The sequence below is a fragment of the Mya arenaria genome, chromosome 4 (assembly GCF_026914265.1).
Source record: "Mya arenaria isolate MELC-2E11 chromosome 4, ASM2691426v1".
Classification (NCBI taxonomy): Eukaryota; Metazoa; Mollusca; class Bivalvia; order Myida; family Myidae; genus Mya; species Mya arenaria.
Window position 1 is genome coordinate 13,393,621 of NC_069125.1, and position 72,089 is coordinate 13,465,709.

The 72,089-nt window shown below is 41.6% G+C and overlaps 3 protein-coding genes across 6 annotated transcripts in view; all 3 read right to left on the reverse strand.

Moving 5' to 3' along the window:
* Positions 1–1,388: 1,388 nt before the first annotated feature.
* LOC128230639 (agrin-like) lies at positions 1,389–16,153 on the reverse strand. The gene is made up of 9 exons (XM_052943081.1): positions 16,069–16,153; positions 11,906–12,089; positions 10,527–10,660; positions 9,482–9,662; positions 8,615–8,742; positions 8,313–8,457; positions 5,265–5,583; positions 2,410–2,561; positions 1,389–1,464 (listed from the first exon to the last, which is right to left on the reverse strand). Exons 1-9 carry the CDS (start codon positions 16,106–16,108, stop codon positions 1,389–1,391), a joined length of 1,359 nt encoding a protein of 452 aa, XP_052799041.1. The 5' UTR covers positions 16,109–16,153.
* A 25,531-nt stretch (positions 16,154–41,684) lies between these two features.
* Positions 41,685–42,790, reverse strand: LOC128232096 (alpha-crystallin A chain-like). Its single transcript, XM_052945455.1, has one exon. The coding sequence runs from the start codon at positions 42,726–42,728 to the stop codon at positions 42,126–42,128; it is 603 nt and encodes a 200-aa protein (XP_052801415.1). The 5' UTR covers positions 42,729–42,790; the 3' UTR covers positions 41,685–42,125.
* Positions 42,791–46,863: 4,073 nt separating this feature from the next.
* The window catches only part of LOC128232504 (potassium voltage-gated channel protein Shaw-like), a 44,900-nt gene continuing 19,674 nt past the window's right edge, over positions 46,864–72,089 (reverse strand). For 2 of the 4 annotated variants that reach the window (XM_052946081.1, XM_052946083.1), the window contains exons 2-4: positions 56,131–56,933; positions 52,074–52,263; positions 46,864–51,257 (exon numbers count right to left, since the gene is read on the reverse strand). In XM_052946081.1, the coding sequence (XP_052802041.1) occupies positions 50,094–51,257; positions 52,074–52,263; positions 56,131–56,933 (2,157 nt within the window). In that variant the 3' untranslated portion in view covers positions 46,864–50,093. Of the gene's footprint in view, positions 51,258–52,073; positions 52,264–56,130; positions 56,934–57,174; positions 57,215–66,646; positions 66,743–72,089 lie in introns of those variants that run through there. The other 2 variants (XM_052946084.1, XM_052946085.1) reach the window with 2 other exon arrangements.

Below are 72,089 nucleotides of genomic sequence, written 5' to 3' on the forward strand. Positions count from 1 at the left end.
CTTACCCAGGTATTTCCCATGACCGAAGAATGAAGCCATGCTATGGAACATGAGATATGAAATATGTTCCAAAAACGACATTCACACTCGCTGTATAATTATTTTGTCTAACAATATTTATAATAAACTCTTCCTAAGTTACAGCTTTACCTATTGCCTATTAAGAAATCCAATTCTGCAAAAATCAAATCAAGTCGAATATAACCTCCCAGATCAACATGAGTATTAATGACTATTATATAATTCGTATGATATAAAATCGTTTGAAATGAAACATCTTACATCGTACATTCCAATGAATATTTCACATGAACTTAATTGGTTTGTTCTAATTTCTTTAAGCTCGAAAGCTGGAAGCTAATAGAATCCCTCTTAAAGCCGTTTTCTGGGGCCGGTGATTTGGCCATGAGAAAGTGCCCAATAGTGGGGATCGAAACATAAACCTCTTAGGTGATAGGCTGACTTTTTTATACCACAAGACCACTCTTACCCTGGTTAGGATCGAACCCACAACCTCTTGAATGAGAGGCGGACACCTATACCATTAGAATTCTCTCACCTTTGTGGGGATCGAACCAACAACCTCTTGAGTGAGAGGCGAACACTCATACCACTAGACCACTCTCACCCAGGTGAGGACCGTACCCACACAACTTCCTGGGTGAGAGGCGGACACTTATACCATCAGACCTCTTACACATGTATTTATGTATTTCATTTAAGTAATGAATTGCGGGCTTGATGTCATTATCGGGGTATGAACGCGATTGGGTTGGTCTAAGTGTGTGGAGTCCGAAGGACTCCACGCGTACTTTGACCAGCCCAATTGCGTTCATATTCACTTATATTTACGTTCATATTAACTTATATTTACACCAATAGTTCATTATTTCATTCAATAATTGTTAAAAACATACTTCATTACATTTAAGAAAACCTTTCAGTAACTCTTTCCTACCCATCCTGTAAATAGAACGACCCGACTTTTTTCAAATGACGTCACAATAACGCGGGAACAGATCAGCCACTTGAAATCACTTTTAAACGTGAAATTCACACTTATGGCAACAATTCATTAAAATTTAAAAAATAATTATTCCTAAAATGTTGATTTATATTTTACGGGTCCTGCTGACACAATACAAACAATAACAATATCAATATTTTTCATGTATATTGTTATTCAATGAATTGCGATCCGAACATATCCGAAGATGTTGCGTTCATCGATTGATAAACGCAATTGCCGAAAGGCAGTTCATTTCAGGAATGGAAGTTGAGGTGTAAAAATTCCATGATGAGAGAATAAAGAAGTGTATACCACAATGTTTATTTCACAATAAAAACACTGCAAATGGCTGCGGCTGCGGGCTCGGGGCTGGCGGCGGCTAAACACTGCATGTTGTCAGGTCGGGCATGACATTCAGCGTAGAGTCAGAACAGGAGGCCTTGCTCAGCTCACATCTGTCCAATAGCAATCATGTCCGAGTTTATGGCTCATGATTACAACAAGCCTAAAGTTCGAGTCTAGACTCAGATTTAGTAAATCACTTTTATTAGCGTATTTCTGATCGTTTTACAAAAATAAATGACGCTTGAACATATTTATTGAAGTTACGACTAAAAGGGTCACCTTTTCGACAAGTGTATGACTAATTATTGTAAGATCAAGGACGTATTGAAGTAACGATTAAAGTGGTCATCTTTTCGACGAGCGTACGGCCAAGATATAGAATTTCGGTTAAATAGTATGGCAGTGTTCTGCATTAAAATGAACGTTTTGCTTGGAAAATCAAATAAATACTGTTTGAATTGACTAACGCAACTATAATTTTGGAAATAGGTATTCTTACTACACCGAAATATGGATTCGAAAAATCGATCGAACGATATGATTTTGATAAGATTGCACCTATTTCTTTACAGAAACGGGCCTCAGGTTGTAAAATTTCTAGGGTTTAGCGCCAGACGGCGTACGAAGCTAATTCTATTTCTATATTGAATTACGTCTGCCATGCGCTGAGCCATCGAATTGTTGTGTGTAGTGTACATGTAAACATACCGTGAATGTTATGATATGATTTTGCGCCTAAATTGAATTGAATTGAATTAACGAATTCAAATTGTGACTCCTTGGTCAAAGATCGTATCGTACACCATTTTCGGATCAGTATTCATTAGTAGTACTGCTATATATTTCAAATCAAAATCACAACTAAAACGAAAAAAAACATTATTTGAATTTGCAATTTAAAATATTTTATCGTACACTCGTTGATAATATGGCCCAATTTGATCGTTATCATATTAAAATGTAATAACGCGATATTTAAATCAAAATAAATTATCTGTTCTGTTCTGTTTGGTTCTGCTCATTAAATCATATACTTTGGAGAGTATGCTACTTACGGGTTCGGGTAAAACTTGCCGTCGGACCCACACACGATGTCGAAGCCCTGATTACAGATGATGGAGTTGATATTCTTGCAAAAGACGCCAACAAGCAGATCCGAGATAGACGGAGTTGTCGCCGCTGGCATGGTTGCCAACGTCATTGTCACCTGATGTGAAATGGAACATTGGAGCGATTGTTCAGAACTTTGTAAATCTTAACAACGTTGTTAAAGTTATATATTTACACCTCAATTTCCATTCCTTAAATGAACTGTCTTTCAGCAATTGCGTTTCTAAATAAATCGATGAACGCAACATCTTCGAATATGATCGGATCGCAATTCATCGCATAACAATATGCATGAAAATTTATAATCTTGTTATTGTTTGTATTGATTCAGCAGGTGCCGTTATATAAATCAACATTTTAGAAAGTGTTAAATCATGATATGTTAAATGTATCGTTGCCATAAGTGTTTCAATTTTACGTTTAAAAGTGATTTCGAGTTGTTGATATTTTCCCGCGTTATCGTGACGTCATTTGATAAAACGTTTCCGGTTACAGTCGGGTCGTTCTATTTACAGAATGGGTAAGAAAGGATTACTGGATGGTTTTCTTAAATAAAAAGAAGTATTTTTTTAACATTTTTGGGATGAAGTAATGCACTATTGGTGTAAATATAAGTAATGAATTGCAGGATTTATGTCATTATCGGGGGTATGAACGCAAGGGGGCTGGTCAAACACACTTTGACCAGCCCATTTGCGTTCATTCCCCGATAATGACATCAACCCCGCAATTCATTCGTGAAATGAAGTGACTAGAAATGAATTCTTAAATTGAAATGTAAGACCCTGTCTAGATGTACCATGCTAGGACCCTGAGGTACTGAACAATGGACGGCACAAACAGACACTACTAACAATACATGCATCGCAATATTTTTTTAATACTTATATTCACTCTATATAAACATATATCGTCATTCATATGTCAGCAAATTGAAAAATGGTGGTCTTCATTTCTTTGCTCGCTTGCTGCGCTTCCCCAAGCCGAGGGGTGGCCGCATCATTCTGGAAAAAAGGAATCATTTTGTTTGATTAAATCATTGCGCCACTTTATTGTGCCAATAAACATGGTTTTGCTCCAGTTGTTCGACGAGGTTTAACCCTAAAGTATCCACTTTAACATATGTGTATAAATATGCAAAACGAAAAAAGACGAAATGACAACTTTTACTTCAATGAACGTATGTTTACGTTAAATTCAGTTGTTTTGGGGTTTTAATTGATACACGACTAAGGTGAAACCTACCGACGACGCATGATAGATATCTAAACTCCATTTTTGTTAAAGATACCAGACAAGCTTATGAAAAAATGCAATGTGTTTCCTGATATATAACTTGAGTGACATACTAATGATACAAGTGATGGTGACATTTAATTGTCTTATATATGCCTTTTAATTGCTGTAAAACATAACCGATGCTCATACCTACTGTATATGTAAACAAATATTGCAAAATGGGTTTTAATCACGCTCATGGCAAAAAGGAGAGAGGTCGGCAATTGTTCCACCAAACACTGCTTTTCGTTATAACCAAATAGTTTTTGCTTTTCGTCATAACAGAATACAAACATTTAATATTTCAATACAGTGTATTCCTCATTTGTAGGTATGAATATATCGTGAGGATAGAATTTGCATTCCGAGACTTCCGTTTTAAGGCGATCCTGGTGAATAAATATATATATATATAAACAAGTTTTTGGACCAGAAACGTAATTTGCTTTTCGTCATAACAAACAACATTTTGTACATTATCAGCATTTGCCCACGATTTTTGAAAAAAACTATAAATTGCTCAACATATCGCTTAGTAACCGATTATAGTGTACATTTTTCCGCTTAGCCTCCGCTATGTTTTATTAAAATTGATATGAAAATAACAAACTTACAGCCGTAATCCTATCCGAGTCGAGCGGTTTTTTGCTTCACGTTATAACCAAATGTGACGTCACAAACCACGTGGTATGTCCACACTGAGCAATGATAACAGTTTTACCATACGCTAGCTCAGTTGGTGCATTTTTAAACGAGAATTAGTAGCTCATGAACCTCTCGCTTGCCTTATACATGTATTACAACACTATGATTAAAAACACCTTAAAAGTCCTATTAGTGGTCAGCATTACATTTTGTCTTATGAGAAGGCAGGATTTCTCAGGTTTTTCAATACATTTATTTCAGTTAATCAGCAGTCAGCCGTTTTTTTCTTTTGATCAGGTGAAGCGGTAAACAGTGACTGGCCCAGTTAGTGGATAGTTTACACAATATAATGTAACCCTCTTTCGAAATATTTAAGACTGTTAGTTTCCACTTCAGTTTGAAAAAAAAATGATGTTTTATGCAAATTTCTTCAACCGTTAGTAACGCTTTTAGCCATCAAACATTAATTTTCGAACGGAAATATGAAAATCTGCGATCTGATGTTTTGTCAGCAGTCTTATATGACTGGTTTCCATGCATTTTCGCATAAATTGGCTCGTTCAAATTAAAAAAAAAGTTGTCAAAACGTTCAATCTGTGAGAGCGCAGCTTTAACTTATGGTTAAAAATTGTTATTATGTACTTACGCAAAAACAAAACAAAAAAAGTTAAACGGTAAATCTGTGAGAGTGCAGCTCTAATATATCGACTGAATAAAAAAGGTCCGTATAAGGTTCCAATAATTTAAATATGTTGGTTTATATTTCTCTTTCTCTTTCATTTATCAATAATTTCTGCAATGTTAAATATGATATCAAGGTAATGATTTGTTAGGTTAAAAAGACATTTGAAATGAATTCCACAAATCGTCAACCGACCTTATTGGTAGTTGTAGTAGGTGGCATTGTGGTGGAAGTTACCGGCTGTGCAGCCGTGCTTCCGGCGCCGCTCACAATTGGCGCTGCCGAGGTGCTAGCCACCGATACCCCACCAGTGGCTCCAGAGTTGGCCGCGGTGGTCATGGCGGCGGGTGAAGCTGTGCTGCCGGCGGTAATCATGGCGGCGGGTGAAGCCGTGCTGCTGGCACCGGTCATGGCCACCGTTGTCTGAATGTTAACGGAACTGTGACACTCGCCCATAAACTGAATCGTCAAACTCGCCCCGTCCCTGGTGCACCTCTTCTTAGCAAAAGTGCAGCTGCAGATAGATAAGAAACTTATAAATAAGTTTAAGAACCATGACATTGTTTGCAATATAAGCTGTGGAATAACATCAATATATTCGAACTAAAGAAAAAGATATAAGTTTTTAAAGATGCACTCTTTCTCCCAAATAAGAGTTACTATAGTTAATTCAATTGTTTCAATATACCAAAAAGGATGAATAAATGTCGAAAACAATGGTTCTTATGAAGTATACCGAGTTTAATTTGAAAGAACGGTGCAGAAAACACGGTATTTCTACATTATGAGACGAAAGTATACCACATTAAGTATTTTAACACTCACCAATCATTTAATATTTTTGCGTTTTCAGCTATTAAATACATGATTATAATCTTGTTATCAGTAATAAATATTTTCCATATATGCATAATTCAGTAAGTAGTTGAAGGTTTATCATTCAAAAAGTATGTTTGTTATGTATACATGTGTATGTATTGATTTTGAATAAGAGTGTCACGTTGAAAGCATAAATATACGATTTAAAAAACTCTTCCGTTCAGTAGCCGTTTCCTCGGGAATTAATATGTGAGGGTCAGGGGCGGTATTCATAAAACTAAAGTCACTTTCCTTATTTTAGTATTTTTCCAGGTCAGAGGGTTTACGGGGGATAGCCGGGAAATGGGCCGTGTTTTTACCTTTCAGGTGGCCCCGCAGTGCCGGGTGAATGCGGTAGTTTTGTCTTCGCGCTAAATCTTTGACTCAAATTCAATCTTAGTTGGTTATTAAATTCGTACTCTGGTACTCACAAAATAATGTAAACATGAACTTGCCCTTGAGCTTATTACAAGTACCAACATCACAGAGCAAGTCAATGGGGTTAACTTCTTGGGTGGTCATCGGAAACATGGGTTCACTGGGGTTAAAACCCAATATCGAGTGCTCACACTTAAAATAATTATTATCCCCACACTAAAATTACCCGCTGCCGTTACTAAAGATGGACGGTTTGACAATCTCTCGTCTTTCGTGTTTTTTTTTTCGCAGAACAAGATAAAAACAATCCACTGATCATTATAAATGTCGCCGTCGCTCCCATCGATGCGAATTGACAACGATGACGAAAAAAAACTATGGAAATGTATCGATTTTTTTCTTCACCAAACAAGCTTAAAAATCTACCGACTAGTCGCTGCTCTCGAAGTTCTGGACGAGGATGGCATCAAAGTTATTACAATTCCGAAATTACTTTGAAATTAGTAACAAAACTAATGTAAAGCAGACGACCTCAAATCTACGCACTAATCGCTGTTAGTTTAAACATTATTTTATTTACAACGATTGTGAAGAAAGCTATCCTATATTATGCTAAGTCACTCTTGTTGACACGATGTTGCGCGAGAGTATGGTCTTGTGTTGTGTCTTTGGGTGGGGGGTAGGTGGTGGTGGTGGTGGTGGGGGGGGGGGGGGGTTGTCGAACCATGGCCACCTCAGTGAGAAGCGAGGCCGCTTACCACTGTGCTTAGCGTACAACCTTATTGCTGTTGGTACAGCAGTTGCATTCACAGATTAAATCCACGACAACAATGGTACCTAGGTTTTAGCAGTATACTGACTTTGTTTTTTATTTAAAAGCTTCACTCTCAGAGATTGAGAGTTTTGACTTTTTTACATTTTAATTTTGTCTCAGAATCAGCTCAGCTGATTTTGGCATCTTCATTTCAGTCATATAACAAATCCAATAGAAAAAATATAAATCGTTCGAAAGATCGGCCGAAAAGTTAAACTTTCTTAAAGCGTTACGCCTTTAGCCATAAAACATCAATTTCTGACCATAAAATTGAAAACTACGATATCATCTTTAGTCAGCCTTCTTATATCATTTGTTTGTACACATTTACAAAAAAAATAGCTCATTTCAAGACAAAAATGTTGTCAAAGCAGTCAATCTGTGAGACTGCAGCTTTAAGGTTCCCGACCCACAATTATTCTTGTTGTTTAGTATCCCCTTTAACATTAATGTTAACATTAGATGTCTGGCGACCCCGTGTACTCTTGGTAACATTGTATGACATTTTATGTTCTTTATTTAATCGAGCGTAAATGAAACATTTTTCAATTTTTGAAGGCCACTTAAACTTGTTTATTATAACAGAACCTTTTGTAATGATACCAAACTAATATGTGGTCACCATGCAGGCATCTAAAATTCCCGTATTTGTGGGCCGGATACCTTAAATGATAATGAACGCTACGCATTGCTCCTGTGTCAGTGTGTGTATACCACGTGATAAATTACGTCATATATGCTACGTCAGAAGGCTACATTTTGCATAAAATGAAGACTTGAATCAAAGATAACTTTTCTTTTACTACACCATTTTAAATAAAACAAAGGACAGTCTATGCCACTTAAAAAGCCCCGCCTTCGTTTTATTACCGGAGTTTGATAAGATGATTAGTTTCATCAAACACTTCGACAAACCTGTTTCCATAATGATGGTTTGACAGTGCTCCGTCAGACGGCCGTATTGTGAAAAGGTTTTTCGAAGTGTTTGAAGAAACTAAACTCTCAATCATTCTCTGGTAAAAGACCGAAGGCGGGGCTCCATAAGCGGCGTAGACTGCGCTATGATTCATCTAAAATGGTGAAGAAATGGTGAAATTATATTGATTTTAAGTCTTCATTCGAAGCAAAATGTTGCCTTCCGACGTAGCATTAATGACGTAATTTATCACGAGGTATCCACACATTGTACTTACTGGTCGCTGTATGTGACGCCGTCGCTGGCACAGATCGGCTCGTAGGTGTGGCCATGGCAATGAACTTTGGTGAGCTCGAGACAGATCTTGGCATCCGTTGACGACAGGGCCGGGTCGATACACTCCTGGTGGTGGCAGCCAGTCCCTGGGAACCACAGTCTTTATTTATTTAACAATCAACATTGGACTATTTGATGTTTTCGGTGCATTGAATGGAATCTTTCTACGATCCAGTTTGGTTTAAAGCGAAATGTACACTTTTTGTATCTTTTAGGGCTAAAATGACGTAACAGACGCCCTACCATCAATTGGCGAAGGTGTGCCGGTACAGGAGCCATCGGTAGCAACGTCCAATGTGAAGATTGGCTGGCCGTGGTGCTGGTTGTTCTTTTCAGTCATCAACTTGCACCGTTCTTGTGCAAATAGGCAGCTAAAGATGACATTTAATAATGTATAATACACACTAGTGTACCCAAGGGGGGGCACCCAGCGCCCCCACCCCCCTAAAATCTTCCAAGTTAAATTTTTAATTTAATACAGGAGTAAAAAGGGCAATAAAAAACGCCAAATATGCACCATTTCGGACCAAAAATTGATAAAATGTTTTTGGGCGAGTACCCCATAAATATCCCTTTCGACACTTTGAACCAAACAAATTTCGGTTCTGAGATCTGGGCGCAAGTCAAAAGGTAACGCCCCTTAGTTGCGATCCCTCTAACGTGTTATGCCGGATCCGCCCCTGATACAAGAGCCATATTGGATAATGTCCTGTTAACAGATAGGCTGACAACGGTGCTGGCTCGTGAGGTCAGCCAGCAACTTGCGCCGGTCTTGCGCGAACTTACAGCTGAAGAGAACATTTAAGAAAAATAATGTAGTAAAAATGTTCTCAGGATACAGGCCAGATATAAATCCAAGTATAAACATGTTTATACAGTCGAGCCCCGTTGCCTCGAACTCGCTTGCCTCGATTTCCTCGTTGGCTCGAAAAGGATGTTAAAATGTCTGAACTCTTTATAATGAAGGTAAGCATTCCCGCTTGGCTCGAATTCCCCGCATGTAGTATTTTCGCCGGGCCTTGGGAGTTCGAGCAAACGGGGTGCCAATGTGCCATACATATATTGATCATGTACACATGCAAGCAAGTAAGATGGAAGATTATGACTCACTGGTTGTCGTATGTGAAGCCGTTGGTACCACAGACGACTTGTGGGGTGGCGATTTGACCGTGAAGGTGGTTACAGTGTATGTGAAGCATCTCGGTGCACAGTGCCACGTCCACCGTCATGATGACCGTCTCGATACACAAAACAGGCTGGTTATTGCAGTCAATTGTGTGGCCCGCCTGGGCTACAATGATCCAATATGTGTTAGTTGACACACGCGATAAAATGAGAATTGATAGACCAATCCGCTCGAAATGCGGATTAAATGTTGAACTTGCTTAAACACTTGAGTTAATTAAGAACCAGGGATGGTATTCAATAATGGTCTTAATCGGATTTAAGAGCGATGTAGCTAATCGGATTTCTCGATATAAATAGCGGGCCTATACAGTGAATGGAGTCAATGATGTACGACCATAAGATTGACTTAAGTTGCATATTGAATTCCACCAATGACGCTGTAACAATGTTGGTTAATATGCACATACGTTAACATGTGGGCAAATAACCACACGCGATGAAAAATTGGGGTGAATTGGTACACGTTCATAAATGTGAAAAATGGACACACGCGCTCAAAAGGTAGAGTTAAAGGGGATAGACACTCAGATGGTCTCAAAATCAGCAAATTAATATGTCCACAAAACAAGCCTAGAATTGTCAATACAAGGTAGTAGGAGACCTGTATTGAAAAAATACACGTGTTCATTCAGACATTGCAATACTTTGTGATACTGTGCATGGTTATACTATTCCTTTCAAAAAAGCTGCACTGACTCAGGAATAACCCAAGAGCAATTTAACCAAAAACAATCTCTATTTCTTGTCGAACCTTCAAACCATTCGGGCACTAGCTATCCCGTTTATCTACCACGGCCAAGTATCTTTTTTAAAGATACTGCTTGTTTGCTTTGATTACTGAAGTCAAATTAGTTTCACCCAATAATGTATTTAAATCGAAAAAAGAGTAGGTGTCAAGTAAACATATATTGTGGCACTTTAATATCATTTGCAACAACTCTAGTCAATGGCGTAACTCAGGCCTTACCAGCAATGGGCGTGGTTGTGAGCGTGCCGGTACAGGGGCCATCGTTGGCAATGTTGAGCTGTACGATAGGTTGACCATGTTGTTGGTTGTTGTGGTCACTCAGCACATTGCACCGCGCGTGCGCAAACATACAACTGAAGATGACATTTAAGAAGATTATATACAAAACCTATTATGGAGACTGTCCAGTTTGAAGATAGGCTGATCTTGGTGCTGGTTCTTGTGGTAAGTCAGCACCTTGCTCCGGTCTTGCGCAAACGTGTACATTGAAGGGTGACGAATCACGTGACATCAAAGGGGTTCTCACATTGGTCACCGCTGGTCACAACCGATGTAAACACACAAGTAAGTGACGTTAATTTATAAATAACTTTTTTGACAGAAACTAATTATAGGAAAATATTGCTTAGCCTATTCAAGCTTATTTTCTGCTTCTACACGTGTGAAATATTTTAGATTTGCTTGTATTTTGGTACATTCCTTGGCCAAAATATCAACTTGACGGAATTTTGTAGAACGATGCTACGCTGAAATTCTGGCAAAGGATTGCATCATTGAAGTTTGTTTACATCGTTTGTGACCCTTGTTGACCTATGTGAGAACCCCTTTGAAGACACCTGATTCCTCATCCTAATTTAAAAGAAAATTATAAACAAGAGCCATCTTGGACACTGTCTAGTTCGAAGACTGACCATAGTGCTGGGTTTTTTGGCCAGCTGGCACTTTAAATCGCGCTTTCTCTAGTGTGCCACAGAAGAGTACATTATGTATAGGATATAATCACGCATTACACATTAGGGAAAGTGAAAATAAAAGCAGTGAAAATGCAATATATTATCACTGAAATGCATAAAAGATATAAAGATTAGTTAATCGAAGCTCTGAATCTGAGGGAGGAATATTTTTAAATATTTTCGGAAAAATACTCGCCAAATACAGTGGCGGTTCGACCATGTGGTGGGGGGACAATGACCCGTGGCCCCCATCCCAGTTGGCCGGCAAATGATGAACCCTAAACACACCTTATTTTAACCTTAAATTGATACCTTAACATTTTATACGCTGATATATATATATATATATATATATATATATTATTTTTCGTAAGTATTGGTATGTCCACTGTATGATATGTAAAGGTAGTCGCGAATTAAGGGCTGACATGCATGACTGAACCCCCCCCCCCCGCCCCCCGCCCCCAACCAAGTTATAAATTCCTGGATTTGGCAGTGAAATAAAACCATTAATATTTGAAATCACGAAATGCAATTATACCGCTTACGTTTGTAGTGTTCATATGGAGCTGTGACGTCACTAGCATGAATTAATTGTACATGTACACATACAAGTAAGTAGGCGGAATAATAATTATGACTCACTGGTTGTCGTATGTGACGCCATCGGTGCCACAAACGACTTCATGCGGGACGGCGACATGCCCGTGAAGATTGTCACAGTGGATGTGACGGACCGCCTCGCAGAGAGTAAGGTCTACTGTCGTTATTGCCAACTCGATGCACCCCAGCGGATCGTGGAGGCAGTCCAGTGCGTGCGCAGCCTGGGCTGCAATGTGCAATTACGCGTGAATGGACAATAGCGCTGACCAATAAGGGTTAATGGACAAGCATGATATAATGAAAAATACTTTGCTCGAAATGCTGGTCTATGAGGTAAAGTGTCTTTTTTCGCCCCTAGATACACTTCAGCGGGTCGTGGTGGCAGTCCAGCGCATGCGCAGCCCGTGCTGCACTGTGCAATTATGCGTTTATGGACACCCACGGTTCTTAAATAAGGATGAATGGATAACCACGCTAAAATGAAAGCAACTTGACCAATGTTGATACGCTTAAAATACTGGTTAGGTCTTTTGTCCCTATTGTCGCCTGGAAACACTTCAGCTCCACTGGGCATATACATATTAATTCTATTACATGCACAAATAAGGTTTATTGAAATACCACGCTAAACTGAATGCTACTTGACACACAAACTCCTAACGAAGGTTTAATTGACAAACATGCTGGAAACTAAGTTTTATTTGCTAAATACGCTGGAAAGAAAGGTAACTGGACCCACAAAAATCATAACTGCGGTTAAATTGACAAATACGCTAAAATCTAGATTTAATGGACACACGATCTCCTAGCGAAGTTAACTGACACACAAACTCCTGACTTAAGGTGTAATTGACACATACGCTCAAAACTTAGTTTATTGGACACACAAACTCCTAACCAATCTTTAATTGACGAAAAGGCTAAAAACTAAGCTTAAATTGAAAACACAAACCCCAAACTAAGGTTTAATGGACACTTACGCTCAAAACTATGTTTATTGGACACCCAAACTCATAACAAAGTTTTAATTGACACAAACGCTCAAAACTAACTTTATTGGACACACGAACTCTTCACTAAGGTTTTATTGACACATACGCTCAAAAATTAGTTTATGGACACACAAACTCCTAACTTAGGTTTAATTGAGACATACGCGGAATTATAGAATCTTTGGGCCCAATACGCTTAACAAGAGCTGTCGTAAGACAGCTCGCTCGGTTATTCATCGCTTCGTCTATGAGACATATAACTGAATATGTCAAACACAGGGGATATAATTTGTATTTAGAATCATCTAACGTAATTGTCTTAAGTGCCTGAACACTAAGGTGAAGAAATATGTCCTTGCATAAACGATTTTTGAGATATGAACATCAGCCCAAAGACTGTAACCCCACGTTCTAAGACAATCACGGATTCATAATTTGCATTTAGCATCATATACAGTCGTCTTACCTAACTATCTGATGGCGTTGAACAACTCTGTGAAGTTCTTAGAAAATTGAATGACTGAGTTGTTTAGGAGATATGGTAAAAGTCACAATGTGCCGGAAAACTTCCTCATCTAATCATGCGCCTTAATTTGCATCTAGGTCATAGAAACGTCCTACTTAATTGTCCCGTGGCACTGAACAGCTGTTTAAAGTATCAAGACAAGGGTTATGCAAGTTGAAAGATAAGACTTCAAATCCCAACTTGCCCTTAAACTTAATTCAAACTGCCTTAGTTCATCGAGTGCCGCAATTTGTATTTAAGATCATATAGAGTTGTTAAACTAAAGTGTTTGTTGACCATGAACAACTGTGTGAATTACCAAGTTAATTTAACGAAAGGTGTTTGAGATATGAGTAAATTTCCTATCTTGCCCAAAAACTTTAACCAAAGTCAATCAAAGTCTATACTTTAAGATCATAATTATAGACTAAGGTAATTTCTACCTTGATTGCCTGAATGCTCTAAGCAACTGTGTGGAGTATTCAATTAATTAAATGAATGGTTTCTGAGATATAGCTTAAATCCGCCCGTGTCCGTCCGTTCGTCCGTCTATCTGTCTGTCTTATTGAACATTTTTTCTCAAGAATAATCGTTGATTTAACGTTTTTTGCAATCGTTTGTTTCAATACATGTTCGTGTTTGTAAACGCTATTAATGCTATTAAACATTTCTAATTAAGATAACTAGAAAAAGTTTACCCCATTAAACGTAAGTTCTGGTAAATGATTGTTTCAGTATACCAGTGTGTGTATACCACGTGATAAATTGCGTCATAAATGCTACGTCGGAAGGCAATATTTTGCATCGAATGAAGACTTTAAACAGAAAACTTCACTTTTTTTTCACCATTTTAAATGAAACTTAGCGCAGTCTACGCCGATTACGGAGCCCCGCCTTCGGTCTTTTACCAAAGTTTGATTGAGACTTTAGTTTCTTAAAACGCTTCGACAGACCTTTTCACAATTTGACCGTCTGACGGAGCACTGGCAAAACATTGTTTTGGAAACAGGTTTGTCGAAGTGTTTGATGAAAATAATCACCTTATCAAACTTCGGTAATAAAACGAAGACGGGGCTTTTAAGCGGCATAGACTGCCCTTGGTTACATAGAAAATGGTGTAGTAAAATAAAAAAGGAATCTTTGATATAAGTCTTCATTTTAAGCAAAATGTTGCCTTCCGACGTAGCATATAGGACGCAATTTAACACGTGGTATACACACACTGGCATATATGTTAGATCTAGTTAGCCCTGTGACGTTTGTTGCATCATGTGAGTTCAAGTAAACTTTTGTTCCAAATTTATTTTGTTTCAGATCGACGTTTTAATGTTCAAATAAACGATTAAAGTGACACTATTACTCAAAATCAATGCATACACATGTATAACAAACACAAATTTTGAGTGATACAACTTATATATGCATTAATGGAAAATATTATATAAATATTACTGATAACAAGATTGTAACCGTGTATTTAATAGCTGAAAACGCAAAAATATAAAATGATTGGTGAATGCTAAAAGATTTACTGTGATTTTCTATCGTGTCATAAGGTAGAAATACTGTATTTTCTACTCATTTCGTTCAAATTAAACTCGGTATCCTTTATAATGACCGTTGTTTTCGACATTTATTAATCCTTTTTGGTAAATTAAAACAATTGTTTTAATGGTGAAAAATCTTATTTGGGAGTAAGAGTGCATCTTTAAGTCTAGAAAAGGTGGGGTTAAGTAATCGTAAGTTCCAGTAAATGTTAGATCTAACTAGCATTAAAAAGTTTGTTCCAACGAATGTGATTTTAAAAATAGATAAACGTTTGTTCTAGAATCAAGGGCCGAGGTGTTCCGATTGGCGCTCAGGCCGGGTATTGAACACGGGTCGCCTTGGTGATATAGCTTTACATAAAAGTAAGCTCTTAACGTATTCCACAGTAAACATTAATGCAAAGCAGTTTTACTCACAACGATTTGAGGATAGGTGGGCGATTAAGGGCGTTAATTGTACTCTTGGAAAAAGCCTAAAATTATATATACCCTGACAGATAAGTCTGAGTTAGAATTTAAAATGCATAACCATTGGCAAAACAACCGATTTCATTAAAGGGGCTAGACACCAAATGATCTCAAAATCGGCAAATGCATTATTCCACAAAACGTAGAATTTTCAATATGAGCTAGTATGAGGCCGACAATACGCCAGTTTACATGATTAAAAGACTATTTTAACGCTCTCTCAGCTATGCTTAACCGTTTAAAGGCGTTTCATGTTTAAAGTGTTTATATTTAGCATGTGAAAAGCAAAAGCTGAGAAAGATACATGTGTCGTAAGCGATGTGATACACCAGTTAGTAAGATGCAATGTGTTGTACACAACGATATCAATTTTATGATTTTTTTTGACAATTTTCTTTTTTTTCTTGCAATTGTATCATCTGGTGTCTAGTCCCTTTAAGTCCCAATCTTGAAACTGTAGCATATGCACACATACTACCTCTTCAGGTGGTGTGGGACTTAATCAAAGTGCATGTTTTGTCCGTGTTAATGCTTTTCTAATACTGATTTATGTGTCAGGGTATATTTTATGTGTTTTATTCAAGAGTACCATTTAGGCCCTAAATCGCTCACCTATCCGAAATCCATTGTTCGTTTAACATGTATACACAATAAAACGTAAACGCTTCAGCAAACGTCTGTTACCCGATTTACCTGCTGTAATATATCCTAGGAAACAGAGCAAGAGGATCATGGTGAGATATCACTGTCTTGATGAAGTCACGATACTGCTTTGTATTTGGATATAAGTCATAAGGCCAATCAAAACGAATGTTGTGGTTCGGATTACACGACCGACCTGACCATTGTTTGTTTCTTCTCTAAATATAAACCATGTGGTAGTATTATTTGTACAAGATGATACAGTTCCCTTATAGTGAGTAACTTTCTTTGCGACATTAATGATAAAATATGTACAGTCGAAGCTCGTTATGTCGAACTCTGTTATCTCGATGTTCGGGTTATGTCGAACTTTTACAAATGTTTTTGGTTAAGTTAGATATATTTTGTATTTCGGTTATATCGAATGTCCCTTATCTCGAAGTATTTCCCGAGGTCCCAACGACTTCGATATAGCGAGTCTTTACTGTATGTAAATAAACAATAATACAAAACACATACTTTGGACACAGTGAAATGATTTTACCAATTACAGGCGAACCCCGTTGGTTCGAACTCGTTTTGCTCGATTTCCTGGCTGGATCGAACTGGATATTTAGGACCCATTTCTTTTTACTGAAGGTAAGAATTCCCGCTTGGCTCGAATTTTCTTAGGGACGAGGTATTTTCGCCGGTCAAGAGAAGTTCGAGCCAAAGGGGTTCGACGGTAAATTGTATTCCCTAATTACCTAGCCTGTTTTCCGGCACAACTCAACACCACACTTTCGCGTAACTTCGTACCAACGACAGTGATTAATATAATGTTGTAATGACTAACATTCGAACCCCGTTGGCTCGAACTAGGAAAATTCGAGCCATGCGGGAATGCTTACCTTCAGTATATAGAAATCGATCCTTTACATCCAGTTCGAGACAATGAGGAATTCGAGCCAAGCGAGTTCGAGCCAACGGGGTTCGACTGTATTTCAAAATCGTTGAAAAATAAGTAAGTTTAATCTAAACTAGCCTGTTTTTGTCCGCATATAACAAGAACCACAAAATTGTATTTGTTTGGCCTAACAAAGATTAGATAATGCGGCGAAGGAGTAGGTCAATTCCATTGGAGAGATACAACATGCACGTCGAGATTTTGGGGATAGAACCGAACGAATCGAACAAACTGAATCTTGCGAGATAAATACGTTCTTTTGTAGCAGTTTTAAAACAGTCTGACGTCAACAATTTGGGTAATCGCATTTTTCTATGTGCAGTATTTATGTGACATCCCTCGTAGGCGGAATACACCCATACCATATTTGGAAACCAATATTACCTGTATATACGTTTGTCCGTAAACATGTAGAATGACGATCGTGACGTCGGATGTACTAAGTTCGCTCAAGGATAAACAATCTGACTGAGAGAAATCCCTGTGGTCTGAGCTTTAATGTACAAGTATAATTTGAAAAGAACACCTGGGCCAACCTCTCGAAACTACTTGAGTCTGTTATAACATGATTAAGCTAAGCTCACTATTTTTGTTCTTCTAAAATTTGTAAAAAAAATATTATTTTTGAAAGTTTTTTTAATGTAAATTGAAGTCATATGTCTGATTTTCACTAAAAACTATGTTTTCTACTATCTTTTATTTATCAAAATCAGGTTAAAGTAAGAAATTTTGCAAAAACAAAATAAGCAACTAAAATATGACTAAAAAAGTTTCGAGAAATCAGAGCCAGTGAAATACTTATCCTGTTTTACTATTAAACGATTTGTAACCATGTAGCAAACTCGAGAGAAACGGAGATCTTTATAAGGCGAAACATGAGTACTGGTTAAAAGTGTCAAGATGGCGTTGAAGATGGCCGCCAAATTTTACCAAATCAGCAGTATAGTGTCACAGAGCGCTCTTTGCTTAAGCAACACATTAAGATGACTACATTTGATACACATATGACATTGGGACGATTACTCCAGACTTCGTAACAAGTTAACAACGTTGTTTACGTCATTGTTGTTAACTTCCAAATCGTTACTGCTCTGAAAGAGAAATGGATACATTTGTGGTCTGCTGTATTTCTAACAAGATTTCAGATAACTATTTCAGCTGTACTTATTTATTTATGTCAAATTTATTAATTTAGTTAAATATGTGAGCACATCATCAAATACTTCACGTTTAAAGCTCAAGATGGCGTTCAAGATGGGCGCCAAGTTTTACCAAATCAGCTGTTTACTCTAAATTGTGTTTTACAACGCGCTCTTTTCTTAAGCAACAAGACTACATTTGATACACATATCATATTGAGACGTTTTTGTTAACGCCATCGTTGTTAACTTTCAAATTGTTACTGCTCTGGAAGAGTAATGGATACACTTGTGACCTGCTGTATTTTTAACAAGATTTGAGACAACTGTTTCAGCTGTACTTATTCAAATTAAAGCATGCGAACACATCATTAAACAATTCACGTTTAAAAGCTACAACGGTTTCGTTTATCACGTTGCTAACTTTAAATAAGATATTAACAATCGGCCCATTGTTTAAATCATTTACGTATCCCGAATGCCATTATTAAATGCCAGTTTGAATCATGGACACATACGTTTAATCAAAAGTTGACCCATTTCTGTCGGTCGCCAGTTCTACAAGAGAGACAGTTTCTTGATAGCAAACCAATTCTCTGTATTTCGTGAGGCTTACACCGAAAAAGTCTTCTAATTAACAAACCGATTCTCTGCCGAATGCGAACTAACAGGAGAAACAGGTTTACTTGATAACTTCACCGTTTTATTGTTGGCCCTGAGTCTAACGAGAGAAATAGGGACACTTGATAACTTCACCGTTTTACTGTTAGCCCTTAGTCTAACGAGAGAAACAGGGACACTTGATAACTTCACCGTTTTACTGTTGGCCCTGGGTCTAAGGAGAGAAGCAGGGATTCTTGATAACTTCACCGTTTTACTGTTGGCCCTGAGTCTAACGAGAAAAGCAAGGACATTTGATAACATCTCCGTTTTTCTGTTGGCCCAGAGTCTAACGAAAGAAACATGGACTCTTGATAACTTCTACGTTTTTCTGTTGGCCCTGAGTCTAACGAGAAAAGCAAGGACATTTGATAACTTCTCCGTTTTCTGTTGGCCCAGGGTCTAACGAAAGAAACATGGACTCTTGATAATTTCTCCGTTTTTCTGTTTGCCCTGAGACTATTGAGAGAAGCAGGGACACTTGATTACTTCTTCGTTTTTCTGTTTGACCTGAGTCTAACGAGAGAAGCAAGGACACTTGATAACTTCTTCGTTTTTCTGTTTGACCTGAGTCTAACGAGACAAGCAGGGATCCTTGATAACTGCACCGTTTTTCTGTGTGCCCAGAGTCTTACGAGAGAAACAGGGATACTTGATAACTTCACCGTTTTTCTGTTGGCCTAAAGTCTAACGAGAGAAACAGGGATACTTGATAACTTCTTCGTTTTTCTGTTGGCCCTGAGTCTAACGAGAGAAACAGGGATACTTGATAACTTCTCCGTTTTTCTGTTGGCACTGAGTCTTACGTGAGAAACAGGGATTCTTGATATCTTGGGCGTTTTCCTGTTGGCCATGAGTCTAACGAGAGACAGGGACACTTGATAACTTGGGCGTTTTCCTGTTGGCCCTGAGTCTAACGAGAGACAAGGACACTTGATAACTAGGGCGTTTTCCTGTTGGCCCTAAGTCTAATGAGAGACAGGGACACTTGATAACTTGGGCGTTTTCCTGTTGGCCCTGAGTCTAACGAGGGACAGGGACACTTGATAACTTGGACGTTTTCCTGTTGGTACTGAGTCTAAGGAGGGGAAAGGGGAGACTTGAAAACTTCATCGTTTTCCTGTTAAACCTGAGTCTAACGAGAGAAACAAGGACACTCGATAACTTCTCCATGTTTCTGTTAGCCCTGCGTCTAACGAGAAAAGCAAGGACACTTGATTACTTCTCCGTTTTTCTGTTGGCCCTGAGTCTATCGAGAAAAGCAAGGACACTTGATAACTTCTCCGGTTTTCTCTTTGCCCTGAGTCTAACGAGAAAAGCAAGGACACTCGATAACTTCTCCATGTTTCTGTTAGCCCTGCGTCTAACGAGAAAAGCAAGGACACTTGATTACTTCTCCGTTATTCTGTTGGCACTGAGTCTATCGAGAAAAGCAAGGACACTTGATAACTTCTCCGTTTTTCTTTTGGCCATGAGTCTAACGAGAGAAGCAGGGACACTTGATAACTTCTCCGTTTTTCTTTTGGCCCTGAGTCTAACGAGAGAAACAGGGACACTTGATAACTTCTCTGTTTTTCTTTTGGCCCTGAGTCTAACGAGAGAAACATGGCGACTTGATAACTTCTCCGTTTTACTGTTGGCCCTGAGTCTAACGAGAAAAGCAAGGACACTTGATCACAGTTACTTGGTATTTGGACTGCATTTTTGGCCAGTCGATATACCATATTCGAGCGATTGGTCCCTAGGGTGATCTCTTGGACTGAGAATCATAAATATTGTGTTTTAGTACTCTATGATACACCTAATAAACAAAAAATCCACTTTCCGTCGTTTATTTTTAAATATTAAATATTCACAAGTTTTGAAGGTTAGCGGATTTCGGATTGAGACATATGTATGAAAACGAGCTCAGATCTACAAGATTTTTTCAATAAAACAAATGTATACGTCGCATGCATGTTCAGAAGGAAGGTATCTCCAATGTGCAATCGCTCAACAAGCACAAACTAATAGCGTTTTCGCAAATTTCTTTGACAACTTTCCCAAGAATACTGTTCATTTACCGACTCGTGATGTCAATGACTCTGTACAATACTGATCTTCAAAATTAGAGAATTTAAAAGAGCTTCTTGAATGGGGAAAAAACTGTTAATTAGCACGCAGGGTTCTCAAAAAACTAAGTGCTCATTGTGTCTTATTGATATCTGTACATCCAATAACACTAGTGCAACTAAACTACTGTTTTGTGACATACAGAGCAAACGTTTGGTACAAGTAGTATCAATGTTAGACCTACAACATCACTTCTCCCTCGATCACTGACACAATTATTTTTTTTTATTAGAGTCACTTATTATTGTCAGACTTAGTTATATCCCTTGCAGAGGCTCATAGAGATTCATACGTGAAGTCAAGGTTTCACAGATTTTATTTTAGCCCATCTAAATTATTAATCAAAGGTCCGTGTTTACAAGGCACAATTTTAAAAACATCATTTTTGTAATGTTGTTAACTTGTTACATTAGCATACAAATTGGAGCATTTTTCATAAACATTGAAATTAGTTGCCATTTTTTGAAGTTTCATGCATATAAAGCTACTGCTAAAAATGTTTTGTTTTTGTCTTCTCATCTCCCTAAATCATCACCACACTAAAGTCTTAAGTGGTAACAAAACCCCAATAGAACAGCGTAAGAGTGATGTCAGTGTCTGAGCTGAAGCAACTGTAGACACACATTCTAGTGATAAAGAAAGGTTTGTCAAAGGATATGCATGCATCTTACACTCTGAAACTAGCAGATCCTGATCATATTGCCTTCAAAGAAATATCTGATAGAAAAGAAGCATTGGACAGGTTATGTGAAGGTATTTTATTGTAAGGGTATTATCATTTTCTAACGTCATATATGCCATAATTCTGGAAGGGTTCCTGGCAACTCTTGCAACCAGGGGATTATGTCTTCAACAGGGGGAATTTTATTGTTCATCAATAATTAGTGTTATAGGAGCATTTAAAGGTGTGCTTTTCTTTTAAAAAAACACCAATGAGATATATGCTGTTTAGAAATGTATCGTACAATAAAAATATTTTGGGGTAATTCACAACCAACATGTATCGTATAACATATCTATTTTTATATTTGATCTAACCACCAATTACATGTCTGTTTGTTAAACTTCAAAGTAATGTTTTAGGACTTAACGTACAGGACTGTTACCTTATAAAATAAGCTGTTATTTTTCTAAAGATGTTAATGTCTTCAACATATTTTCAGGGTTTTTATAGTTATATTTTATTTCTCAGTAATAGCTTTGTAATAATCCTGTTCGAAATTATTTTTCATTTTATTTTTAGAGCAGCATGGGGGATTTTTATGCATATAGTATGATTGATTTTAACTCCGAAATTTAACATATTGTCGTAGTCCTGTTGTTTTTTACCTCAGCCATGGGTCAAATTTTATTAAATAATTATAATACTGCTTACAAATGAACTTGAATTCAACAAAGCCATAATCTTTCAAGGCTTTTAACTTTAAAAATTCTTTGTTCATTTGTTGTTTAAGTAGTATTAATATTAAACCCTTGGTGAAGTATGTCTTCACTTTTGCCTGCAAAAATTGTTGAAGTATTTGGACATATACAACAATGACCAAAGCAGAATCATATGATTCTGGTTTTAATTCAGTTGGGTTTTACCCCTTTGGCCTAGCATAAGCAGTACTGTTGTTTTATTCTTAGTTCATGTTTCAGGTGATATCCGTAAAAGATCCATTGATGTTGATGAAGTACTTTTGATGGGTATTGTGCTGTTATTACGTTTGGATAAGTGGACAGGTATTCTTTTCCATTCTTTAAAATTGCTTAGTAAGTCTAGCAGTGTGGTTTCATTGAGAAAATGTTTGGAAAGTAGTTTTGAGGATTAATTATCCATTTCGTGACACTTCTCAGACAGAGTTCATGCAGATTGTGATGTAGTTCACACTTTTGGTTCTTCTAAACTTTGCTTGCAGTATTGTGATGGTTCTCTTCTGAACATCCACTCGTTGTGCTACCTGGAATAGGAAATGAAATTGGATTAGTTGAATTATTTAATCTAAAGATATTTCAGAAAATCTTTATGTCTTCTTATTAATACCATGTGCAGTGACCTAACATTTACCTTGAAATGGGAAATTCCTGTCAGCACTATACGGTCTGCGATTTTTGATAATAGACCCATTTAATGGTTTGCAATAGTGACTTAAAATTGGCTTTAAAATTTTAATTGTATAAGTAATTTGCAACTTAACCTACCTTGGTTTTAGCTTTTCTGCTTCAGCTAAAGGATTTCACAAAATTAGTTGGTGGATATTGATGTTTGTCTAAAATAATCACATCAAAAACATTACAATGATTCAATTGAAAACAAAGAAATGGCAGCGATATTAAAACTGAGTACTGAATAAGTGTTGGAACAAGGTTCGTGTATAAAGCCACATTAAATAAGGCCAAACGGACTGGAAACAAGAGCCTGATAACAATGCTATATGAAATCAATTCTGAAACACTTTTGTCAGTTGTTTGCCATTAGTAAATTAGCTCAAAAGTAAGCAATCGGTGAGTGTTAAAATGCATGAGCAGTATATCAGTGAAGAAAGTGTTGATTATATAATTGTTTGTTGTACACAAAATCATTAATATGAGTCCTGATCAAATTACTTTGCAGGCTATACTATTGTTGAAGGAAAACTGTATCTTCATCGTAAAGTTTTAAACGTTAGATGATTTATTGCCTATCTAATCACAGTGCAATACTTATCAGTGTGTGTATACCACATGATAAATTACGTCATATATATGCTACGTCAGAAGGCAATTTTGCTTAAAATGAAGACTTAAATCAAAGATAACTTTTCTTTGACTACACCAATTTAAATGAAACCAAGGGCAGTCTATGCCACTTAAAGATCTCCGCCTTCGTTACCGAAGTTTCATAAGGTGTTTAGTTTCACTTAACACTTCGACAAACAGGTTTCCAAAATAATGTTTTGACAGTGCTCCGTCAGACGGCCGTATTGTCGAAGTATTTTAAGAAACTACACTCTCTATTGAACTCTGGCAAAAGACCGAAGGCGGTGCTCCTTAAGCGTCGTAGACTGCGCTATGTTTCATTTAAATGGTGAATAAATATGAAAGTGATCTTTGTTTAAAGTCTTTATCTGACGCAAAATATTGCCATCCGGCGTAACATTTATGACACAATTTATCACGTGGTATATACACACTGCTTATGTAGACGATATTGTGACATATAATATTGAACCAGTGAGCCTGATTTGAATTGTTTTATTATTGGTATATGTTTTTTGTTGGTTTGTACAGATTCACCAGTGAATTATAAATGATGTTAACCTGTTTTATGATGTGACATTGGCTTTCAAGGTTTATGAAGAACTACAATTGATTTTCACTCTTTATTCTTTTAAGTGTAAGATTATAGTAAATTTCGCATTGTAAACACCAATAGCAACATCTTTACTTGGTTCACTTGTGGTATATAAGATTTGGCAGTCTATCTGTGAAATATATTGCCATCTCTCAAAAAGTTTAAAAGTATGCTTACTACAAGTAAACGTTTTACTTGTTATATTTAATTGATTTTAAGCTTAAATTAAATAAAAAATGAAATGTTCACTTTTATTAATTTAAAGAAACTTCTTTCATGAACTCTGCATTGAATGAGCAGTCATGTAATATCCTCTTTGAGATAACCTTTCATAATCTTATTCACAATATAACTAGACAATTTGTTTGAATATTTGCGTTGTAATCCACCTTCAGTATGCCATGATGAGACAGTCATCCACCTGCAGTCTGACATAAAACGGTCGTCCGCCTGCAGTCTTCCATGAGATGCTCATCCAACTGCAGTCTGCCATGAGATGACCATTCACCTGCAGTCTGCCACGAGATGGTCATCTACCTGCAGTATGCCATGAGATGGCTATCCACCTGCAGTCGGACATGAGATGGCCGTCAACCTGCAGTCTTCCATGATGAGACAGTCATACAACTGCAGTCTGCCATGATATGGTCATGCACATGCAGTCTGCCATGAGATGACCATCCACCTGCAGTCTGCCACGAGATGGTCATCCACATGCAGTCTGTCATGAAATGGTCGTCCCCCTGTAGTCTGCCAAGAGATGGTCATCCAACTGCAGTCTGCCATGAGATGACCATTCACATGCAGTCTGCCACGAGATGGTCATCTACCTGCAGTATGCCATGAGATGGCTATCCACCTGCAGTCTGCCATGAGATGGTCATCAACCTGCAGTCTTTCATGGTGAGACAGTCATACACCTGCAGTCTGCCATGATATGGTCATCCAACTGCAGTCTGCCATGAGATGACCATTCACCTGCAGTCTACCACGAAATGGTCATCTACCTGCAGTATGCCATGAGATGGCTATCCACCTGCAGTCTGCCATGAGATGGCCATCAACCTGCAGTCTTCCATGATGAGACAGTCATACACCTGCTGTCTGCCAAGATATGGTCATCTACCTGCAGTATGCCATGAAATGGCTATCCACCTGCAGTCGGACATGAGATGGCCGTCAACCTGCAGTCTGCCATGAAATGGTCGTCCCACTGCAGTCTGCCATGAGATGGTCATCCAACTGCAATCTGCCATGAAATGACCATCCACCTGCAGTCTGCCACGAGATGGTCATCCACATGCAGTCTGCCATTAGATGGCCATCCACCTGCAGTCTGCCATAAGATGGCCGTCCACATGCAGTCTGCCGTGAGATGGTCATCCACCTGTACTCTTCTATTAGATGGTCATCCACCTGCACTCTGCCATGAGATGCACATCCACCTGCAGCTTTGTATGAGATGCTCAACCACGTGCAGCCTGCCATGATGCTCAGTCACCTGCACACGGTAATGAACCTGTACCTTCCATGGGATATTCATCCACCTGCAACCTTGTATGAGATGGTCATCAACCTGCAGACTGCAATGAGATGGTCATGCTAGCTCTTTGATAATTAGCTATTGACTCATATCAGTGTACAAGTAACATAAAACCTGTTGGCATGTTTAGAGATTCACTGTTCTTTAAAACTCATTGATACATTTGTATGGCAATAAGACGACTGTACGGTACTGACTGACCTGGTCCATGTCCTTAGATGCATCAAAGACTTTTTTCGAGACCTTGATGATTTCTTAGTCTTGTATTAATTCGATTTTGCTATACATTCTGTATGTTTTTAAATCGTTGATTGAAATTTTAAGTTTGATACTAGAAGTCTGTAAGATGGTACAGTTTATTTTAAAGTGATGGTCATTGATTTTTCGAACTTTGATTATTATTTTTTGGTCATGTCTTCATGTCAAACATCTCCTCAAATCCTTCAGTATTTACATTTAAAAAAGAAGTACAAAAACTTAGTTTATTTTACAATGAATATTAAATATTGCATTTTGCAATAAAGATATGAGAAGAATTGTCCAATGTCGTAACAAATGATTAGTAGATGTGTGTTTTCATAAACAATCTCCATCTGTTTTCTTTCAACAATCGCAATTTGATGACAAGTCTTGTAAAAATTACCAAGAAAGATATTGCTAAAGGTATAAGAATAAACTGTCACTGGTTAAGATGCTATCATGTATAATTTTAGTAGTTTTCAAATGTAACAGCCTTTTTAAGTACAACTGTTTGGAATAAGAAATCTGTGCTGGTCAACAAGTTAATATTGTCTTGAATTAAATGTATATTAAAATATGTTTCTTTCTAGTCAAATTTTGCTATGGATCAAATAAGGCTACTACTTATATCCCGTCATATGGTGTTCAGCTGTGAAGAAATCATGAACTTGTGATATGGATACAGATACAAATACAATTCTTATTTTTGCATTCAAAACAAATTATTACAAAACATTTTTTGACAAAATTGACCAATTGTGTTAATCGATTCATAATAGCAATGGACATAATTTCCCGTAAGAAATTAAACAATAATTACTAAGTATTAAACTCCAATATCAGCTTTATTTTTGTCTTGTTTTTATCTGACTATTTCCAGATTTGTTTATTTGTTGTATCAGGAACTTTTAATATTTACATTGACATCATTTTAAAAGTTGTTTAATGGGTACAACATTTTACATATGAACCCAAGAAATGTTGTATTGATAATGAATTAGACAGTATATAAGTTATAAAATAATAAAATATGATATTAAGCAATATTTGAGTAGTTAAATTTATACCATAGTTCCACCATGTTTTCATACAGATGTTTATACTAGATTGTAAAACAATCACATTCTTCAAATAATGTCATTGATAAGTATATTCTTTTTATATACAACTAGCGTTATAAACTTGATGTGACATCCTCAATGAATAGTATTTGATATGTGCATGCTATATAGCGACTTTATATGTATTTAGTCATATGAATAATCATAGTCATGATATAAATAGAATATCACATATATATGTGGTCATTCAATTTGATGTTTTCGAAAAAAGCCACACTAATGGATTTAATTTGTATGGTAAGGTACATAACATTCTGTTTCTTGAATGTTAATCATTGAATGATTGTCGTTTGCAGACATTATGTTATTGAGGAAAATGAATCAGAATAAATTGTAATGCTTTAGTTGAGTTCATGAAACGATGGAACAAAACTTATTTATAAAACAGTTATGTTTATTATTTTGAGTTTGAATGTTCTCTTCCTAATCATACATTTGTATTATATTTCATAATTGTGTTATCACAAGAATATAATGGTCATGGCCTTCTGTATGCTATGTGAATAAATTTTGAATATATTTCATTAGTTGCCATACACTATAATTGCTTAGAATGCAACCTACATTTGCAGCCAATGAAAATGCAGAGAGCATTAATTAATAATTTCAACTTTTACATGTGTTTAAAGGTCCGCCTTCAGCCACTCATCCAATACATAATGCGTTGACCATTTGTAAGCCAGAGGTAGTATTCTTAGGAAGAAAGATGATATGAAGTAGTATTTTACTCAGCCCATTCTTAATTAATAAAATGTTACTTTATGTCACAGTTGCCCTTCTCAACTGCATTGGAATTTTTATTCCGAAAAACACTGCCAATACACCCGCATTGGCATTCTACAGCACCGGGGATAGTGCCCGGAGCAGTTTACGCACAGCATTGCGACCGAGCAGCGCATTGCACCCTAATCTGCCGCCCCCGCTCACCCCACCCGCCAATTTTTTTTATTCCGAAAAACACTGCCAATACACCCGCATTGGCATTCTACAGCACTGGGGATAGTGCCCGGAGCAGTTTACGCACAGCATTGCGACCGAGCAGCGCATTGCACCCTGGTCTGCCGCCCCCGCTCACCCCACCCGCCATTTTTTTTTATTCCGAAAAACACTGCCAATACACCCGCATTGGCATTCTACAGCACTGGGGATAGTGCCCGGAGCAGTTTACGCACAGCATTGCGACCGAGCAGCGCATTGCACCCTGGTCTGCCGCCCCGCTCAACCCACCCGCCAATTTTTTTTATTCCGAAAAACACTGCCAATACACCCGCATTGGCATTCTACAGCACTGGGGATAGTGCCCGGAGCAGTTTACGCACAGCATTGCGACCGAGCAGCGCATTGCACCCTGGTCTGCCGCCCCCGCTCACCCCACCTGCCAATTTTTTTTATTCCGAAAAACACTGCCAATACACCCGCATTGGCATTCTACAGCACTGGGGATAGTGCCCGGAGCAGTTTACGCACAGCATTGCGACCGAGCAGCGCATTGCACCCTGGCCTGCCGCCCCCGCTCACCCCACCCGCCAATTTTTTTTATTCCGAAAAACACTGCCAATACACCCGCATTGGCATTCTACAGCACTGGGGATAGTGCCCGGAGCAGTTTACGCACAGCATTGCGACCGAGCAGCGCATTGCACCCTGGTCTGCCGCTCCCGCTCACCCCACCCGCCATTTTTTTTTATTCCGAAAAACACTGCCAATACACCCGCATTGGCATTCTACAGCACTGGGGATAGTGCCCGGAGCAGTTTACGCACAGCATTGCGACCGAGCAGCGCATTGCACCCTGGTCTGCCGCCCCCGCTCACCCCATTCGCCAATTTTTTTTAATTCCGAAAAACACTGCCAATACACCCGCATTGGCATTCTACAGCACTGGGGATAGTGCCCGGAGCAGTTTACGCACAGCATTGCGACCGAGCAGCGCATTGCACCCTGGTCTGCCGCCCCCGCTCACCCCACCCGCCAATTTTTTTTATTCCGAAAAACACTGCCAATACACCCGCATTGGCATTCTACAGCACTGGGGATAGTGCCCGGAGCAGTTTACGCACAGCATTGCGACCGAGCAGCGCATTGCACCCTGGTCTGCCGCCCCCGCTCACCCCACCCGCCAATTTTTTTTATTCCAAAAAACACTGCCAATACACCCGCATTGGCATTCTACAGCACTGGGGATAGTGCCCGGAGCAGTTTACGCACAGCATTGCGACCGAGCAGCGCATTGCACCCTGGTCTGCCGCCCCCGCTCACCCCACCCGCCAATTTTTTTTATTCCGAAAAACACTGCCAATACACCCGCATTGGCATTCTACAGCACTGGGGATAGTGCCCGGAGCAGTTTACGCACAGCATTGCGACCGAGCAGCGCATTGCACCCTGGTCTGCCGCCCCCGCTCACCCCACCCGCCAATTTTTTTTATTCCGAAAAACACTGCCAATACACCCGCATTGGCATTCTACAGCACTGGGGATAGTGCCCGGAGCAGTTTACGCACAGCATTGCGACCGAGCAGCGAATTGCACCCTGGTCTGCCGCCCCCGCTCACCCCACCCGCCAAATTTTTTTATTCCGAAAAACACTGCCAATACACCCGCATTGGCATTCTACAGCACTGGGGATAGTGCCCGGAGCAGTTTACGCACAGCATTGCGACCGAGCAGCGCATTGCACCCTGGTCTGCCGCCCCCGCTCACCCCACCCACCAATTTTTTTTATTCCGAAAAACACTGCCAATACACCCGCATTGGCATTCTACAGCACTGGGGATAGTGCCCGGAGCAGTTTACGCACAGCATTGCGACCGAGCAGCGCATTGCACCCTGGTCTGCCGCCCCCGCTCACCCCACCCGCCAATTTTTTTTATTCCGAAAAACACTGCCAATACACCTGCATTGGCATTCTACAGCACTGGGGATAGTGCCCGGAGCAGTTTACGCACAGCATTGCGACCGAGCAGCGCATTGCACCCTGGTCTGCCGCCCCCGCTCACCCCACCCGCCAATTTTTTTTATTCCGAAAACCACTGCCAATACACCCGCATTGGCATTATACAGCACCGGGGATAGTGCCCGGAGCAGTTTACGCACAGCATTGCGACCGAGCAGCGCATTGCACCCTGGTCTGCCGCCCCCGCTCACCCCACCCGCCAATTTTTTTTATTCCGAAAAACACTGCCAATACACCCGCATTGGCATTCTACAGCACTGGGGATAGTGCCCGGAGCAGTTTACGCACAGCATTGCGACCGAGCAGCGCATTGCACCCTGGTCTGCCGCCCCCGCTCACCCCACCCGCCATTTTTTTTTATTCCGAAAAACACTGCCAATACACCCGCATTGGCATTCTACAGCACTGGGGATAGTGCCCGGAGCAGTTTACGCACAGCATTGCGACCGAGCAGCGCATTGCACCCTGGTCTGCCGCCCCGCTCACCCCACCCGCCAATTTTTTTATTCCGAAAAACACTGCCAATACACCCGCATTGGCATTCTACAGCACTGGGGATAGTGCCCGGAGCAGTTTACGCACAGCATTGCGACCGAGCAGCGCATTGCACCCTGGTCTGCCGCCCCCGCTCACCCCACCCGCCAATTTTTTTTATTCCGAAAAACACTGCCAATACACCCGCATTGGCATTCTACAGCACTGGGGATAGTGCCCGGAGCAGTTTACGCACAGCATTGCGACCGAGCAGCGCATTGCACCCTGGTCTGCCGCCCCGCTCACCCCACCCGCCAATTTTTTTTATTCCGAAAAACACTGCCAATACACCCGCATTGGCATTCTACAGCACTGGGGATAGTGCCCGGAGCAGTTTACGCATAGCATTGCGACCGAGCAGCGCATTGCATCCTGGTCTGCCGCCCCCGCTCACCCCACCCGCCAATTTTTTTTATTCCGAAAAACACTGCCAATACACCCGCATTGGCATTCTACAGCACTGGGGATAGTGCCCGGAGCAGTTTACGCACAGCATTGCGACCGAGCAGCGCATTGCACCCTGGTCTGCCGCCCCCGCTCTCCCCATTCGCCAATTTTTTTTTATTCCGAAAAACACTGCCAATACACCCGCATTGGCATTCTACAGCACTGGGGATAGTGCCCGGAGCAGTTTACGCACAGCATTGCGACCGAGCAGCGCATTGCACCCTGGTCTGCCGCCCCCGCTCACCCCACCCGCCAATTTTTTTTCTTCCGAAAAACACTGCCAATACACCCGCATTGGCATTCTACAGCACTGGGGATAGTGCCCGGAGCAGTTTACGCACAGCATTGCGACCGAGCAGCGCATTGCACCCTGGTCTGCCGCCCCCGCTCACCCCACCCGCCAATTTTTTTTATTCCGAAAAACACTGCCAATACACCCGCATTGGCATTCTACAGCACTGGGGATAGTGCCCGGAGCAGTTTACGCACAGCATTGCGACCGAGCAGCGCATTGCACCCTGGTCTGCCGCCCCCGCTCACCCCACCCGCCAATTTTTTTTCTTCCGAAAAACACTGCCAATACACCCGCATTGGCATTCTACAGCACTGGGGATAGTGCCCGGAGCAGTTTACGCACAGCATTGCGACCGAGCAGCGCATTGCACCCTGGTCTGCCGCCCCCGCTCACCCCACCCGCCAATTTTTTTTATTCCGAAAAAACACTGCCAATACACCCGCATTGGCATTCTACAGCACTGGGGATAGTGCCCGGAGCAGTTTACGCACAGCATTGCGACCGAGCAGCGCATTGCACCCTGGTCTGCCGCCCCCGCTCACCCCACCCGCCAATTTTTTTTATTCCGAAAAACACTGCCAATACACCCGCATTGGCATTCTACAGCACTGGGGATAGTGCCCGGAGCAGTTTACGCACAGCATTGCGACCGAGCAGCGCATTGCACCCTAGTCTGCCGCCCCCCCTCACCCCACCCGCCAATTTTTTTTATTCCGAAAAACACTGCCAATACACCCGCATTGGCATTCTACAGCACTGGGGATAGTGCCCGGAGCAGTTTACGCACAGCATTGCGACCGAGCAGCGCATTGCACCCTGGTCTGCCGCCCCCGCTCACCCCACCCGCCAATTTTTTTTATTCCGAAAAACACTGCCAATACACCCGCATTGGCATTCTACAGCACTGGGGATAGTGCCCGGAGCAGTTTACGCACAGCATTGCGACCGAGCAGCGCATTGCACCCTGGTCTGCCGCCCCCGCTCACCCCACCCGCCAATTTTTTTTATTCCGAAAAACACTGCCAATACACCCGCATTGGCATTCTACAGCACTGGGGATAGTGCCCGGAGCAGTTTACGCACAGCATTGCGACCGAGCAGCGCATTGCACCCTGGTCTGCCGCCCCGCTCACCCCACCCGCCAATTTTTTTTATTCCGAAAAACACTGCCAATACACCCGCATTGGCATTCTACAGCACTGGGGATAGTGCCCGGAGCAGTTTACGCACAGCATTGCGACCGAGCAGCGCATTGCACCCTGGTCTGCCGCCCCCGCTTACCCCACCCGCCAATTTTTTTTATTCCGAAAAACACTGCCAATACACCCGCATTGGCATTCTACAGCACTGGGGATAGTGCCCGGAGCAGTTTACGCACAGCATTGCGACCGAGCAGCGCATTGCACCCTGGTCTGCCGCCCCCGCTCACCCCACCCGCCAATTTTTTTATTCCGAAAAACACTGCCAATACACCCGCATTGGCATTCTACAGCACTGGGGATAGTGCCCGGAGCAGTTTACGCACAGCATTGCGACCGAGCAGCGCATTGCACCCTGGTCTGCCGCCCCCGCTCACCCCACCCGCCAATTTTTTTTATTCCGAAAAACACTGCCAATACACCCGCATTGGCATTCTACAGCACTGGGGATAGTGCCCGGAGCAGTTTACGCACAGCATTGCGACCGAGCAGCGCATTGCACCCTGGTCTGCCGCCCCCGCTCACCCCACCCGCCAATTTTTTTTATTCCGAAAAACACTGCCAATACACCCGCATTGGCATTCTACAGCACTGGGGATAGTGCCCGGAGCAGTTTACGCACAGCATTGCGACCGAGCAGCGCATTGCACCCTGGTCTGCCGCCCCCGCTCACCCCACCCGCCAATTTTTTTTTATTCCGAAAAACACTGCCAATACACCCGCATTGGCATTCTACAGCACTGGGGATAGTGCCCGGAGCAGTTTACGCACAGCATTGCGACCGAGCAGCGCATTGCACCCTGGTCTGCCGCCCCCGCTCACCCCACCCGCCATTTTTTTTTATTCCGAAAAACACTGCCAATACACCCGCATTGGCATTCTACAGCACTGGGGATAGTGCCCGGAGCAGTTTACGCACAGCATTGCGACCGAGCAGCGCATTGCACCCTGGTCTGCCGCCCCCGCTCACCCCACCCGCCAATTTTTTTTCATTCCGAAAAACACTGCCAATACACCCGCATTGGCATTCTACAGCACTGGGGATAGTGCCCGGAGCAGTTTACGCACAGCATTGCGACCGAGCAGCGCATTGCACCCTGGTCTGCCGCCCCCGCTCACCCCACCCGCCAATTTTTTTTATTCCGAAAAAACACTGCCAATACAACCGCATTGGCATTCTACAGCACTGGGGATAGTGCCCGGAGCAGTTTACGCACAGCATTGCGACCGAGCAGCGCATTGCACCCTGGTCTGCCGCCCCCGCTCACCCCACCCGCCAATTTTTTTTATTCCGAAAAACACTGCCAATACACCCGCATTGGCATTCTACAGCACTGGGGATAGTGCCCGGAGCAGTTTACGCACAGCATTGCGACCGAGCAGCGCATTGCACCCTGGTCTGCCGCCCCCGCTCACCCCACCCGCCAATTTTTTTTATTCCGAAAAACACTGCCAATACACCCGCATTGGCATTATACAGCACTGGGGATAGTGCCCGGAGCAGTTTACGCACAGCATTGCGACCGAGCAGCGCATTGAACCCTGGTCTGCCGCCCCCGCTCACCCCACCCGCCAATTTTTTTTATTCCGAAAAACACTGCCAATACACCCGCATTGGCATTCTACAGCACTGGGGATAGTGCCCGGAGCAGTTTACGCACAGCATTGCGACCGAGCAGCGCATTGCACCCTGGTCTGCCGCCCCCGCTCACCCCACCCGCCAATTTTTTTTATTCCGAAAAACACTGCCAATACACCCGCATTGGCATTCTACAGCACTGGGGATAGTGCCCGGAGCAGTTTACGCACAGCATTGCGACCGAGCAGCGCATTGCACCCTGGTCTGCCGCCCCCGCTCACCCCACCCGCCAATTTTTTTTATTCCGAAAAACACTGCCAATACACCCGCATTGGCATTCTACAGCACTGGGGATAGTGCCCGGAGCAGTTTACGCACAGCATTGCGACCGAGCAGCGCATTGCACCCTGGTCTGCCGCCCCCGCTCACCCCACCCGCCAATTTTTTTTATTCCGAAAAACACTGCCAATACACCCGCATTGGCATTCTACAGCACTGGGGATAGTGCCCGGAGCAGTTTACGCACAGCATTGCGACCGAGCAGCGCATTGCACCCTGGTCTGCCGCCCCCGCTCACCCCACCCGCCAATTTTTTTTATTCCGAAAAACACTGCCAATACACCCGCATTGGCATTCTACAGCACTGGGGATAGTGCCCGGAGCAGTTTACGCACAGCATTGCGACCGAGCAGCGCATTGCACCCTGGTCTGCCGCCCCCGCTCACCCCACCCGCCAATTTTTTTTTATTCCGAAAAACACTGCCAATACACCCGCATTGGCATTCTACAGCACTGGGGATAGTGCCCGGAGCAGTTTACGCACAGCATTGCGACCGAGCAGCGCATTGCACCCTGGTCTGCCGCCCCCGCTCACCCCACCCGCCAATTTTTTTTATTCCGAAAAACACTGCCAATACACCCGCATTGGCATTCTACAGCACTGGGGATAGTGCCCGGAGCAGTTTACGCACAGCATTGCGACCGAGCAGCGCATTGCACCCTGGTCTGCCGCCCCCGCTCACCCCACCCGCCATTTTTTTTTATTCCGAAAAACACTGCCAATACACCCGCATTGGCATTCTACAGCACTGGGGATAGTGCCCGGAGCAGTTTACGCACAGCATTGCGACCGAGCAGCGCATTGCACCCTGGTCTGCCGCCCCCGCTCACCCCACCCGCCAATTTTTTTCATTCCGAAAAACACTGCCAATACACCCGCATTGGCATTCTACAGCACTGGGGATAGTGCCCGGAGCAGTTTACGCACAGCATTGCGACCGAGCAGCGCATTGCACCCTGGTCTGCCGCCCCCGCTCACCCCACCCGCCAATTTTTTTTTATTCCGAAAAACACTGCCAATACACCCGCATTGGCATTCTACAGCACTGGGGATAGTGCCCGGAGCAGTTTACGCACAGCATTGCGACCGAGCAGCGCATTGCACCCTGGTCTGCCGCCCCCGTTCACCCCACCCGCCAATTTTTTTATTCCGAAAAACACTGCCAATACACCCGCATTGGCATTCTACAGCACTGGGGATAGTGCCCGGAGCAGTTTACGCACAGCATTGCGACCGAGCAGCGCATTGCACCCTGGTCTGCCGCCCCCGCTCACCCCACCCGCCAATTTTTTTTATTCCGAAAAACACTGCCAATGCACCCGCATTGGCATTCTACAGCACTGGGGATAGTGCCCGGAGCAGTTTACGCACAGCATTGCGACCGAGCAGCGCATTGCACCCTGGTCTGCCGCCCCCGCTCACCCCACCCGCCAATTTTTTTCATTCCGAAAAAACACTGCCAATACACCCGCATTGGCATTCTACAGCACTGGGGATAGTGCCCGGAGCAGTTTACGCACAGCATTGCGACCGAGCAGCGCATTGCACCCTGGTTTGCCGCCCCCGCTCACCCCACCCGCCAATTTTTTTCATTCCGAAAAACACTGCCAATACACCCGCATTGGCATTCTACAGCACTGGGGATAGTGCCCGGAGCAGTTTACGCACAGCATTGCGACCGAGCAGCGCATTGCACCCTGGTCTGCCGCCCCCGCTCACCCCACCCGCCAATTTTTTTTATTCCGAAAAACACTGCCAATACACCCGCATTGGCATTCTACAGCACTGGGGATAGTGCCCGGAGCAGTTTACGCACAGCATTGCGACCTAGCAGCGCATTGCACCCTGGTCTGCCGCCCCCGCTCACCCCACCCGCCATTTTTTTTATTCCGAAAAACACTGCCAATACACCCGCATTGGCATTCTACAGCACTGGGGATAGTGCCCGGAGCAGTTTACGCACAGCATTGCGACCGAGCAGCGCATTGCACCCTGGTCTGCCGCCCCCGCTCACCCCACCCGCCAATTTTTTTTATTCCGAAAAACACTGCCAATACAACCGCATTGGCATTCTACAGCACTGGGGATAGTGCCCGGAGCAGTTTACGCACAGCATTGCGACCGAGCAGCGCATTGCACCCTGGTCTGCCGCCCCCGCTCACCCCACCCGCCAATTTTTTTATTCCGAAAAACACTGCCAATACACCCGCATTGGCATTCTACAGCACTGGGGATAGTGCCGTGAGCAGTTTACGCACAGCATTGCGACCGAGCAGCGCATTGCACCCTGGTCTGCCGCCCCCGCTCACCCCACCCGCCAATTTTTTTTATTCCGAAAAACACTGCCAATACACCCGCATTGGCATTCTACAGCACTGGGGATAGTGCCCGGAGCAGTTTACGCACAGCATTGCGACCGAGCAGCGCATTGCACCCTGGTCTGCCGCCCCCGCTCACCCCACCCGCCAATTTTTTTTATTCCGAAAAACACTGCCAATACACCCGCATTGGCATTCTACAGCACTGGGGATAGTGCCCGGAGCAGTTTACGCACAGCATTGCGACCGAGCAGCGCATTGCACCCTGGTCTGCCGCCCCCGCTCACCCCACCCGCCAATTTTTTTTTATCCTGTCACCTGCATACAAATCGGTCCAATAACAAGGTGCCGTGTAAACTTTAGTTTATTAGGATAGTAGACCACGTGATGTTTATCTACAGTCAGGTGGTCATGTGACCGCGAAAACGAACTTCTTTTATATATTCTGCAATGTCAGAAGAAAAGCAGAACTGTCGTTTCAGTATCTTATCAATGGACCACTAACAGCCGACCTCAGCAATCACTCGCCCATAAAGTCCCATCATTATGCAAAATAATGACACTGGCAAAACAATCGACCTGAAATCTTCATGAGATGTGAAAATCTTACCCCACCCGCAAATGCTGGAAACTGTGAAACAGCATTCAACGATACTCGTCGATAGTTTATTCCATTTCTGTGGTGAATGACAAAATCTCACAACAGAAATGAATGATCTCTTTGCCGGTGCAGTTATGATCATTCAACACTATCAACGTCATTTAAATCCATTTAATATGTTGCGATTGTTTGTAAACACTCGTGATCTTGAATTTTGACCTGTGTACTGTACTCTGACTTGCGGAATAAGTTTTACATCATCAGATAATGTTCAGAGACTGATCCATGCTTATGCACGTTTAAAAGTATTTTTATGTTTTGAATTGATATTGACGTATTAAAATGCAATGACTTTGAATATAAACGTACTAAAAAGTTGATCAGTTTTACGAACTATTTTGGGGGCGATTTAAACATGGATACCGAGTGTGATGACGTCAACAGGGAAAAACAGTTGTCCCCCTTACTTTTAAAGATTCTTATTAATTTTAAGGTTTTATAGTGTTTAATTAAACAAAGTAACAGGATAAATAGAATACTAGGTTAGTGCCGTGGGTGGAGAAAGTTTATCTGGCTCGGCTGCGGATTTTATCGGGTTCGCCTTCGGCTCACCCGATAAATTCCTCCGCCTTGCCAGATAAACTTCCTCCATCCACGGCACTAACCTAGTATTCTCTATTTATTCCGAAAAACACTGCCAATACACCCGCATTGGCATTCTACAGCACTGGGGATAGTGCCCGGAGCAGTTTACGCACAGCATTGCGACCGAGCAGCGCATTGCACCCTGGTCTGCCGCCCCCGTTCACCCCACCCGCCAATTTTTTTTATTCCGAAAAACACTGCCAATACACCCGCATTGGCATTCTACAGCACTGGGGATAGTGCCCGGAGCAGTTTACGCACAGCATTGCGACCGAGCAGCGCATTGCACCCTGGTCTGCCGCCCCCGCTCACCCCACCCGCCAATTTTTTTTATTCCGAAAAACACTGCCAATACACCCGCATTGGCATTCTACAGCACTGGGGATAGTGCCCGGAGCAGTTTACGCACAGCATTGCGACCGAGCAGCGCATTGCACCCTGGTCTGCCGCCCCCGCTCACCCCACCCGCCAATTTTTTTTATTCCGAAAAACACTGCCAATACACCCGCATTGGCATTCTACAGCACTGGGGATAGTGCCCGGAGCAGTTTACGCACAGCATTGCGACCGAGCAGCGCATTGCACCCTGGTCTGCCGCCCCCGCTCACCCCACCCGCCAATTTTTTTTATTCCGAAAAACACTGCCAATACACCCGCATTGGCATTCTACAGCACTGGGGATAGTGCCCGGAGCAGTTTACGAACAGCATTGCGACCGAGCAGCGCATTGCACCCTGGTCTGCCGCCCCCGCTCACCCCACCCGCCAATTTTTTTTTATTCCGAAAAACACTGCCAATACACCCGCATTGGCATTCTACAGCACTGGGGATAGTGCCCGGAGCAGTTTACGCACAGCATTGCGACCGAGCAGCGCATTGCACCCTGGTCTGCCGCCCCCGCTCACCCCACCCGCCATTTTTTTATTCCGAAAAACACTGCCAATACACCCGCATTGGCATTCTACAGCACTGGGGATAGTGCCCGGAGCAGTTTACGCACAGCATTGCGACCGAGCAGCGCATTGCACCCTGGTCTGCCGCCCCCGCTCACCCCACCCGCCAATTTTTTTTATTCCGAAAAACACTGCCAATACACCCGCATTGGCATTCTACAGCACTGGGGATAGTGCCCGGAGCAGTTTACGCACAGCATTGCGACCGAGCAGCGCATTGCACCCTGGTCTGCCGCCCCCGCTCACCCCACCCGCCAATTTTTTTATTCCGAAAAACACTGCCAATACACCCGCATTGGCATTCTACAGCACTGGGGATAGTGCCCGGAGCAGTTTACGCACAGCATTGCGACCGAGCAGCGCATTGCACCCTGGTCTGCCGCCCCCGCTCACCCCACCCGCCAATTTTTTTTTATTCCGAAAAACACTGCCAATACACCCGCATTGGCATTCTACAGCACTGGGGATAGTGCCCGGAGCAGTTTACGCACAGCATTGCGACCGAGCAGCGCATTGCACCCTGGTCTGCCGCCCCCGCTCACCCCACCCGCCAATTTTTTTTATTCCGAAAAACACTGCCAATACACCCGCATTGGCATTCTACAGCACTGGGGGATAGTGCCCGGAGCAGTTTACGCACAGCATTGCGACCGAGCAGCGCATTGCACCCTGGTCTGCCGCCCCCGCTCACCCCACCCGCCAATTTTTTTTATTCCGAAAAACACTGCCAATACACCCGCATTGGCATTCTACAGCACTGGGGATAGTGCCCGGAGCAGTTTACGCACAGCATTGCGACCGAGCAGCGCATTGCACCCTGGTCTGCCGCCCCCGCTCACCCCACCCGCCAATTTTTTTTATTCCGAAAAACACTGCCAATACACCCGCATTGGCATTCTACAGCACTGGGGATAGTGCCCGGAGCAGTTTACGCACAGCATTGCGACCGAGCAGCGCATTGCACCCTGGTCTGCCGCCCCCGCTCACCCCACCCGCCAATTTTTTTTATTCCGAAAAACACTGCCAATACACCCGCATTGGCATTCTACAGCACTGGGGATAGTGCCCGGAGCAGTTTACGCACAGCATTGCGACCGAGCAGCGCATTGCACCCTGGTCTGCCGCCCCCGCTCACCCCACCCGCCAATTTTTTTATTCCGAAAAACACTGCCAATACACCCGCATTGGCATTCTACAGCACTGGGATAGTGCCCGAGCAGTTTACGCACAGCATTGCGACCGAGCAGCGCATTGCACCCTGGTCTGCCGCCCCGCTCACCCCACCCGCCAATTTTTTTATTCCGAAAAACACTGCCAATACACCCGCATTGGCATTCTACAGCACTGGGGATAGTGCCCGAGCAGTTTACGCACAGCATTGCGACCGAGCAGCGCATTGCACCCTGGTCTGCCGCCCCCGCTCACCCCACCCGCCAATTTTTTTTTATTCCGAAAACACTGCCAATACACCCGCATTGGCATTCTACAGCACTGGGGATAGTGCCCGGAGCAGTTTACGCACAGCATTGCGACCGAGCAGCGCATTGCACCCTGGTCTGCCGCCCCCGCTCACCCCACCCGCCAATTTTTTTTATTCCGAAAAACACTGCCATACACCCGCATTGGCATTCTACAGCACTGGGGATAGTGCCCGGAGCAGTTTACGCACAGCATTGCGACCGCGGTGGTGAGAGAGGTCTAGTGGTACGTTTGGTTATGATTTGCTCGATCGAAGTGAAATTGTCCTGTGAATAAACATTTATAGTCAACGGACATCTAAACCGTGATTGTGTCTAGAAATATAAATAGTATAAGTTACGGGGTTAGTAGGTGACCCGATATGGGATATATGGGGCACAAAAAACATATTTGAGTTCGAGCTTCGCTCTCACCCGATATGGTTTTCTTTGCCCCGTATATCCCCGTATACTAGTATCCCATAACCTATATATCACGCCGACAACCTGTTTACATGTTTAAATGTTTTATTTACAAGCATTTTACTGGAAAGTTATTGTGATGTTGTAGTAGATGCGGTGTCTGGGCCCATTTTAAACAGGACTACATTTTAGTCTTAAGTGTTTATTATAGCGTCAGCCCTCTCAGTTAAGTGCTAGCCCGTTGTGCTTATGCGACACCTATATTCGTGAACATCTTAAACACTTCTATCCCGTATGCCGTTCCCCTTGCATAATGCCAATCGGTATCTAGCATTTTAACTAGCTTCTTGGTCGGCGAACACGCCCATGTAAGACCTCTCGCTCCCGTAGCCTTAACCGCTAAGCCACGGAGATCGTATATGATTATGTCACATACTCTCTTTTGAAATAATTTAAGGTCATAATCATTGCGATCATCAAAGTTAAGATCTTCATCATCTTCATCATCGCCATCATCATCATCATCATCATCATCATCATCATCATCATCATCATCATCATCATCATCATCGTCATCATCATCATCGTCATCATCATCATCATCATCATCATCATCATCATCATCATCATCATCATCATCATCATCATCATCATCATCATCACCACCATCATCATCATCATCATCATCATCATCATCACCACCACCACCACCACCACCACCACCACCACCATCAAATCGTCCTGATCATCATCATCACCACCACCACATCATCATCACCACCACCACCGCCATCACCATCATCATCATCATCATTATAATCATTATACAAACACATACATATCCTTGTTTTTGAAATAATTTATTGCAAAAATTTATCATTTGACAATAATTAGAAATGATGAACAGCTCATTTGACAAGTTAATGGCACAGTTGTTAACATTAACTTCCATACTTATGTGTACAAGTACTATTTATATCCAGAATAGACCCACATATTTGTTTTACTTTAAACATTACAAGCTCATCTTTATTCAAACAAATATTATAACACAAACATATCATGTAACATGTCGGAACAAAATATAATAGTACTCATTCATCACAGAGTTAAACCATTACATACATGAACAAGCAATATGATATAATACAGGATTTCAAAATTATGCTTTATAATATTATGAATTTATGATGAATTACATGAAAATGAAAAAAAGTACTAGCACATACAACAACGAAGAATAGTTCAATAATTGTCACCGTGAAATATTGCTTGGTCTGCACACTATTTCTTCTCCTGCATCTCAGCATCCGGTGAGCCGTCGGCCGTTGCGCCGTCCGCCATGGGAATCGACTCCTGTCTGTCTAGACGCTCGATGGGGATCAAGTTTTCCCGAGGCGCTTGCACGGCCGGGGGTGCCGGGGCTTCAATTTGTAACACGCCGTCTGATGAAAGGGTCGACTTCAATGCCATAGGATCCACGTTCGGTGGGAGCGTGTAATTTTTAGTAAATTCCACACGTAGTTTCTTTCCAGGTGTGTCTTCTACATGTTTCGCGTGAATAGACAAAACATTGCCCTTAGTCGCCACCCGTAACTCACTAGGATCAAATTCACTACAATCGAATCGCAGTGACAACTTCCGTGTGCCTTCAGGGTCCGTTACAAACGGCTCGGCGACGTCGATATCTAGCTCCTGAGAATTTAAATGCAAGAGTCCTTTTTTCGTGCGTTCCAATTCACCTTCGAATCGTTTAGCGGCGTCCTCCGGTTCCATAACTCGCCAGTGGTTTTCGAACAAACTTAACCAGTCAGATAACATATCTCTCTGACGGTCGAAATAATTTAAGTCCCTCCTTAGCATCGGTACAACTGTCCAATAAGCCATTTCTTTCACTTATTATATTTATATATTACTCGGAAGTTGCTTTATTCGAAATTATGCTCACTAGCCTACAACCAGCTTATTTTATACTGCCGCCGAGCATTCTCGAACCAGTGTCTATATTTAGCGTACAACATTTCTACGCTGTTCTCGTATCTTCGATCGAGGTTTCCCGAGTGTTCTTCGGTCTTTTCCGTTCTAATTAAAGCTTGCCGGAGACGGCCGAGTTGTTACGATTGATTTTCACCTACTTTTCGTGAACATTCGTGAATGATTTAGACCAGTTACCGACATGAAATGTTGCACGTCATCATATTACGGAAATTTTTTGTCAACGGATCAAACATTTTATCATAATGTAAAATAAGACAAGTTATTAAATATAAGCCTGAATTTTGATTATTCATAATATGGGAATATATTTTTGTTGTTACCATAAGGCATAAATAGGTTTATCAGAACGAGGAGAAAGTGTGGACACCTAATTTATGTGGATTCTTTCACATGGTAAGTTATGCTGGTTCAAACATATTTATCTCATGAAAATATACAAGTGACAACATATACTTCATTATTAATTTTTAAGAATTTGATCAAAAGCTAAATGTTATAAAGTTCATTTTATAAAGATCATCTTCTGAGTTATCTAGGTTATATTGACATACTTTTTCATTTAAATGATAACGACATTTCAGTTCTAACGTGCTGTATTTTGATCTCGGGTTCATTGCCATTTCGTTGTTATCGTAATAAAATCTATTTAATAATCTATTAATGCAGGCGCGTAGCTGACTGTACGCAAATACGAAGTTGCCAAATGAAATTTTGACAGGTCGAAGTTTTTGTCATACCCAAAACGCCGAATTTGACTGAATTACCCCCTCCCACTCCTACTCCCGAGGCATCGATCCGCGTAATCCAAAATTGGCCCTAGCTACGCCCTGTAATATAAAAGAATGTTGATGATGGTATTTTAATGGTTTCAACGCAATTTTCTCCACAGCAGTACCCACTTCTTTCAATAATTGTTTACGCAATGCTTGAAAATATGGAATTGTAATTTTCTGACTCAGACTTTGTTAAACAAGTGCATTCGTGATCAAATAATTCGGTTTAACCACGTTCACCTGATGCTAATTCACTACCATTTTGGAATCTGATGCTCATTGAGATCGTATGCTTGAATGCAAAGAAAACAACGACATTCAAATAAACAGACAAACAAACAAAACGCCACGAGACATTTCACGAGAAAACGACTCGGAACATTTAAAGGTTGAAAAAAAAACCACATACAAAAACTTGAGTGACAACATGTTAAAATAAAGAAGAAATATGCTATTATATTATACCTTACAAAAATGTTTCCCTTCTTTGTGTATATAATGTTGATCGGTCCGTATATCAATGTATTTTAATAAAAATCCAGTTTTTATGACGTCAGCGGTCCATATTATATTTTTGGCGAGGTCCGGACCTCGCCAAAAATATAATATGGACCGCTGACGTCATATAATATGGACCGCTGACGTCATAAAACTGGTGAGTACTGCTTCACAACGACATTCTTTTCGCAAGTAAACATTATAAGATGAGTTCAATAAAACACATCAAAGGCGCTTTAAAAATATGAAATAGTAAAATAGTGTTCGGTATAATATAAGAAATATAACACACCACTTCGCCCCATAGGACATTATAAGGACCGGCCAGTCAGCTCCCGAAAGTGAATGGACCTCGACTAACGCCTCGGTCCATAAACACCTTTGGGGGCTGACTGGCCGGTCCTTATAATGTCATATGACCCTCAGTGGTGTGTAATATTTCTCAAATATACATAGGATCACGTGTCGGATTGTTGAATCTCTATATCTGCAGTCGAGCCCCGTTGGCTCGAACTCGCTTGGCTCGATTTCCTCATTGGCTAAAACTGGATTTATTTTTTTTCTACTGAAAGGATTCCGTTTGGCTCGAATTTCCCGAGGCTCTATGTATTTTCGCCGGACCCTGGGATTTCGAACCAACATGTACGTGAAGTTAGCGGCCTAGCGGCCTTGCGGCGTGAAGTTAGCGGCGTGAAGTTAGCGGCCTAGCGGCGTGATGTTAGCGGCCTAGCGGCCTAATATGTGCACAAAAACAGTTAATATATCATTGTTTAAGAAGAAAAGGCATGCATTCGTACTTTGAAATAAGATTCCATATAAGGCCGCTAGGCCGCTAACTTCACGCCGCTAGGCCGCTGGAACGCTTAATCGACTTTTTGGAAAAAATCGCTTCAGACTGATGATTGGTGCATATAAATAGCAAATATATCATTGTTTCAGAAGAACAGGCATGTATTCGTACTTTGATATAAGATACCATATTAGGCCGCTAGGCCGCCAACTTCACGCCGGTAGGCCGCTAGATCGCTTGATCGACTTCTTGAAAAAATGTTGAAAACCGTTTCAGACTGATGATTGGTGCATATAAATATCAAATATATCATTGCTTTAGAAAAGCAGACATGTTTGCATGCTTTAAATGGAAAATGTTTTATCAACTTTGAAAAAAATGTTGAAAATCGCTTCAAATTTCTATTTTGTGCACAAAAACAGTTAATATATCATTGTTTAAGAAGAAAAGGCATGTATTCGTACTTTGAAATAAGGTTCCATATTAGGCCGCTAGGCCGCTAGGCCGCTAACTTCACGCCGCTAGGCCGCTAGGCCGCTAGGCCGCTGGATAACTTGATCGACTTCTTGGAAAAAATGTTGAAAATCGCTTCAGACTGATGATTGGTGCATATAAACAGCAAATATATCATTTTGTTAGCAGAGCAGGCATGTTTGCATGCTATAAAATAGAAAAATGTTTGATAACCTTTTTTGAAAAATATTTTGAAAATGGCTTGAAATTGATATTTCGTGCACAAAATCAGTTAATTTATCATTGTTTAAGAAGAAAAGGCATATATTCATACTTTGAAATAAGATAACATATTGCGCCGCTAGGCCGCTAGGCCGCTAACTTCACGCCGCTAGGCCGCTAACTTTACGCCGCTAGGCCGCTAAGCCGCTTACTTCACGCCGCTAGGCCGCTAACTTCACGCCGCTAGGCCGCTAGGCCGCTAACTTCACGTACATCGAGCCAACGACGTTCAATTATATTGACATGCCATTTAAGTCGAGTAAATCATTAAAATAGGAATCTTGTGTATGGTAAAAAGTCTGTCTAAAAAGCTGTATTTTTCACAAACATGCTTGATGATGCGGCCCCAGGTCTCAGACTTTGCATAAATGGCATCAGATCAAAATAAGGGTGTTTAAACCATAATACTTATAATAATACCATAATAAAGGCTCCATTAAAACAAAATTAAAAACTTTTAGATATCTTACCTAAGTAATTGTGTGAGTAGTATTGTCATATTGCATATTGCATTTAGAACACAGCACAAAATTATGGCGTCATCCTAATACAAGTTATAATTATGTACAAAAACACTGCATTTCCATCGTTTGTCCGCCAACTTTGGTTGCAGGCTAAACAAACTTCACTAACCTACGCAGACTCACTTAACGGGAATCGAAATTGGGCTGACTCCGAGCTGTTTGGGCTGACTCCAAACAGTTTTGGCAGACTCCGAACTGTTTGGGCTGACTCCGAGCTGTTTGGACTCTGAGCTGTTTGGGGTGACTCCGAGCTGTTTGCCTTATTTCGCCACTATATTTCGCATGTTGTGCTTTTAAAACTGACAGATTTATTTTTAATAAACATAACATTAAGTATAAGGTCAGTATTATTTGTTTTTAAAGCAAGGTCCCTTTCACAGATTAACATACGACCGACGGTCGCTAAACGCTACGCAATAACGCAGTTGCGTAATGAAATTTTGACAGGTCAAAGTATTTGTCATACCAAAACACCGAATTGGAAATAAAATCCGAATCCGAAGTGTGTGTGTGGGGGGGGGGGGGGGGGTAGGGGATGACGGGGTTAATATGCTGTCCGTCATCGATCCATCTAATCCTAAATTGGGCCTAGCTACGCGGCTGGTACCATTCTCAATGAGTTATCTTGTTTATTTTCGATGTTGAAGAGGAAAGAATTATGACATCACGGAAGACGTCATAAGATACTGACGCAGAAAACTGTGGCTGTTGCATAACGTTTATTTACAAGTGGTAAACAATAATGTAGGAATAACCGAAACTATTATAAAAATAACAATTAAAAGTGTAATGATAATATATATATACATTGTATATGTTAAAAGGGCACACTATAGGTTGATGTAAATATTTATAAATGCATTATTATGTTGAACCCATTTTACTGTTATAATAAAAAAGAATATGATTTCTGTACAGATAAAAAAATAATAGCGATATGTTGGCGCTTTTTAACTATGGAATGTGTAGCCACGTAGCAATTAAGTTCTTGTTATAAAGTCTATTTTTTTTAAACTGTTCACAAATTATATGCTTATTTTGTTTTGATCATTCAATTCAAATGAAGTGAACATAATAATGCACTAAAATTTAAAAACAACAATTTTCCACCAACATCTAGTGTACGCCTTTAAACGTTAAGGCATTAAAATATGCCCAAATATTCACGGTACTTCCATAATTTAATATCATGATATATCGTGTAATATTTCATATTTTCTCACACAAAGTTAAAACATGCAATATGCATGCAAAATAATCTTTCATGTACTGAATACTGAAAAGACTCATGTTTGTTTGGTTTAAGGATCCATATAAAACAATGTTATAATTATCATGAATCGGCGAACGTTCTACTGGATTGGCAATGTCTAATTCCGGACAGTGCGTATACATTCGGATACCAATGAAACAAGTAATTACGCAATACATTTTAAAGTGAGCTTTTCTTTCAAACAAAATATATTTTATTATTGTTTATCAATCAAAATCAGAATATTAAAATTGTTTTATCAAATTACAGTGGAAACTCAATAAACCGGACAAGGTCCGGACTGGGCAAAATTTCCGGTTTAGTGAGGATTCCGGTTTAGTGGGGATTTGTTGTACGGGGTAAGTTTACTCAAAATATTAACTGAGTTAACCTTTAAAGTATTTCGTCCGCTAGGGACAGTTCAATTCCCCGACGTTTAAATGGAGGTTGAGACATGATTAAAGCACTTGCAAAAATGATAAGCAAAATTAAACTTTTCTGCGTTTTTACAATCATCTTTTTTCCAAGTCTTGAAATAAAACAACTCGCGTATTTTAAGGTTTGTTTAGTATGTTTGTGATTTATTAAAGGCACCGCTCTAATTTGATTTAATCATAGAAAACTCTTAGATAAAACAACCCTCCAAAATGATCACTAAATATCCGTTTCTAGTTCTTTATTTTCTGCAACAAACAAATTAATGTTTCAATCAATTTTCTTTTCACAAGTTTGATTATCGTTTGATTATCGCGCGACTGTTAATCCACAACGCAATCATCATTATCGAGTTAACACAACAACACAGGTGTAATATTTAATGACTCACCGGGTGTCAAAACAAAGTGACACGCGATTCGCGAATTCCTAATACACAAAATTATTTTGACATGTTCGAACAAATAAACGTCCGGTTTTGTGAGGTAAAATTACGTTGACAACTCACAAATTTTCTCGATTTTTTTGTCCGGTATCCGGGGTTCCGGTTTTGTAGGGATTTTTTTTACATTGAAAATAGAAGGGGAAAAACGGGACTCTGAAAAAAGTCCGGTATCCCGAGGATTCCGGTTTTGTGGAGATCCGGTTTAGTGAGGGTAGAAAAATGGTCAAACATCACGTGGAAAAATAACGTAAATTATAAGCTTGACCTCAACGCTTCTTTTTTACTTTAAACTCTACACATATTTAAAGAACTTAAACGTTAATTGCTCAGTTCATGTTTCGCATTTTGAAAGTGAAATAGTGTCCGGATTTAGGCAATGGTCAAACGTTCAAATGACGTTGACGCTTGACGTTATTGTGTTATTTTTCTAATATCGTGAATGTGGTCTAAAACTAGTCTTAAAATAAAGGCACGCTTGCTGCATAAAGTCAATATTAAAAAACGTTTTATAGATCACACAAGAATCTATAATAGTATTGAGCAAACATTTAAACAATATAAAACATGTCATTGTAATGTACCAGTCAATTGTAACCACGGCCCCCAAGGTCCGGGGAGTAGCGGAGACTTTCACTTTTGTTCCAGCCAAGCTCGGGTAAAATCACTATCCTGCGGGGACGAACTGCTGGTAAAATCCCCGCCAAATACCCCCCCCCCGCACCCCAGGGACCTTAGGGAAGACCCATTCCCCGCTATTTTTGGCGCGAAGACATTATCACCGCATTCACCCGGCACTGCGGGGCCACCTGGAAGGTAAAAACACGGTCCACTTCCCCGGCTATCCCCGTTATACCCCCGCCCCTTGGGGTGGGGTGGGTGGCGGGCGTGGTTACAATTGACTGGTGCGTAAGACTGACAGTGACGTGTCTCTACTACCTATCAGTTCGTGAATGACATTAAAAGTGCACTTGTAATATACATTGTAGTAAAGATAAAACCATATTATAAAACTAATATGAATTTTAAAACATAGTTACACAGATTAATCACCATATTAGTACACATCTGTGGGTGTAAAAAGTAAAACAACAATCACAGCCCAGTCAAATCGTCCCAGGAACAGTCGAAGCCCGTTGGCTCGAACTCGTTTGGGTCGAATTTCTGGTAGGATCGAACTGGATGTAAAGGGCTGATTTCTTTATACTGAAGATAAGCATTCGCGATTGGCTCTAATTTTCAGAGGCTCGGGTTATTTTCGCCGGTCCCTGGGAGTTCGAGCTAACGGGGTTCGACTGTATAATTTTCAAACCATATAATACTGCGGATATACGTAAACATTATTTAAAACAGTATTACGCATACAAACTTGTAGATCAAATGGTGACGCAGAGGCAATATGAAATTTGGCGGCCATCTTTTTTTTTTTAAAATGGCCGCAATTCGACCATGTTGCCTGATACAAAATAGGTCCAGTTTAACATATATTTCGAATGTTTTTAACAACGCTTCTGAGACGATTTGAATCAACTATTTAATTTAATACAATGTGCCGATTGTTCAGAACTTTGTTAATATTGTTGACTTGTTAACGTGAAATATTTGACCCTATGCTCATATATTAAAATATAAACAAGTACAGCTGAAACATTTGTCTCATTTTTTGTTAGAAATACACCAAACCACAAGTAAACATTAAAATTCCTGAGCAGTAAAGATTTGAAAGTTAACAACGCGACGTTAACAACGTTGTTAACTTTAACAAATTTATGAACACTCGACCCATTGTAACATTCAAACAGCGGTTAGAGTTTGTTTGTATTTCCATTAATTTCTGTGGAAAACATAGGAATGTCTTCTGTTTTTTCATTAGTTTCCACATTTTTTAAAACCGGCACAGAACTTGTAAGAGGTACCGGCTTCCTATCACCGCTCGAATCGAATCCTTCGACGAGTTTGCTATTACTAACTGTCTTTTCCAGTTGCGCTTCTTGCTTTTTCCTCAGATCCTCGCTCGTTTCCGTGCATGAGGTATGGAATGAACACGTTTCAACTTCATCACTGACGTCACAAATACGACCTGCGACATCATCTTTGTCCGATAGCCCGTATTGCACGTGAGTGTAATACAAGACAAAGTTACTCACAATAATAGGTACCGTGAAAGCTATCATGAGCAGGCCGGATATTGCGCAAATTGAGCCTATGACGTAACCAAACCCGGTCACCGGAACCATGTCCCCGTATCCGACGGTCGTCATGGTGACGACCGCCCACCAGAAGCCGACAGGAATGTTACTGAACTGTTCTCCACCCTCCGTAAAATGCAGCAAGGATGCGAACATTACCATCCCTATCAGCAAAAACACAAACATGAGCAAAAGTTCGTTAAAACTGGCTTTCAATGTGTACAGTAAAATCCACAATCCGGGCACGTGACGGATTAACCGGAAGATACGACACAGTCTGAGCATGCGCAGTATGAAAATAAAGTCGACAAATCCGAGCCCGCCGGCTCTAACCTGTGGGCTGAAGCACAGCAGTATGAACTCGACGTAATCCGGAACTATTGCGATGAAGTCGATAATATTTTGCAGGGAGCTGCAAAATCGTCTCTTCTTTGGACAGAATACTAATCTTGTCAAGAATTCTATCGTAAAGAAAAGAACGCACATCAGGTCCATTATTAACAAAGCCGGATGTTGAATCGTCGTCTCATCCGTTTCCGTTTCCGTATCGCTGAAAATATTATTTACCCCGGTACTGTTTGTGTTATTTGAATCCGGAAGTGACGTCACATCTGACTTGCTGATCTCATGAAACACCTTGCTGTGCTCCAGGGTGAATAGTTTGTAGAGTGAGCGCAGACTGTGTACCTCTGAGGGCGGAAGTTGGAAATAGGGGTGTGTCTCCGCGCAGAACGAGAAGATTGACATACAGACGAAGATTATCGACACCCAGGCGTATATCTAAAAGGAAAAAAGGTCCGGTTTATTAAAAAAATAACAATTTAAATGAACTATATCTTCTTTGTTAGTTAAATGTTCGTATTACATATAATTTAAAGGTTAATGCAGTCGAATCCCGTTGGCTCGAACTCGCTTAGCTCGAGTTCCTTGTTGGCACGAACTGGATGTGAAGGACCTATTTATTTATACTGAAGCCAGTGAAGGTAAGCATTTCTGCTTGGCTCAAATTCCCGGAGGCTCGAGGTACTTTTGTTAGTCCCTGGAAGTTCGAGCCAACGGGGTTCGACTGCATGTATACTATATTTATAAACACACATGCGACCTGACCACTCAAATGTTACCGACCAGTAAAAAGTACAAAAGTATTATGGAATTTAAATGTATTAATGTCTTCAGTTTACATGTGTGTGTGTGTGTGTGTGTGTGCGTGCGTGCGTGCGTGCGTGCGTGCGTGCGTGCGTGCGTGTGTGTGTCATTTTTACGTCGGATAAACATTTACTTCGATTGAAACGCATGCGTTGGACATAAAATGCTTAACGATACGCAAGTAGTTCCATTTATACGTCTTATGATATATTTCGATCTGTTATATTCGGATACCGTCAGCGTTCAGGTTTACAAAGGGCATTAACCAACGACTCTGTAAAGCCAGAGACTACAGAGGCCAGTTCAATTTGTCGTTCTAAGATCCTTAGATTTATTTAACCCTGCATCATAAAGAATTTTGGGACAAACATGTCTCTATTTGCAGGGTTTCTTACTCTTAAGTACATAGACAAATGAGTTCATACATAATTAAAGCCATGACTTCTATACCTTTGCGGCCCTGGACGAGCCGGGATCCTGAAGAAACGGCCATATTACAGCGCGGATGCGGCGCCAGCAGCTCTTGCTGTGCCGGTCCTGTGCGAGGTCCGTCTGTGTGGTGGATTGCTTCCGGTCGTATTCGAGCTTCTCAAGGGATTTGGTTTGCGTCTTCCACGTATTGTACGGCTGGAAACAGCACCTACAGAAACAAAATTGAAACTTACTTGTACATGTGTTTTAAACTTTTAATGATGCAATCACTGGCCAAAATTTCAATTTGAAGGAATTTTGTACATAAAACGCTGCGACATTTTGCCAAGGATTGCAGGCCGAAGCTTGCCGTAGATGGCCGAGTTATTATGATTGGTAGTTTTACTTCGTGCACTCGGAACACCTCGGCCATATATCATCGAAAAACACTCGGAATTAATTCAGGTGCATTGGTAGAAGTAGCTCGTAAAATGAATAATACTAGTGTTTCACGTGTATTTGGTTCCCAGTGCAGTGTTTTTCTCATTCACGGATAATTAAGCTTCCTAAAAGTCAAGTCCTTAGGCCCAATGAACATTAATACGCGATCTACCTGCAGCGTAGTGAAATGTAACAAATTCTGACCGTCCCTATACATAGAAGGTCGTTTCCTGGAATTTAGCCGAGGTGCTCCGATTACTTTTTCTGATGCTGTGGAACATTTCCACGTGAACTTCAGGCACGCACTAAGCAACCTGAAACTGTTTTCGCGCCTCTTTAGAGTTCAAAATCCCGGAGTGTCAACCGCATTCTAGAAACACCTCCACGTGAAATTCAGGCACGTGGTAAGCAACCTGAAACTTTATTCGCGCCTCCTTAGAGTTCAATATCCGAGAGTGTCAACCGCATTCTACAAATATCTCCACGTGAGATTCAGGCACGTGGTAAGCAACCTGAAACTCTTTTCGCGCCTCTTAAGAGTTCGAAATCCTAGAGTGTCAAATGCTTTCCAGAAATCGATAAAGGTTTATGTCATTTGAACAGTTTGTGACTGACGGCGCGATATTTACAACCAAAAAGTTCGCAATGAACGTCAGCTCGCGAATACTTGCTTGATAACACGGATCAGCCTGTCTGAAACATGTGTAGAGCTTTCACCCATCAACATGTGGGCAATTACTTTCCCCGAGATATGTCAGTTATTTGTTATGATGCTGACTGAAGTAACACACTTCTGTACAGAGAATAACAAAAACGTTCAATGCCGAGTGTTACCAATATATTTGTGTCAAGAGCGGCGGTGGTTTTCTGAGGCGAAATCTTTTGGCCTGTTGAGTTCTTAGGAACCGCCACATTTTTTGCCCACTTCATGTTTTTATTCAATACTTTAAGTACTTTATTGCTTTTTTTGCCGAAATAGAATGATTTTGAAAATATTTGTTTTCCAGATTAAATTATGAAAACATGATTATTTTTTATTAACGGGCTCCCTCCCCATTTAAAATAAGGTGTCTGAGAAACTAAAAATACTATTTTCTTGGCCTAACAGCAATGTTGAATCTTAATATCTTGTTTTGTTCCAGAAAACAGAGACTTTGTTAAAGGTTAACCTTTATGCTTACTACAGTCTAGTTTTCTTGCATCATTTTCTGTTTTTGTTTTTTTTGTTTATTTATTTGAGTTTATCAAGGTCTGCCCGTGAACATCTATATAGTCAGTATCAGCGTTACTGATAATGTTAAAGCTGCAACTCTCACAGATTGAACGTTTTGACAACTTTTTTATTCTGTATCTTGGAACGAGCCAATTTTTGCGAAAATCCATGGAAAACCAGTTATATAAGACTGCTGACAAAATTTAGCAGGCATATATTTATATTTAAGTTCAAAAATGATGTTTTATGCATTTTTCTTAAACCGTAAGTAACGGTTTAAGCCATAAAACATTGATTTTCGAACGGAAATATGAAAATCTACGATCTGATTTTTGTCAGCAATCTTAAATCTTCGGTTTGCAGGAATTTATTTAAAAATTTGCTCTTTCCAAGACAAAAAATACAAAAAAAAAGTTATAAAAAATGGTATATCTGTGAGAGTGTAGCTTTAAAAGCCAAATCACTTTAGTTTTGACTTTTAAAAGAAAAAAAATCTAACAAATGTTCAAACTATTTCTCAGGGCAATTATTTCCTTCTAGGGAATGGGGCAGTTTTTTCGAGTAGGTCAGAGAAACCGGAAACAAACATTATTTGTTAAACGCCTTAATATTCTTTTGCCTGATAGTGAAGTGTCGACAAAAAACAAGATATCTTTATTCTGAAGTATGTTCACTTAAATTAATAACCTATATCAAAATATAAACATTTGAATGTTGACAATTTCCGCTGTAGTGTTGACTAAATCCGATATAATCATAAATTGTGTTACAATTTTTTTTTTTACATGCAGGAGTAAAATGTGTTACAAAAAATTCTTTACATGTAGTAAATTGTTTTTCAAAACGCTTGTTACATGTAGACGCCTCACTGGTCTAGCAATCTGGCAGGGTCGTAAACCGTATTTTTTTTGAAGTAGAACCCTGCTGGCTCGAGCTCCCATATACCGGCGTAAATACCTCGAGCCTCGGAAAATTCGAGCCAACGGGGTTAGTCTGTTCGCCCAAACGGGGTAACGCGCTTAAAGGCCTAGTTTAAGGAATGTTTGGCATGATAATCCACTGCTGTGCATCTCCTGCTAATTGCACTGGTGTCACAGTAGGGGCCAATTTCCTGTGTATTCGTTTATTGGCCCAGGGCCATTTCGGGTCCATTTTTATAATAAAACTTCCCAAACTGCACAGCAGGATACTCAGATTGGAGATTTGATAAGACAATTAGGCAATAAGATTAAGATCAATTAACAGAGGTTGTGTACAAATACACGGTTTTTTTTTTTTTTTGGGGGGGGGGGGGGTCACTTATAAAAGGCTTAAACTAGGCCTTTAAGTCTTACGATCGTTATTAAAAAGGGACCGATATTTTCCACGGGATCGAATCCTGTTGTGTCGTTCTTAAAAATACTATTTTTTTTCTATTTCATTTGTACTTTATTATCATTAAAGTAAAGAATTAATATTGTATTTGATTTTTTTTTTCAATACCACAGCTTATGTGCCTTCAAAAAACTAGAAGTATCTTAATATTGATGGTATTTTTCTTCTGAGGCTACAACAACTATGTGAATGGATACCACGGATGGTTATAAACGGTTTTAAATTAAAAAATAATGAATATGTATATGTAAATAAATAAACAGACAGAGAACACATTATGTAAGGGTAAAATGTGATAATTTGATTAATGAGGCCATGCCTGTGAGCTTCAAGAGAAGGCATTTAAAAAAACAAAACAAAAACATGTTTCATATATTGTGAAAACACTGAAATTTGGGTCAGAGTCTCGGATGCGCCAGAAATGGTTCCGACCTCAAACCGGTTTACAATTTTAACTGTTTCTTTGGGTAAGCCCGGGACCCCAAATAGCCATAAAGTACTCATTTTGGTGATTACCCTTTTAGGTACCCGCATGACCGTGTCACATGATTGTAGGAATGGGGGAATTAAAATAAAAACTGTCTAAGTTCATAAACATTTGTTACTGTTGAAGGGGATTTGTTACTGTTGTTACAAGATCATTTCGTTTAACGTGGAACGCTAAGAGAAAAGAAACTGTGAAAAGAAAGAAACTCCAAAACACGATATGTCGAACTCGGTTATCTATATGTAATGGTTATGTCTATTTTTTTCGAATATGTTGGGTTTAGTTATACACTCTTGAATTTCGCTTATATCGAATTTTCGTTATCTCGAATACATACCGTGGTCCCAACGACTTCGCTTAGCGAGTTTTGACTGTTCTATAAATATGTTGCAAACATGTACAAGCATTTACCTTGAGTATCAGATGAATTGAAAAAACGTAAGGAAAATGAACATTGCTTTTGTAACATAATATTTCAAACATTACAAAGATTATTTCAGGTAATTTTTGAAATTTTAATTAGAGGAAACAATTAAGAAAGAATGCGCGCCTGTTTGGCAGCGCTTAGACATGCCTCCTACCTTTCAATGTCCCCCTCGTCGATCCCCCAGTACTCGAACTCCCGCATCAGGGTCGGGCCACACAGGTTCGTGGGCAGGTGAAGATTGCCGTACCGCAAGTAGTTAATTATGATGTTAAACGCGTAGGGATCTCGGTCAAAAAAGAAGTCCCCTTTTTCCTGACGGTAATGTCTCATCATTTCCTGTTCACTCGCGAGTTTGCACGATCTCAATCTTTTTAGGGTAGATCTAAAAGTCTCAAACACTTGACCCCCAACGTTAATTATCACAGTTTCTTTTGATCTAATTTTATCACAGTTGCATTTGTTAGGGGTCTGGGAACCCGGCCATGACCTTGAAAGGTCTATCTCACTTGTATTACTCAGGGTCCATATGGTGCCATCCCCATGTTGGAGGTCAGAGACGGAGTAGTGGCTGTTACACTGCTTCATCCCGCCCCCGCCGTTGTTGCCCCCTCCACCGCCGCTCATCATGACGGCACTGAGCGCCATGTTTCCGCCGGCGTTATCTACGCCCGTAGTTTCTCTGTCACCACCATATCCAAGCACATTATCAGTATATCCGTCAGGAGATAATCCGCCATTGTGCTTATGGCCAACAATACTAAGCGTCTCTGAATTTCGGCTGCCTCTGTCGAAACAATCAGGTGTTCGTGGAGTGTATTCTGAATCACCAAACCGGTTCCGTTGTAGTTTACTTTTCTCGGAGCTGCCAAAAAACCTGCGGCCGCCTGAGCGCCCGGGGGACGGTGATCGGGATCCGAGGTTTGGACTGCGACAAACTGCGCTATTCTTCGTCCGGGGCTGTGAAATAGAAATCGCAGGAATCATTATCCGCTTAATCGTTTTAAATAACGAACTAGCTTTAAAAACAATAAACGTCCATTGACGTCAACTGGAAACTGGAAATAAAAGACATGGTAAAAATCCTGCGAATCTGACTTTCAGCTTGTCAAAAGCAAACAAGGCTGGTGTGCTGAATATGACACAGTGTGCGTCAAACCCTACATACATAAATAGAATTGTATACATGTACAATACACACCTTTTCCTCACATTTGACACAGAACCTATACGCTATTGGCAATGCAATACAGTCGTATGCAAAATCGCAAAATGATAGCAAGTTATCTGGTTCTGTAACTAACGAAATACGATGTGATAAAGCTTCCAGGAATTATCACAAATAATATACCTGCTTCCATGGAGCTGACGAACCCGAGGAAAGTAATTTAACAACTTTATTTGATATGTATTGTTAATGGAAGTTGTTTGTTGTTCGTGTATTGATTATTCATGTACTTATTTCAACATTCACTCTTACTCCCAAATAAGAATTACCACCATTAATACGATTGTATTAATTTGCTATAAAGGATAAATAAATGTGAAAAACAATGGTTCTTATGAAGGACACCGAGTTTAATATGCAGAAAACACGGTATTTCTACCTTATGAGACGATAGTAGAACACTGCATAGCTTTTAGGACTCACCAATCATTTAAAGATGCACTCTTACTCCCAAATAAGATTTACCACAATTAATAAACATGTTTAAATGTACTAAAAAGGATGAATGAATGTCGAAAACAATGGTTCCTATGAAGGATACCGAATTCAATTTAAAAGAAAGATGCAGAAAACACAATTATTTCTACCCTATGAGACGATAGTAGAAAACTGTCAATCTTTTAGCACTCACCAAGCGTTTAATATTTTTGCGTTTTCAGCTTTAAAATATACAGTTACAATCTTGTTATCAGTAATTAATGTTTTCCATAAATGCATTATTTAGTAAGTAGTTAAAGGTTTACCACCCCAAAATTTATGTTTGCTATACATGTGAATGTATTGACTTTAAATAAGATTGTCTCTTTAAATATTCCGTTCTTATTTACTTCATCATACAAGTACTTGACTTTATCATACAAAATTGAATTAGTATAGATTATTTGAAGGTCTTTATGGGAGTTAAACGTTCAAGTGTAAGGGTAACGTTTAATTTCTACAAAGAAGGCACGCCGAATATACATTTTAGAATAAAATCTAATAGTCGCTTTCATAATTTGTAACAGCTTACTCATTTTGGTATTTCACAACCAAAACTCGGTTTCAATGGACACACGGACCGAAAAACGGAAGTGACAACAGATTGATTTAATAATGAACATATATAAATATGATGATGATGATGATGATGATGATGATGATGATGTCATCATGAATATCTGGGACAAGGGGATATTGACTGATAATTCATCATGGGTATGGGGGACAGGTCATTATGGGTATAGGGGCCAAGTCATCATGGATATGGGGGACAAGTCATCATGGGTATAGGGGCCAGGTCATTATGGGTATAGGGGCCAAGTCATCATGGGTATAGGGGACAAGTCATCATGGGTATAGGGGACAAGTCATCATGGGTATAGGGGCCAAGTCATCATGGGTATAGGGGCCAGGTCATTATGGGTATAGGGGCCAAGTCATCATGGGTATAGGGGCCAAGTCATCATGGGTATAGGGGCCAAGTCATCATGGGTATAGGGGCCAAGTCATCATGGGTATAGGGGCCAAGTCATCATGGGTATAGGGGACAAGTCATCATGGGTATAGGGGACAAGTCATCATGGGTATAGGGGACAAGTCATCATGGGTATAGGGGACAAGTCATCATGGGTATAGGGGACAAGTCATCATGGGTATAGGGGACAAGTCATCATGGGTATAGGGGCCAAGTCATCATGGGTATAGGGGCCAAGTCATCATGGATATGGGGGACAAGTCATCATGGGTATAGGGGACAAGTCATCATGGGTATGGGGGACAAGTCATCATGGGTATAGGGGCCAAGTCATCATGGGTATAGGGGACAAGTCATCATGGGTATAGGGGACAAGTCATCATGGGTATAGGGGACAAGTCATCATGGGTATAGGGGACAAGTCATCATGGGTATAGGGGACAAGTCATCATGGGTATAGGGGACAAGTCATCATGGGTATAGGGGCCAAGTCATTATGGGTATAGGGGCCAAGTCATCATGGGTATAGGGGACAAGTCATCATGGGTATAGGGGACAAGTCATCATGGGTATAGGGGCCAAGTCATCATGGGTATAGGGGCCAGGTCATTATGGGAATAGGGGACAAGTCATCATGGGTATAGGGGACAAGTCATCATGGGTATAGGGGCCAGGTCATTATGGGTATAGGGGCCAAGTCATTATGGGTATGGGGGCCAAGTCATCATGGGTATAGGGGCCAAGTCATCATGGGTATAGGGGACAAGTCATCATGGGTATAGGGGACAAGTCATCATGGGTATAGGGGCCAAGTCATCATAGGTATGGGGCACAAGTCATCATGGGTATAGGGGACAAGTCATCATGGGTATAGGGGCCAGGTCATTATGGGTATAGGGGCCAGGTCATTATGGGTATAGGGGCCAAGTCATCATGGGTATAGGGGCCAAGTCATCATAGGTATGGGGCACAAGTCATCATGGGTATAGGGGACAAGCCATCATGGGTATAGGGGCCAAGTCATCATGGGTATAGGGGCCAAGTCATTATGGGTATAGGGGCCAAGTCATCATGGGTATAGGGGACAAGTCATCATGGGTATAGGGGACAAGTCATCATGGGTATAGGGGCCAAGTCATCATGGGTATGGGGCACAAGTCATCATGGGTATAGGGGACAAGTCATCATGGGTATAGGGGCCAGGTCATTATGGGGATAGGGGCCAGGTCATTATGGGTATAGGGGCCAAGTCATCATGAATATGGGGGCCAAGTCATCATGGGTATAGGGGACAAGTCATCATGGGTATAGGGGACAAGTCATCATGGGTATAGGGGCCAAGTCATCATGGGTATAGGGGACAAGTCATCATGGGTATAGGGGACAAGTCATCATGGGTATAGGGGCCAAGTCATCATAGGTATGGGGCACAAGTCATCATGGGTATAGGGGACAAGTCATCATGGGTATAGGGGCCAGGTCATTATGGGTATAGGGGCCAGGTCATTATGGGTATAGGGGCCAAGTCATCATGAATATGGGGGCCAAGTCATCATGTGTATAGGGGACAAGTCATCATGGGTATAGGGGACAAGTCATCATGGGTATAGGGGCCACGTCATTATGGGTATAGGGGACAAGTCATCATGGGTATAGGGGACAAGTCATCATGGGTATAGGGGCCAGGTCATTATGGGTATAGGGGCCAAGTCATTATGGGTATGGGGGCCAGGTCATTATGGGTTTAGGGGACAAGTCATCATGGGTATAGGGGACAAGTCATCATGGGTATAGGGGACAAGTCATCATGGGTATATGGGCCAGGTCATCATGGGTATAGGGGCCAGGTCATTATGGGTATAGGGGACAAGTCATCATGAATATGGGGGCCAAGTCATCATGGGTATAGGGGACAAGTCATCATGGGTATAGGGGACAAGTCATCATGGGTATAGGGGACAAGTCATCATGGGTATAGGGGCCAGGTCATTATGGGTATAGGGGCCAAGTCATTATGGGTATGGGGGCCAAGTCATCATGGGTATAGGGGCCAAGTCATCATGGGTATAGGGGCCAAGTCATCATGGATATGGGGGACAAGTCATCATGGGTATAGGGGACAAGTCATCATGGGTATAGGGGCCAAGTCATTATGGGTATAGGGGCCAAGTCATCATGGGTATAGGGGACAAGTCATCATGGGTATAGGGGACAAGTCATCATGGGTATAGGGGACAAGTCATCATGGATATGGGGGACAAGTCATCATGGGTATAGGGGCCAAGTCATTATGGGTATGGGGGCCAAGTCATCATGGGTATAGGGGCCAAGTCATCATGGATATGGGGGACAAGTCATCATGGGTATAGGGGACAAGTCATCATGGGTATAGGGGCCAAGTCATTATGGGTATGGGGGCCAAGTCATCATGGGTATGGGGGCCAAGTCATCATGGGTATGGGGGCCAAGTCATTATGGGTATAGGGGACAAGTCATCATGGGTATAGGGGCCAAGTCATTATGGGTATAGGGGACAAGTCATCATGGGTATAGGGGCCAAGTCATCATGGGTATAGGGGCCAAGTCATCATGGGTATAGGGGCCAAGTCATCATGGGTATAGGGGACAAGTCATCATGGGTATAGGGGCCAAGTCATTATGGGTATAGGGGCCAGGTCATCATGGGTATAGGGGCCAAGTCATCATGGGTATAGGGGCCAAGTCATCATGGGTATAGGGGACAAGTCATCATGGGTATAGGGGCCAAGTCATCATGGGTATAGGGGACAAGTCATCATGGGTATAGGGGCCAAGTCATCATGGGTATAGGGGCCAAGTCATCATGGGTATGGGGGACAAGTCATCATGGGTATAGGGGACAAGTCATCATGGGTATGGGGGCCAAGTCATCATGGGTATAGGGGACAAGTCATCATGGGTATAGGGGCCAAGTCATTATGGGTATGGGGGCCAAGTCATCATGAATATGGGGGACAAGTCATCATAGGTATGGGGCACAAGTCATCATGGGTATAGGGGCCAAGTCATCATGAATATGGGGGACAAGTCATCATGGGTATAGGGGCCAAGTCATCATGGGTATAGGGGACAAGTCATCATGGGTATAGGGGCCAAGTCATTATGGGTATAGGGGCCAAGTCATTATGGGTATAGGGGCCAAGTCATTATGGGTATGGGGGACAAGTCATCAGGGGTATAGAGGACAAGTCATCATGGGTATAGGGGCCAGGTCATTATGGGTGTAGGGGCCAAGTCATCATGAATATGGGGGCCAAGTCATCATGGGTATAGGGGACAAGTCATCATGGGTATAGGGGACAAGTCATCATGGGTATAGGGGCCAAGTCATCATGGGTATAGGGGACAAGTCATCATGGGTATAGGGGACAAGTCATCATGGGTATAGGGGCCAAGTCATCATAGGTATGGGGCACAAGTCATCATGGGTATAGGGGACAAGTCATCATGGGTATAGGGGCCAGGTCATTATGGGTATAGGGGCCAGGTCATTATGGGTATAGGGGCCAAGTCATCATGAATATGGGGGCCAAGTCATCATGTGTATAGGGGACAAGTCATCATGGGTATAGGGGACAAGTCATCATGGGTATAGGGGCCAAGTCATTATGGGTATAGGGGACAAGTCATCATGGGTATAGGGGACAAGTCATCATGGGTATAGGGGCCAGGTCATTATGGGTATAGGGGCCAAGTCATTATGGGTATGGGGGCCAGGTCATTATGGGTATAGGGGACAAGTCATCATGGGTATAGGGGACAAGTCATCATGGGTATAGGGGACAAGTCATCATGGGTATAGGGGCCAAGTCATCATGGGTATAGGGGCCAGGTCATTATGGGTATAGGGGACAAGTCATCATGAATATGGGGGCCAAGTCATCATGGGTATAGGGGACAAGTCATCATGGGTATAGGGGACAAGTCATCATGGGTATAGGGGACAAGTCATCATGGGTATAGGGGCCAGGTCATTATGGGTATAGGGGCCAAGTCATTATGGGTATGGGGGCCAAGTCATCATGGGTATAGGGGCCAAGTCATCATGGGTATAGGGGCCAAGTCATCATGGATATGGGGGACAAGTCATCATGGGTATAGGGGACAAGTCATCATGGGTATAGGGGCCAAGTCATTATGGGTATAGGGGCCAAGTCATCATGGGTATAGGGGACAAGTCATCATGGGTATAGGGGACAAGTCATCATGGGTATAGGGGACAAGTCATCATGGATATGGGGGACAAGTCATCATGGGTATAGGGGCCAAGTCATTATGGGTATGGGGGCCAAGTCATCATGGGTATAGGGGCCAAGTCATCATGGATATGGGGGACAAGTCATCATGGGTATAGGGGCCAAGTCATCATGGGTATAGGGGACAAGTCATCATGGGTATAGGGGCCAAGTCATTATGGGTATGGGGGCCAAGTCATCATGGGTATGGGGGCCAAGTCATCATGGGTATGGGGGCCAAGTCATTATGGGTATAGGGGACAAGTCATCATGGGTATAGGGGCCAAGTCATTATGGGTATAGGGGACAAGTCATCATGGGTATAGGGGCCAAGTCATCATGGGTATAGGGGCCAAGTCATCATGGGTATAGGGGCCAAGTCATCATGGGTATAGGGGACAAGTCATCATGGGTATAGGGGCCAAGTCATTATGGGTATAGGGGCCAAGTCATCATGGGTATAGGGGCCAAGTCATCATGGGTATAGGGGCCAAGTCATCATGGGTATAGGGGACAAGTCATCATGGGTATAGGGGCCAAGTCATCATGGGTATAGGGGACAAGTCATCATGGGTATAGGGGCCAAGTCATCATGGGTATAGGGGCCAAGTCATCATGGGTATGGGGGACAAGTCATCATGGGTATAGGGGACAAGTCATCATGGGTATGGGGGCCAAGTCATCATGGGTATAGGGGACAAGTCATCATGGGTATAGGGGCCAAGTCATTATGGGTATGGGGGCCAAGTCATCATGAATATGGGGGACAAGTCATCATAGGTATGGGGCACAAGTCATCATGGGTATAGGGGCCAAGTCATCATGAATATGGGGGACAAGTCATCATGGGTATAGGGGCCAAGTCATCATGGGTATAGGGGACAAGTCATCATGGGTATAGAGGCCAAGTCATTATGGGTATAGGGGCCAAGTCATTATGGGTATAGGGGCCAAGTCATTATGGGTATGGGGGACAAGTCATCATGGGTATAGAGGACAAGTCATCATGGGTATAGGGGCCAAGTCATTATGGGTATAGGGGCCAAGTCATCATGGGTATAGGGGCTAAGTCATCATGGGTATAGGGGCCAAGTCATCATGGGTATAGGGGACAAGTCATCATGGGTATAGGGGCCAAGTCATCATGGGTATAGGGGCCAAGTCATCATGGGTATAGGGGCCAAGTCATCATGGGTATAGGGGACAAGTCATCATGGGTATAGGGGACAAGTCATCATGGGTATAGGGGCCAAGTCATCATGGGTATAGGGGCCAAGTCATCATGGGTATAGGGGCCAAGTCATCATGGGTATAGGGGACAAGTCATCATGGGTATAGGGGCCAAGTCATCATGGGTATAGGGGACAAGTCATCATGGGTATAGGGGACAAGTCATCATGGGTATAGGGGACAAGTCATCATGGGTATAGGGGCCAAGTCATCATGGGTATAGGGGCCAAGTCATCATGGGTATAGGGGACAAGTCATTATGGGTATAGGGGCCAAGTCATTATGGGTATGGGGGCCAAGTCATCATGGGTATAGGGGACAAGTCATCATGGGTATAGTGACCAAGTCATCATGGGTATAGGGGCCAAGTCATCATGGGTATGGGGGCAGAGGGGATATTGACTGACAAGTCATCATGGGTATGGGGACCAAGGGGATATTGACTGATAAGTCATCATGGGTATGGGGACCAAGGGGATATTGACCAACAAGTCATCATGGGTATAGGGGCCGAGGGGATATTGACTGACAAGTCATCGTGGATACAGGGGACAGGGGGATAATGACTGACAAGTCATCATTGATATAAGGGGCAAGGGGATATTGACTGCCAAGTCATCATGGGTATAGGGGCCAAGGGGATAATTACTGACAAGTCATCTAAGGTATAGGGGCCAAGGGGATATTGATTGACAAGTCATCATGGGTATAGGGACAGAGGGGATATTGACTGACAAGTCATCATGGGTATGGGGACCACGGGGATATTGACCGACAAGTCATCATGGGTATAGGGGCCGAGGGGATATTGACTGACAAGTCATCATGGGTATAGGGGCCGAGGGGATATTGACCGACAAGTGATCATGGGTATAGGGGCCGAGGGGATATTGACTGACAAGTCATCATGGGTATAGTGACCAAGTCATCATGGGTATGGGGGCAGAGGGGATATTGAGTGACAAGTCATCATGGGTATGGGGACCAAGGGGATATTGACCGACAAGTCATCATGGGTATAGGGGCCGAGGGGATATTGACTGACAAGTCATCGTGGATACAGGGGACAGGGGGATAATGACTGACAAGTCATCATGGGTATAGGGGCCGAGGGGATATTGACTGACAAGTCATCGTGGATACAGGGGGCAAGGGGATATTGACTGCCAAGTCATCATGGGTATAGGAGCCAAGGGGATAATTACTGACAAGTCATCTAAGGTATAGGGGCCAAGGGGATATTGACCGACAAATCACTATGAGTATTGAGGACCGAATATACATGTATATATTTATACATTTTTAGCCTACCTACCTACCCTATTTCTTTGGAGATGTTAGTGGACATACATAACCTTTTGGTCTAAGCGTGATAAGATTATGAAATCTATTTAGATGAAGTCGTTTATAAATTAGAATTAAATGGGGGTCCCGTATGGCAGTGTTATGTACTGGTACACGTTTAAGAACCATGGTAGCTCTTCTCAGGGCTACATTCTGTCTACACACTATCCACAAAAAAACTTAAATGGCTAAAAATCTTATCAGAACAATCCGCCGGATGGGCCTTGCCCGAGTGCCAGTATAAATAACGTTACATAACATACCTGTATATTACAGTATATACATGTTTTGATCAATACATGATTGGTCACACGATAAAACGGGTCGTGTCGCTCTGATTAGGCATATAGTTTGAAATATATATTAATGCTCATATTAAGACAGGCAGAGAGACAGACAGACAGACAGACAGACAGACAGACGGACTGTTTATTTCCACTTGTACAATGTACATCGTCAACAACACATATGATTATAATGATCAATGTCAACGTGTATGCATACTAGTATAAAATGAGTATAATATAACACAACTCTGAGGGTCATATGACATAACATATACTAAAAAATACACAATTAAAGCTAATACGTTACAACAAAGTCGGTAACTTTTGTAATTGTTATCTATCTATTAAAATCAGAGGATGATTTTTTTTTACTTTATTAAGTTCTAACATTAATTATAGCGGATCTTACTTTAAGAGTGCACTCTTTCTCCCAAATAATATGAACCACAATTTATACATTTTTTTTTAATTACCGAAAAGGATGAATACATATTCAAAACAATGGTTCTTATGAAGGATATCGTGTTTAATTTGAAAGAAAGGTGCAACCTTATGAGACGATTATTGGTCACTGTAAATATTTTAGGGCCCATCAGTTATATAATATTTGTGCGTTTTCATCTATTAAATACACGGTTACAATCTTGTTATCAATAACTTATATTTTCCATAAATGCATTATTTAGTAAGAAGTTAAAAGTTTATCACTCAAAATTAATGTTTGTTATGCATGTATATGTATTGATTTTAAAATAAGGGTGTCAGTTGAAACAAACATACATAGTCTAATAAGCTAAAATTATTAAAATGTTCTTTAAACAAAGGTTATATTAAATTTAAATATAAAGTAAATGTACCTGATTGTCTATAAGGGAATATTCACAGTCGACTGGCATTTTAACGAATCACAAAAAAGTAATAATACTGAGAATTTGTTTTAATTCGTCTGAAACCTATCGTATCCTATTTTATAAACACTTAAGGTAAACCACAATATTAGTTAAGTCATTATAAATGCAGAAAATTGGATTTCAAATAAGTCTGTTTACAATATTTTATAAACTGGGCTTAAATGTAAATATCCGCGGACGAATCAAAGGAATTGGAATCTTAATTTCACAGTTTCGTTGTTTGTTAGGTAATAAATAGCCGACAAGTAGAGTAAAAAGAGCAATTCAATGCCATTTGAAAGTGATAAACCTCGTAAAAAGATAATCAGGAGATTAAGAATAAACATGATATCACGAGTTTTAATTCAATGATTTAGTATAGGTTCTTGTGGAATTCTTTATAAAAATATTATTTATCCGTTCGCTTGTAATTTTGTCGTTTTGGTAGGTAATTTGAAGATTTTACTTAAGCTATTGTAAATCTTAAACTAAAAGACATACAAACACAAAAACCATTCCTGTTTAAAAATACAAAACACAAACAAGACATTCATGTTTAAAACATGATCTCATACTTTCTACCAATAAACGAAAAGTAGATATATAAGCATTCTTTTGCGTGCTAAAATAGGCAATGGAATGTATTTGTTAACACGAGAGTCATGTCGGTATGTTTTAGTCACTTGCGTATCAAAGCATTTAGTAAGAGAGAGAAAAAAGCACACGAGAAACTAATAAAATAATCTTGGCATATATTCATTTAGATAAACATTCTTATGAAAAAAGGGGTTGAAAATTATGTCATTTTTACACTATTTGACCTAGTAACCTAGTTTATATTACAAATGTGAACAAATAATTAGGTCTTAAACGGAAAAGGAAATGGTGTTTCTTAATGAATCCGACCCATAGATATGTGTAAGGATGGGTGGTGGCCCCTAGTTTGATTTTTGTATCATTTGAAAACAAAATCCCCCCCCCCCCATCGCAGTTCTCTTAATGAATCGTCCACGTTTACTATTTATTTAAATCAATGAGAAAAAGAGTAATTGCATACGCCCAAAATGCATGGACTAGTAATTGTCTTGGGGGAGAACACCCTGCCCCACCCTCCCACCTGGCAACACTCAACACTTTAAACTAAATTATTTTTTCGGTCCTGAGGGAGGGATGTAAGTCAAAAGATTACACCCCTAAGTTACACCCCTCTAACGGCACAGCCTGGATCCGCCACTGTACAGTATTATGAACTTTTGGTAATTTATTTTACAAATAAATGATCACCAGCAAATACATTTGAAAATTAAACCAAATTTATATGGCATTGACATTTAACATTAAGATCAATGAAGCTATCAGAGAACTAAGTTATTTGTAGGTCGTATTTCTTAAGGAAGAGAAAAAAGCGTGGTCTATATAGCGATTAAACAATGTTTATATTGATCTACATAGTTCGACCCAGGCCAAAAATAATTACCTAAATCATACACAGTTATGGTAGGTAAGCTTTTTTATTCTTTATTTTATTAGGCTTTATATACGAACATTATTGCAATCATTGGGGAATGGTGTAAAAGTAATCTTCTGTATAAATAATCTTCAAAGGTTTATAAACTTTTAACTTCATATTAAAACACATGCATGAGATATATTTTTTTTTTTATTCTATTATTTTGCAAACGGGCTATAACAACGATGAGGTGGGCGCCTATTTCGTAGTTAGGGTCGGGTAACCCGAACCAAAATAATTAATTTTCAGGTCCCATCTTTAAACTTGATTTCATAAGATGATGATGGCAACTTTACACTTCAAAATAATTCAAAGACCACAAAAAGAAAACTAATACATCTCAATTGGTTTATGAAGCTTTTCATTGATCAGCTCTACACCATAGCAGTTGCAAACGATTTGGAACATACCATATAATACTGAGCCCTTAAAGTAGCCAATGGTTAAGAATTCAGAGACCCGAACATAACGAATGATTTCATCCATGTGGGTTGGGTTATGGTCAATTTCTCTCTATGAGGGAAACCACAAAAACACTAAGAAAATGATATTTAAATATGAAAGGATTTGACTTACTCGTGTCGCAACACGCCCATTTCATTCAAACCAGAAGCTGAATATACGTGTTAAAATGTTTACTAGGTTGGAAGGCTCCTTAAGTGCACGGTATGTCGCTTTTGAAGGGGGTGGGTGGGTGGGTGTATTTAGCTGCAACCCAAAGTGCGCCTCCCAAACACATAATAGGCATAAACGTGATATAAGGATTGGGGATCTTCCCCCAACACATTTCGGGTTACAGTCTGAAATGGAGTAATTTTGTGTATTATATACATATCCTTTCTACCTTATTGTCATAAAAAATCAGTTATGCAATGCTAGGGAGCGAATTGGGAGGGGGGTTCAGAGTGCACCCCCGTACTAAGCCGTTCGTGCTAACTCCCAGTATTAAAATGTGAAGCAGATATGGTTGCTGTAGTTTTTATATTCTGTCAAATTGGGGTACCTGCAACACCTAATCGAGGAAAATAATTTTACATCAACACCAATGCTATGATATAGATACGGAAAACTACGGTATATATACGGCATACTATGGTATAGACACGACATACTGTGGTAAAGACACGGCATACTATGGTATAAACACGACTTACTGTGGTATAGACACGGCATACTATGGTATAAACACGACTTACTGTGGTATAGACACGGCATACTATGGTATAAACACGACTTACTGTGGTATAGACACGGCATACTATGGTATAAACACGGCATACTGTGGTAAAGACACGACATACTATGGTATAGACACGACATACTGTGGTAAAGACACGGCATACTATGGTATAAACACGACTTACTGTGGTATAGACACGGCACACTATGGTATAAACACGACTTACTGTGGTATAGACACGACATACTATGGTATAGACACGACATACTGTGGTAAAGACACGGCATACTATGGTATAAACACGGCATACTGTGGTATAGACACGGCATACTATGGTATAAACACGACTTACTGTGGTATAGACACGGCATACTATGGTATAAACACGACTTACTGTGGTATAGACACGGCATACTATGGTATAGACACTGCAAACTGTGGTATAGACACGGTATAGACACGGCATAATATGGTATAGGTGTGGCAATCTATGGTATAGATACGACATATTGTGGTATATAGATACGGCATACTATAGTATATATCAAAATTATAAGTAGGAATAAATTTTCTATTTTAATGTCTTGCCTTTTACCCAGTTGAATAAACTGTGTTTATTAAAACACAAGGGCCCGTATAGTCTAAGACTCAAAAAAGCTTAATTTTAATTTTGTTGTAAAAATGCAATTATAGAAACAAAAAAAGTAAATATTAATGCATGTTTTTACAAATAATCTTCTCTTTAACCCGGCACTCATTTTTTGGCCAAAATTTGTTCTTTTAAAGATATTCTAAAACATTAAAGAATTCAATTTTCTGAGTCTGAGTCTGAAACCCAGACTCAAGTGGTTAGTGTATACGGTCCCAAAGAAAATGATCGGTGAATGATTAGATAGAACAACCAATTACATTGATCTACATTGGATCCATAACTTCGGATATTCATAATCCACCAGGGAACCCACATCAGGCGAGTGGTATTAATATCATTTCAGAAAACCTCTACTATATGCCTAACTCGTGCGCAACACAAAATGTCAAATTACCACAAATGCATCATTGGCTAATTTTGGTATATAATGATTATGTGAATTGTCCTTCAATGTTTAAGGGACTAGACACCAGATGATACCATCAAAAAAAAATTGTCAAAACTTTTGTGTATTGCTACAAGTCTAAATTTACTGGGTTTGTTTACGACGAACATCCCAGAAAATTAAAAAATAAATAAATAGCGTCCGTATATATGTATATATTAATCACGTGACTTTCACATGCTTCATATAGACACTTTACACTAAGAAACTATTATGCGCTATTTTTAAACGGATGAAGGCAGCTGAGACAGCGACAAAATATTCTTTTATATCTCGTAAAATGATGTATTATCGACATCATGCTAGCTCGTATTGATAATTATCGGCCTGATTTGGGGAAATACTTTAATTGACAACTTTGGGGACATATGGTGTCTAGTCCCTTTAAGATGGCAACGTATGTTACCCAAAACATGATTTTTTTTAGGATTTTTTTTTTAAAAAGTCTATGGTCGATCAGTATATAATATTTTTGTTTGTCTTTTATAAGTACTTATATACTCTCCTAAATTTGGTTCAACTAACTTTTGAATACAATCATGAAAACGGTGGTTAAAAATCCATAGATTTCAAAACATGTGATATATCATTAAACCGAAGGTATTGCATGTCCGTTGGTGATTTTAAGAGGTATTGCCTGTCCGTTGGTGATGCATTGCCTGTCCGTTGGTGATTTTAAGAGGTATTACATGTCCGGTGGTGATTTTAAGAGGTATTGTATGTCCGTTGGTGATTTTAAGAGGTATTACCAGTCCGTTGATGATTTTAAGAGGTATTGCATGTCCGTTGGTGATGCATTGCCTGTCCGTTGGTGATTTTAACAGGTATTACATGTCCGGTGGTGATTTTAAGAGGTATTGTATGTCCGTTGGTGATTTTAAGAGGTATTACCTGTCCGTTGGTGATTTTAAGAGGTATTGCATGTCCGTTGGTGATTTTAAGAGGTATTGTATGTCCGTTGGTGATTTTAAGAGGTATTGCCTGTCCGTTGGTGATTTTAACAGGTATTGCCTGTCCGTTGGTGATTTTAAGAGGTATTGTATGTCCGTTGGTGATTTTAAGAGGTATTGTATGTCCGTTGGTGATTTTAAGAGGTATTGCCTGTCCGTTGGTGATTTTAACAGGTATTGCCTGTCCGTTGGTGATTTTAAGAGGTATTGCCTGTCCGTTGGTGATTTTAAGAGGTATTGTATGTCCGTTGGTGATTTTAAGAGGTATTGCCTGTCCGTTGGTGATGCATTGCCTGTCCGTTGGTGATTTTAAGAGGTATTACATGTCCGGTGGTGATTTTAAGAGGTATTACATGTCCGGTGGTGATTTTAAGAGGTATTGTATGTCCGTTGGTGATTTTAAGAGGTATTGCATGTCCGTTGGTGATGCATTGCCTGTCCGTTGGTGATTTTAACAGGTATTACATGTCCGGTGGTGATTTTAAGAGGTATTGTATGTCCGTTGGTGATTTTAAGAGGTATTACCTGTCCGTTGGTGATTTTAAGAGGTATTGCATGTCCGTTGGTGATTTTAAGAGGTATTGTATGTCCGTTGGTGATGCATTGCCTGTCCGTTGGTGATTTTAAGAGGTATTGTATGTCCGTTGGTGATTTTAAGAGGTATTACCTGTCC

Coding starts and splice junctions, on each gene's coding strand:
- LOC128230639 (XM_052943081.1), bottom strand. CDS start 16,108: ATGATCCTCTTGCTCTGTTTCCTAGGATATATTACAGCAG. Junction 8,458..8,614: donor CACACCTTCGCCAATTGATG/GTAGGGCGTCTG, acceptor TGTGGTTCCCAG/GGACTGGCTGCCACCACCAG. Junction 2,562..5,264: donor CTACTACAACTACCAATAAG/GTCGGTTGACGA, acceptor ATTTCACATCAG/GTGACAATGACGTTGGCAAC.
- LOC128232096 (XM_052945455.1), bottom strand. CDS start 42,728: ATGGCTTATTGGACAGTTGTACCGATGCTAAGGAGGGACTTAAATTAT.